This window comes from Lolium rigidum, chromosome 5 (assembly GCF_022539505.1).
Source record: "Lolium rigidum isolate FL_2022 chromosome 5, APGP_CSIRO_Lrig_0.1, whole genome shotgun sequence".
NCBI lineage: Eukaryota > Viridiplantae > Streptophyta > Magnoliopsida > Poales > Poaceae > Lolium > Lolium rigidum.
The window spans coordinates 142335910-142407998 of NC_061512.1; the positions used below are offsets into that span (position 1 = coordinate 142335910).

The 72089-nt window shown below is 45.1% G+C and overlaps 1 protein-coding gene across 1 annotated transcript; it reads left to right on the top strand.

The window, feature by feature from the left end:
- The first annotated feature begins 33570 nt into the window (after positions 1-33570).
- Positions 33571-40534, top strand: LOC124656492 (kinesin-like protein KIN-5A). The gene is made up of 22 exons (XM_047195225.1): positions 33571-33806; positions 34293-34422; positions 34513-34671; positions 34759-35232; positions 35341-35438; positions 35522-35678; positions 35772-35841; positions 36735-36811; positions 36894-36947; positions 37024-37104; positions 37187-37298; positions 37785-37871; positions 37961-38136; positions 38250-38411; positions 38547-38654; positions 38744-38902; positions 39006-39089; positions 39237-39442; positions 39520-39621; positions 39715-39824; positions 39908-40059; positions 40148-40534. Exons 1-22 carry the CDS (start codon positions 33571-33573, stop codon positions 40352-40354), a joined length of 3201 nt encoding a protein of 1066 aa, XP_047051181.1. The 3' UTR covers positions 40355-40534.
- Positions 40535-72089: the final 31555 nt, after the last annotated feature.

Consider the following 72089-nt stretch of genomic DNA (forward strand, 5'->3'; position numbering starts at 1 on the left):
TGCAAGATTATGCAGACAAGGTCTTCGTTACACAATAACTCCAAATTCTGAAATAGCATCATCGTCCGGTAAGGACGATGTTTAAAAGATTGGCAAGGATGTAATAATGCATAAGTATGAGATGCAATCGCTCTAAGCGTGACCTAACCCCGATGATTTAGGATTAGTGAGTTATAATGATTAGTTCAGAGTGTGTTGCACTTTTAGAGTGATTCACAAACAAGGTTTTTATTCAATTGTGGTTACTTGGCATCATAAATAGGTAGATAACAAAGCATATTAATCAATTGAGCATACAAGGAATAATAATTGGCATAATGTTAACATATATAGAACAGTTGTAAGTTTTAGTACTAGATGGCATGGTTAATGATTAATTATCATATACTTTAAAAGAATAACTTTTGAAGAACATGTTCGTTAATAAAGAACAAGTATGATAATTAGAGTTGTGGAGTTCTATAGTTTTCTATGGTTCTAATTGTTTTTCGGAGTAGGTAGTAGATGGATCACAACTTGGTTGGATTCATCGCCTACAAGACTTGTATGGTTTTACTTAAGCATGAGCAACTTAAGCAATTAATTATCCGTGGTTGCTATCAAGGTTGATTCATCTTGCTTGGTGATTGCTAGCTAAGGTTTATAGGTCCTTATAAGTAGGGTTGAGGATGATTATTTATTTACTTCAAAAGAATAACTTTTGAAGAACATACTTCTTAAATAATAAGAAGTATATCCATTAGGGTTGAGGTTGTCTAGGTTTTGTTATTGGATTCACTAAGTAAGGAATATTTGGTTCCTAAATAGGATGGTTCATAAATATCTAATACTAGTAGGGTTTAGTGGTTATGAGCATGTAAGGTCCTAGTACTAGGCATGGTTACTATTAGGATGGATCACAATGGTTTGATACTAAGCATGGATGGTTAAGGATGATGACTTTGAGAATAGGAATTAAGGTTTACACTTAATTGACCCTATTTGATCATCCGGGTTTTCATTAGGGTGAGTACATGAAATACCAACTTATTAGTAATATGGCTTCTACTATTTTATGAGAACATGAATATTTATTTAGTTGCTAATTATAGACCTATGAGTGAATGTTAAGTTCATATGAGCACATTCCACAATTCCTAGGGTTTTAGCGTTTCACATAAAATGATGAAATTAGGGTTTTGTTGCTAATAGAATTGCATTTGGAATTATGGAATTAGAATTTCCTATTTGTCATTAAATAAATTGATGAGCAAATTGAAGTTATTAAATAAATCTTAAGTTTAAGTTACTATTGAGTTTGGCATTTACCTTATTATTACTTAAATTTACTTGAAGAGAAACACTATTAATCTCTTTAATATTTTTCTAGGGTTTAAGCCATATTTTAAGTGGTTATGAATTAGTTCATGAATTTGGCATGATTAAATATAGTTTTAAGGAAATCATTGTTTCCTAATGAATTAAAGATAGGAAATAACTTCTAATTATAATTTAATATTTAGTTAAGATTTTATTAATGTTGTTATTTACTTTTAATTATTATGAAAATATTTGCTTATGATTAAGTCCTTAGAATTTGAGACATAGTAAAATAATCTTATAGGAATATAATCAAAATCTATATTAGGGTTCTTTGACCTATAAATTATTTTTTACTAATGATATTTTGTTTAGAAGTTTATTTTGTCAAAGTTTATTTATAGTATTTGGATTTTACTGAACTTGTTTCTATTTCCAGAAAAACAATATTAGGCCATTTTGGTTAGAATGGGCAAGGCCCAATTGGTTTGGTTAGACCCGGCCCCAACCCGACCCCCACTCTCCTTCTCTTATCCTCACTCGTACTCGAGGACAGCCTCGTTCGTTCCCCTCCTGGCGATGGCGCTGATGTGGTTCCGGCCGTCACCGCCCCGGCCAGCTGCTGGCCGATTCCGACGCCGTCGCTCGCCCACGAGACTTTGCCGCCCTCTCCCTTCTTCTCCACCAAATTCCCCTTGCCGCGACGCCCCTGTCGCCCGCAACTGCGCCCCAGACTAACCCTAGCCGCCTCCTATTCCGGCCGTCGACGGCCGATTCCGGCGCCGCCTCCCACAGGCGTGTCGCCGCCACAGTATCCTCCACCAGCGCCCGCTGCTTCAACGCCGACCGGCGCTCACGCGCGGCCCTGCCCTCGGCTAACCCTAGCCCCTGCTGTTTCGGCGGTCGCCGGTCGACACCGACGCTGCCGCGTCCATGCTACACAAGTCAACCTCCGCCTTCTCCTCACTGCCCTGCTGCCGCCACTAGCATTGACGCCGGCAGGACGGCACCCTCTGCAACCCCGGCGTCATTGACCCGTAGCTGTTGCGTTGCTGCACTGGTTGTTGGGGATGGTTTGTGGTGCTGGGACTGGCATGATGGAGCTGCTGCTGCTGCGACGCCTACATCTCCTTCGGCGGCGGCGGGACGGTGCTGCGACGCAACCCCGGCGTCTTCTGACTCGCCTATCTCCTCTACAGGGTATTGTGAGCTCATTCTTCTCCACTCCTCTGCCGATTGTCACCTGCTACACTATCTGCTTGATGGATAGGTGCCCCAAAAGTGTTATTGTGGAGTTAAATTTTGTGGCTAGCTTTCCTGGTGGCTTATTCTATTGCTATATTGATTTGTTGCTATGACTTGGGCTAGGCAAACTAATTCACATAAAACTGATAAGTGCTATTTGGTAATGCCTCCATTGGGGATGATTATGCACCCTTGGCATGTGTAGCCTGCTGTTTTATTCATACTAAGCATGAGCGGCTTGGCATGATAATTTGATGCCCTGATTCACTTCTGGTTGAATTTAAGCAGCAAGATTAATGTATGGGTACTTACTGATTGCTTGTGTTGGTGGTGCATTGAGATGCATTCAGTGGACTGCTGCTTATATATGGATGCTTTATTTGTGGGCTTACTTGTACTTAAACTGATGATTTTGAAGCTGTCCAATATGATAGTGAATATATGCTAGCAATGATTCCTAGTTAGATTAACTAGGAAAATGATTTGAATTTTATTTGGTATGAATTGCAAGTGCGGATACTTGTTGGGTTGTACTGTCCACATGACATTGGTTAATTGGATAAATTCAGTTATGTTTTGGTGTACCTTATTGGTGAATACCAATATGCAGAATGCAACTATTGTTGCCTGCAACTAATGAGTTGCTGGATGGTTTACTGGTGAGCTTATACTCCTGTTTATAGTGCTCTTGCTGCTGTTGAGGATTACTAGATCATGAGCATGCATTATCCAGTTATATTTTTGTGGGATTCTGAAATAGAGCAGCAGTAGGTGGCCTTAACTGGTTGCCACTGCTGTTTACAAAAAATATGAGTTCAGATACTTTACTTGTTGGTTAGTTTGTGGCTTGTGTGCAGAATAAATACTGCCCTTTTTTTCTAAATAAATCTGATAAGAACAGATCTTATGCTGGATCTCTTGGTCCTGCCTATGATGCACAGGCTGAGGCATAATTTACTTGATAAGGATAGATACTATTTTTGCCTTACTTCCTTCTGTGATGAGCTTAGCATAGCATCACTATGCAAGATCTGAGAGGAAAAGATTCTTCCAGTCCTCCTAGATATAAATCTAGTTGAAGGATAGATGGATCAGATTGCTTTGCATATCACACTTCGATTTTTTTCCCGGGATGCAAATTAAGAACAGATGTTCCTGATCTTTAGTTGGTGTATACCTGCTAGACTGTGGAGTCTGATGGCTTGTTCTTCTGGAATCTGGTCCACCTATTCTTTGGGTCATTACCTTCTCCTAGCTTCTGGATTGGCTTCATGTTGTTGATCTTGGTTTCTTGCTGTTCTATAGCTATGCCAAAGTGTGATGTGTGTGTTGCGGCTGAAAGTGTGAGATGTACTAGAAGAGCTGCTTGGTACAGCTGCTGTTATTCCTCTTATATACTACTGTTGGCGTTGGCTGTGGGAGTGACAACACACACTATGTGTGAGCTGCCTGTGTGCTTCTATCACTACTGTAGGTGAGCAAGTTGGCTTTGTTTGCCTCAGGTGCAAGGCGCTACTGGTTTGTTCTTATCCCCTGTTAGCCTTTATTTTTGGCACTGCCAAGTGGAAATTACTCAGGTTGACTTAGGATCATGCTGACTCATCCATGTCAGACATGGTTCCTTTATATGCATTTGTGGGTTTGGTTTAAATAGGAACTTAACTAAGTTAGAGGGATTGATAATATAATTTTGGTTACCTAAAAGAAGTGGATCAAATATTGTTGCCCTGATCCCCTTTTGATATGGATCAAATGGTGTCACTTGTCCCTGTTGCCTATTTTCTCATTGTTGCCTTATGATATAAAATGATCCAGAGTTGATACATGATCAACAAAGTTGCTATAGATTAAAATTGATCCCTCTAACAACAATTTAGATATTAGGACAAGTTCCTAATGTCTAGTAGTGAGTTCCAAGATTAAAATGCCTCATTTCATATGATGGCAACATTATAACCATAACCCAATACTTTCTTGTCTTGGTTTTGTTTCTCTTATTGCAGGAAAATGATAATAAAACGATTGGGAGAGATTTGGAAGATGAAGATTTAGTTTAGGAATTCTTTTTTTTTTTATTCCTTTGTAATTTTGTATTTCCTTCCTAACTTGTAAGTTACTTGAATAATATTATTTGTAATGAATTTTAAATCATTTATTTATTTGGAACTATCAAGTGTAGTTACTTGTACTTATTATATCTATATGCTTGTTTAGATTTCAAATTCCAATTCAAATTATTATTTGAATTATGTCTTTCATATTTGAATTTGAATTCAAACTATTTCCCTCAAAATCATAATAAATCAACAAAGGTCATGTCGAAACTTATCGCACTTGTGTTGTTGACATACATCAATTCCATCGACACAAGAGAAACCTCGATCACTTTGTGTTTTAGATGAATGCGCGAAAATTCCTCGGATTTTCTATGCATGAATGCAATGCACACTCTCGTGTTCTCTCTTTCTCTGACCTCTAAACCTGGGATATTACAGCCTCTACCCCTTAAACTAAACTTCGTCCTCGAAGTTTGAACTCTCTCATGTTTCCGAAGTGTTGATCTGACTTGTGCAGACTACGATTTTTCTCGAACTCCGTGGTGATCTCACTGGATATAATTGAATATATCCCTTGTCCAGATTCTTCCTGGAATCCATTACTGTTTGACATCAAACAACTATTACTTCCTTTTCTTCCATGATTTCCTCCAATATTATAAACTTGTTTCCTTTCTCATTGAATATTCAATGATTGGGACTTCTTCTTGTCCTGACAGTCTTAATTGAGGACTAATTGGATAACAATCTCCTATTTGATAAAATAGGTCTTTGTTTTCCCTTACTACCAAAATTGCAATAATGGTACTAAGTAAGGTACTTCACATGGAATGGTCGTGATGGTTTATTGTCCTAAGAATGGATTAGACTCATTTAGTCCCTCCAATCATGGTTTATAGTTGATACCTATAACTATTTTGGGTTGTTTAGGTTCCATGAAAGGAATCATTCTATTAGGATTTAGTTTTGATATGATCAAATCCCTTCAGTCTCTGACCTCCTTGAGCTATATTTGGTCTCTGATATTTCCTTCGTCCAACTTCTTACTTCCTCGAGGTATGAACCTCGGCTTCTGGTCTGACCTTCTTCTGAAAGTATTGTTCAACAATCTTATGAAAATAAGATCGAACTTCCTCTTAGTTCAGACCTTCTTCATCTATCTTGCTTAAAGTATTGAGTTTTTGTAAATCCAACTCAATCTTTACTCTACCCCTTAGAGTTTTCTTATGGTCTTCAACTCCATTTCTTCCAACTATTGAGCTTATGATTAGAATATTGGTCTGGGTCTAGCTTATGGTTTGTACTTATTCTAAGGTCTCGCGAAGAATGTTTGTGGTGTATCCACTCAATTATGGACATCCAATGTGAATTCTTTGACTAAATGTTTATAGATCTAGCTATTTGGCTGACAGGATTTTTATTTGTTCACAAACTTTTGTTACAATTAGTTAAATCGTGGACTATTTGTAATACTAACTGATACCAATTGTGGTTATTATACCAATTGTGGCTATTTGATATCTAAAAATGGATTCTATTATAGGTTCTGATCAACTGGACGAGACATCTTCTACTCCATCTCGCAGTATTGATCTTATACCAATTGTGGTCTTCTGATATCAACTATGGTCTTCTGATATATGCTATGGTTTTATATATCATCCTCCTTCATTCAGGGTTTATTTTGCAAGAAAAACCACTAGCTGACACTATGAATATTGTATCCTAAGTGATTTCCCATGCATTCCCTTTTCCATAATGTCTATGGTTCTACTTCTACTACTCCACAGTCATCATATTTCTCACCTTCATGCTTCTTATGTACAAAAGTACTCCTCTATTGAGGTTAAGCATGAGTCTTGATTGATACTTCCTTCAGAGTATTGTGGTTGCTTCCCACAAATTTACTCCTTTCTTCTGGTGGACCTTCATCTTATCTTCTGAATCTTCAGAATTCGTCACTTCCTCACACGAATACCATTACCCTCTAGATCTATAGCATCAAGTATGGACTCGATATTGCAACATGCATTTGCATATCAAAGTCAAACTTCATGTATGGATCTAGTCAAACAATGAAATTCCAATAAAATCCAAGAAGATTCAGCTTTGTGCATATAATACACACCATCATAAGCCTGAATATGATTGTTGAGTAAGACATCTCTAAACATCAGGCTCTGATGTGTAGTATAGAACACCACCTAATATAGGTTTATATCGTGATACTTAGCACGAATATAGGGAATTCTACCATTTGTCTCAACCTTTACCTTAATTGCACAATTGCAATGAGATAAACTTGAAACAAAGTGGTTTGGGATGGTTAGGTTAACCTAATTTTCTTTGGAAGTACTACTTAACTTAGTATTATACCATATATAAGTGCTAGTGAGAATTATTTTGTATGATACCTCTAGTTCTAATATGGTTACTCTGAATACATATTTATTAGGATGTAGTTCCTATACTTCTAAGTGTTTCTACCATAAACATATGGTCATGATGTGCTTGGCACACTTCCCATATTTTTGGAACACAATTCTTGCACTATTGTTTTGCTCTATTGGTGATCACCTGACTTCTTATTATACTTCTCCTAAATATTTATGATGTTCTATTCCATCACATAATGATTCTCAGGTGAATAATATATGATTAACAACTCTACCATGTAAGTAGACACATCTTATTTCTATCTCTCTTCCTTACCTCCCACGACTGACTCATCATGGTCTATACTAACTTATATTCATCCCTTACTATCAGTGGTTTTACAAGTTTGGATAATTTACTTGCCCATTACTTGTATTGGTTTACACCTTCTAACAGGATATTTTTCTTATACACCTATCTTCATTATTTGGTATTACTCTTATTACAGGTCTGGATAACTCTTACTTAATCATAACACGTGTTGGTACACATCTTCCAATAGGATATCTTCCTTATGGTTGTATCCTCTCTTTGGACTACCATGTATTGTATACCAACTGTGGTCTATTCCTAATTATTTTAGGGTCTTAAGAGTATCCTACATAATTTGAGATTAGCTAGCTAACATTACTTAGGAAATATAGGTAAGAAATGTTGACTCAAGTGTGTCAGGATTATTCCCAAGTGAATATCCATCTCAAGTCATAAGAAGATTTGGTTCAACTAAGACAACTTCCTATAGACACTACCAATCCTATAGGTCTCCTTTAAAGGGTTTTAATCCTAGGTCAAAGCATTTGCTCTGATACCAACTGTGGTGACCCGGCATACCACTGCATGGTGTAGTATGCAAGTCTGATATAACACCAATGAAACACCGTTCCACTAGTATTATATCGCTCGAGTGGTACAACGAAACATATGCGGGTCCAAGGCATGTCTATAGAATTACAACATTTACTCGTTACATAAGATCAGCGACAACCTCCTACTTTACAATGAGGTAAATCTGCAAATCAACTCCAGAAGAACGACTCGTAGTCTAGTCTTATCACGAACTCTATTTGTAGAGTATTTACTATCTATAGAGGCTGAGAATAGATTCTAGCTAAGTAGGAACTAGGTTTAGGAAACTAGTTCCCTTTTATGGCTAAACTAGGTTTTCTCCTTGCTCGGATGTGGTATTTGACTCCTCCGACTTGGTCCCGTCTCTTGAAGTAGTTGTTGACTCCTCGGCCTTCGAATTGCACTGTAGATCCTCCTTCGATGCCTCCATATCTAAGCAGGGGATTTAAGAGTGGGATGAGTACGAGCGTACTCAACAAGTTCATTATAGGAAAGAGGTGTTTAATGCACTAGCTACAGCATTAGATCAGAAAGTCTAATACCAATGCAAGTTTTCATAACCATTTCTTCAAAAGGTTGCTTTTATTCAGAAGAACTATGTCCGTCGGCCTTCACCGGTTTACTAGAACTTCATGGAGCTCCTTTCCGGCCGCGTTCGCAGCTTCCATATCCCGAACAGGGAGTGACAGTCACGGTTCTTTACACTCGCAGAGGTGTGTTGCTTTACCCATAAGAGATCTTAACCTTGGTGCCAACCGAGCACGTTACCCGTCCACACTTCCTTTGGTGTGAGGCCCGGTATAAGGTCTAGCCAATCATGTTCCTCCGCTACCTCGAACACCCACCCTTTGTTGCATACCCCGACCCCGGGTCCTCGTCGGTCCCATTATTCCCGTAACTTCGGGGTGGACCCCGACCACGACAACGCTTGGGACTCGTTAACCAAACTCCTTCGCCGGTAGCTGCAACCCATCATAGATCACATTACCGTGGGGAATTAGAAGGGATCCCCACCCTCAAGTTGTTCCGCAAGCAAGAACCGCTACGGTAAGCAACAGACTATACCGTGGGGAATTAGAAGGGGCTCCCCACCCTCAAGTTACTCCGCAAGACACAACTGCTACGGTAAGCGCATCCGTTGATGAACGAGAGGTGGAAACACTTTTGACTACTCCGTCCCACTCCGGATCTTATGGTTAACACGGGTATTACGGCACAAGAATCACTCGGCGACATTTGTTGTTTAATCCTAGATGGATATAAGCCCGTGCAATGGAACCTCCACCATATCAACACAATCCATGGTTCCATTGCCCACCACATAGTCATATTCATAGTTATGAAAGTAGTGGTTTTGATTTTTATGCAATAGTGATAACCATAATACTTTGCAAGTAATTTGATAGAAATACTCAAATGACATGAGCAAGTGATGAACTTGCCTTTCTTGGCCGCAAGATTATGCAGACAAGGTCTTCGTTACACAATAACTCCAAATTCTGAAATAGCATCATCGTCCGGTAAGGACGATGTTTAAAAGATTGGCAAGGATGTAATAATGCATAAGTATGAGATGCAATCGCTCTAAGCGTGACCTAACCCCGATGATTTAGGATTAGTGAGTTATAATGATTAGTTCGTAGTGTGTTGCACTTTTAGAGTGATTCACAAACAAGGTTTTTATTCAATTGTGGTTACTTGGCATCATAAATAGGTAGATAACAAAGCATATTAATCAATTGAGCATACAAGGAATAATAATTGGCATAATGTTAACATATATAGAACAGCTTGTAAGTTTTAGTACTAGATGGCATGGTTAATGATTAATTATCATATACTTTAAAAGAATAACTTTTGAAGAACATGTTCGTTAATAAAGAACAAGTATGATAATTAGAGTTGTGGAGTTCTATAGTTTTCTATGGTTCTAATTGTTTTCTGGAGTAGGTAGTAGATGGATCACAACTTGGTTGGATTCATCGACTACAAGACTTGTATGGTTTTACTTAAGCATGAGCAACTTAAGCAATTAATTATCCGTGGTTGCTATCAAGGTTGATTCATCTTGCTGGTGATTGCTAGCTAAGGTTTATAGGTCCTTATAAGTAGGGTTGAGGATGATTATTTATTTACTTCAAAAGAATAACTTTTGAAGAACATACTTCTTAAATAATAAGAAGTATATCCATTAGGGTTGAGGTTGTCTAGGTTTTGTTATTGGATTCACTAAGTAAGGAATATTTGGTTCCTAAATAGGATGGTTCATAAATATCTAATACTAGTAGGGTTTAGTGGTTATGAGCATGTAAGGTCCTGTACTAGGCATGGTTACTATTAGGATGGATCACAATGGTTTGATACTAAGCATGGATGGTTAAGGATGATGACTTTGAGAATAGGAATTAAGGTTTACACTTAATTGACCCTATTTGATCATCTGGGTTTTCATTAGGGTGAGTACATGAAATACCAACTTATTAGTAATATGGCTTCTACTATTTTATGAGAACATGAATATTTATTTAGTTGCTAATTATAGACCTATGAGTGAATGTTAAGTTCATATGAGCACATTCCACAATTCCTAGGGTTTTAGCGTTTCACATAAAATGATGAAATTAGGGTTTTGTTGCTAATAGAATTGCATTTGGAATTATGGAATTAGAATTTCCTATTTGTCATTAAATAAATTGATGAGCAAATTGAAGTTATTAAATAAATCTTAAGTTTAAGTTACTATTGAGTTTGGCATTTACCTTATTATTACTTAAATTTACTTGAAGAGAAACACTATTAATCTCTTTAATATTTTTCTAGGGTTTAAGCCATATTTTAAGTGGTTATGAATTAGTTCATGAATTTGGCATGATTAAATATAGTTTTAAGGAAATCATTGTTTCCTAATGAATTAAAGATAGGAAATAACTTCTAATTATAATTTAATATTTAGTTAAGATTTTATTAATGTTGTTATTTACTTTTAATTATTATGAAAATATTTGCTTATGATTAAGTCCTTAGAATTTGAGACATAGTAAAATAATCTTATAGGAATATAATCAAAATCTATATTAGGGTTCTTTGACCTATAAATTATTTTTTACTAATGATATTTTGTTTAGAAGTTTATTTTGTCAAAGTTTATTTATAGTATTTGGATTTTACTCGAACTTGTTTCTATTTCCAGAAAAACAATATTAGGCCATTTTGGTTAGAATGGGCAAGGCCCAATTGGTTTGGTTAGACCCGGCCCCAACCCGACCCCCACTCTCCTTCTCTTATCCTCACTCGTACTCGAGGACAGCCTCGTTCGTTCCCCTCCTGGCGATGGCGCTGATGTGGTTCCGGCCGTCACCGCCCCGGCCAGCTGCTGGCCGATTCCGACGCCGTCGCTCGCCCACGAGACTTTGCCGCCCTCTCCCTTCTTCTCCACCAAATTCCCCTTGCCGCGACGCCCCTGTCGCCCGCAACTGCGCCCCAGACTAACCCTAGCCGCCTCCTATTCCGGCCGTCGACGGCCGATTCCGGCGCCGCCTCCCACAGGCGTGTCGCCGCCACAGTATCCTCCACCAGCGCCCGCTGCTTCAACGCCGACCGGCGCTCACGCGCGGCCCTGCCCTCGGCTAACCCTAGCCCCTGCTGTTTCGGCGGTCGCCGGTCGACACCGACGCTGCCGCGTCCATGCTACACAAGTCAACCTCCGCCTTCTCCTCACTGCCCTGCTGCCGCCACTAGCATTGACGCCGGCAGGACGGCACCCTCTGCAACCCCGGCGTCATTGACCCGTAGCTGTTGCGTTGCTGCACTGGTTGTTGGGGATGGTTTGTGGTGCTGGGACTGGCATGATGGAGCTGCTGCTGCTGCGACGCCTACATCTCCTTCGGCGGCGGCGGGACGGTGCTGCGACGCAACCCCGGCGTCTTCTGACTCGCCTATCTCCTCTACAGGGTATTGTGAGCTCATTCTTCTCCACTCCTCTGCCGATTGTCACCTGCTACACTATCTGCTTGATGGATAGGTGCCCCAAAAGTGTTATTGTGGAGTTAAATTTTGTGGCTAGCTTTCCTGGTGGCTTATTCTATTGCTATATTGATTTGTTGCTATGACTTGGGCTAGGCAAACTAATTCACATAAAACTGATAAGTGCTATTTGGTAATGCCTCCATTGGGGATGATTATGCACCCTTGGCATGTGTAGCCTGCTGTTTTATTCATACTAAGCATGAGCGGCTTGGCATGATAATTTGATGCCCTGATTCACTTCTGGTTGAATTTAAGCAGCAAGATTAATGTATGGGTACTTACTGATTGCTTGTGTTGGTGGTGCATTGAGATGCATTCAGTGGACTGCTGCTTATATATGGATGCTTTATTTGTGGGCTTACTTGTACTTAAACTGATGATTTTGAAGCTGTCCAATATGATAGTGAATATATGCTAGCAATGATTCCTAGTTAGATTAACTAGGAAAATGATTTGAATTTTATTTGGTATGAATTGCAAGTGCGGATACTTGTTGGGTTGTACTGTCCACATGACATTGGTTAATTGGATAAATTCAGTTATGTTTTGGTGTACCTTATTGGTGAATACCAATATGCAGAATGCAACTATTGTTGCCTGCAACTAATGAGTTGCTGGATGGTTTACTGGTGAGCTTATACTCCTGTTTATAGTGCTCTTGCTGCTGTTGAGGATTACTAGATCATGAGCATGCATTATCCAGTTATATTTTTGTGGGATTCTGAAATAGAGCAGCAGTAGGTGGCCTTAACTGGTTGCCACTGCTGTTTACAAAAAATATGAGTTCAGATACTTTACTTGTTGGTTAGTTTGTGGCTTGTGTGCAGAATAAATACTGCCCTTTTTTTCTAAATAAATCTGATAAGAACAGATCTTATGCTGGATCTCTTGGTCCTGCCTATGATGCACAGGCTGAGGCATAATTTACTTGATAAGGATAGATACTATTTTTGCCTTACTTCCTTCTGTGATGAGCTTAGCATAGCATCACTATGCAAGATCTGAGAGGAAAAGATTCTTCCAGTCCTCCTAGATATAAATCTAGTTGAAGGATAGATGGATCAGATTGCTTTGCATATCACACTTCGATTTTTTTCCCGGGATGCAAATTAAGAACAGATGTTCCTGATCTTTAGTTGGTGTATACCTGCTAGACTGTGGAGTCTGATGGCTTGTTCTTCTGGAATCTGGTCCACCTATTCTTTGGGTCATTACCTTCTCCTAGCTTCTGGATTGGCTTCATGTTGTTGATCTTGGTTTCTTGCTGTTCTATAGCTATGCCAAAGTGTGATGTGTGTGTTGCGGCTGAAAGTGTGAGATGTACTAGAAGAGCTGCTTGGTACAGCTGCTGTTATTCCTCTTATATACTACTGTTGGCGTTGGCTGTGGGAGTGACAACACACACTATGTGTGAGCTGCCTGTGTGCTTCTATCACTACTGTAGGTGAGCAAGTTGGCTTTGTTTGCCTCAGGTGCAAGGCGCTACTGGTTTGTTCTTATCCCCTGTTAGCCTTTATTTTTGGCACTGCCAAGTGGAAATTACTCAGGTTGACTTAGGATCATGCTGACTCATCCATGTCAGACATGGTTCCTTTATATGCATCTGTGGGTTTGGTTTAAATAGGAACTTAACTAAGTTAGAGGGATTGATAATATAATTTTGGTTACCTAAAAGAAGTGGATCAAATATTGTTGCCCTGATCCCCTTTTGATATGGATCAAATGGTGTCACTTGTCCCTGTTGCCTATTTTCTCATTGTTGCCTTATGATATAAAATGATCCAGAGTTGATACATGATCAACAAAGTTGCTATAGATTAAAATTGATCCCTCTAACAACAATTTAGATATTAGGACAAGTTCCTAATGTCTAGTAGTGAGTTCCAAGATTAAAATGCCTCATTTCATATGATGGCAACATTATAACCATAACCCAATACTTTCTTGTCTTGGTTTTGTTTCTCTTATTGCAGGAAAATGATAATAAAACGATTGGGAGAGATTTGGAAGATGAAGATTTAGTTTAGGAATTCTTTTTTTTTTTTTATTCCTTTGTAATTTTGTATTTCCTTCCTAACTTGTAAGTTACTGAATAATATTATTTGTAATGAATTTTAAATCATTTATTTATTTGGAACTATCAAGTGTAGTTACTTGTACTTATTATATCTATATGCTTGTTTAGATTTCAAATTCCAATTCAAATTATTATTTGAATTATGTCTTTCATATTTGAATTTGAATTCAAACTATTTCCCTCAAAATCATAATAAATCAACAAAGGTCATGTCGAAACTTATCGCACTTGTGTTGTTGACATACATCAATTCCATCGACACAAGAGAAACCTCGATCACTTTGTGTTTTAGATGAATGCGCGAAAATTCCTCGGATTTTCTATGCATGAATGCAATGCACACTCTCGTGTTCTCTCTTTCTCTGACCTCTAAACCTGGGATATTACAACAGTTCACTAGAGGTGTCTCTCCCATAGGATAAATAGCATGTTGGGTGAACAAATTACAGTCATGCAATTGACAAATAGAGAGGGCATGACAATGCACATACATGATATGATGAATATTGTGAGATTTAATTGGGCATTACGACAAAGTACATAGACCGCTATCCAGACATGCATCTATGCCTAAAAAGTACACCTTCGAAGTTATCATCCGAACCCCTTCCAAGTATTAAGTTGCAAAACAACAGACAATTGCATTAAGTATGGTGCGTAATGTAATCAATAACTACATCCTCGGACATAGCATCAATGTTTTATCCCTAGTGGCAACAAGACATCCACAACCTTAGAACTTTCTCGTCACTCGTCCCGCATTTAATGGAGGCATGAACCCACTATCGAGCATAAATACTCCCTCTTGGAGTTAAGAGCAAAAACTTGGCCAGAGCTTCTACTAATAACGGAGAGCATGCAAGATCATAAACAACACATAGGTAATAGATTGATAATCAACATAACATAGTATTCTCTATCCATCGGATCCCGACAAACACAACATATAGAATTACAGATAGATGATCTTGATCATGTTAGGCAGCTCACAAGATCCGACAATGAAGCACATGAGGAGAAGACAACCATCTAGCTACCGCTATGGACCCATAGTCCAGGGGTGAACTACTCACTCATCACTCCGGAGGCGACCATCGCGGTGAAGAGTCCTCCGGAGATGATTCCCCTCTCCGGCAGAGGTGCCGGAGGTGATCTCCGTAATCCCCCGAGATGGGATTGGCGGCGGCGGCGTCTCGCAAGGTTTTCCGTATCGTGGCTCTCGCATCGGGGGTTTCGCGACGAAGGCTTTAAGTAGGCGGAAGGGCAACGCGGGGGCCACACGAGGGCCCCACACGCCGGGCCGCGCGGCCAAGACATGGGCCGCGCCGCCCGCTCGTGGCGGCGCCTCGTGGCCCCACTTCCTTTCCCCTCGGTCTTCCGGAAGCTTCGTGCAAAAATAGGACCCCGGGCGTTGATTTCGTCCAATTCCGAGAATATTTCTTTACTAGGATTTCTGAAACCAAAAACAGCAGAAAAACAAGAATCGGCTCTTCGGCATCTCGTTAATAGGTTAGTGCCGGAAAATGCATAAATACGACATATAATGTGTATAAAACATGTAGATATCATCAATAATGTGGCATGGAATCACAAGAAATTATCGATACGTCGGAGACGTATCATGCGCCGCACTACACTCCGCCACCAACAACCTTCACGTGTTCCTTGACTCCTGCTGGTTCGATAACCTTGGTTTCTTACTGAGGGAAAACTTGCTGCTGTACGCATCACACCTTCCTCTTGGGGTTCCCAACGGACGTGTGTCTTGCACGCTATCAACGGTGTACCCGTCGGAGGGCTCGGCGTCCTCGGGGTCGTGCTGCTGGTGGAAACCACGTATCCTCAGCTGCTCATCCACCTCCTCCTTGGAGCGCGACCACGGTCTCCTGCGAACACTGAACAAATCGACCTGCGGCAGGGGGATTTCCCTCTCATCCCCGTCAATAAACAACATTCTATAGACAATATTTTCTAAGTTAGAGTCAGTTGTGACAAATTTGTGACTCTTCATAGCAGCAATATCAAGCCTAATAGGAGTTAGTTTATCATCACTAGGATCAACAGAAAGACCTAGATATGCAACAATACGCGAACCAATGATTCCTCCATAAATAGGTCCCTTACTATCTAAGCGACGAGCAATAAGAGCACCAAGATGATAAGGAGTGCCTCCAGTAAGTGCAGCAACCAAGAAAGCAAGATGATAACTAGATATGTTGCTAGTGTTCTCCCTACCAAGAATGCTAGTAGCAAGATAGTAAGTGAAATATCTAATGGCGGAGCTGAATGTTCCTTATCTTGCCGCGCTGAATGGTGCGGCTGTCATCGTTGGTGACTTCTTGATAAAGTTCCGCCAAAGCTTTGGGGTGGTCCTCAATCTTCTTTGCTGTACCTATAGGAGCAATATCCAATGCAGCACAGAAATCCTTCAACTTCATAGTAACATGCCTATCATAAATCCTAAATTTAACTGTTGGTGAGAAAGTTGAGTTGCTGAATTTAAAGCTTTCAACAAAGATTTTAGTTAGCCTGTATAATTGATCACCCTCATCTTCCATGTAGGTAGATAAGCCCACTCTATTGATGAGAAACAAGAAATCATCAAGTAACCCTGCATTACGCAAAAAATCAAAGCATGGAAAGGATGAAGCATTAGGAACCCCATTATCCTCTTCAGCCTCAAAGCTAGGTGCGATGATATCCTCATCATAGGATCGCCTAACTCGAGTGGCTGCCCGTGAAGGCCTTGCCTCTCTTGTCGTCTCCCTCTCGAACACTTCTCCAAAGGTGTGGTTATGCATCTTCTTTTTCTGAAATTTTTCAACAATCATTATAAAAGTTGATTTCGAGACATATAATTGAGGGAAACTACTATAGGAACTTGGTAGAGTACTAAACATGCATCAAAACTACTTTTTACAACTTAGAACAAGCATGCAAGCTCACTTAACATGTCACCTACAGCAGCAAATTACTCAAGATATACTCAACCAAACAAAATTCTATTTAGATAATCGGAGGAGTCACATACCGGAGAGCAAATGTGCCAAATTTCAGACTGAAATCTGGGCTGAGCAAAGAGATCGAAAAATCCTGAGCTCTTGGGCGAAAACGCGAGTGAGAACGAACTGGTACGAGTTTTTTTTAGGAGAGAGAGTGGAATGAGTGGAAGGGATGACAAAGTGGGGCCAGGTGGGGCTCTCACCACATGGGGGCGCGCCCCCCTCCTTGGCCGCGCCGGCCCATGGGGTCCAGCCCTGGGTGCCCCACTGGTCAGCCCCAGGCACTCCCAGGTTGCATTTCGAAAAATAAGACCTACGGTATAATTTTTGTAAATTTTTGAGAACTTTGAAAAACGCACATTTCTGGGTGTTAAATTTACTATTTCAGGACAGAAAAAGATTTTCAACCTTCTAAACAACTAAAGCATCTTGCAAACAAGTGGTACTACAGCAAGTAAAGCAAGTGGAGAAAGAAAGAAATGTTGTTTAGCTCTTCTATGCATATAAAATGTACTTGTTGACAAGGTTGATCAAGTCTTTCCACCAAATAAATCTTACATGACATAAGAAGAAATAAACCTCAAATCAATTATGTTACCTTATATTGTATTGATATGGATCCAATCATAATACTTTGATATCCTTGTTTAGGCTCATATATAGGACAATCAATAGTTCCCACTTTGATAGTTCTCAAATTAGAAATTGTATTGACTCCATATACTTTGTCAATCCTCTTGGGAAAATAAACAGTATGCTCCATGTCATCAACATTGAAAGTAACTTTTCCTTTATTGCAATCAATAATAGCCCCTGCAGTGTTAAGAAAGGGTCTCCCAAGAATAATAGACATATTATCATCTTCAGGCATTTCCAACACAACAAAATCAGTTAATATTAAGCAATTATTAGTAACTTGAACAGGAACATCCTCACATATACCAACAGGAACAGCAAGTAGATTTATCAGCCATTTGCAAAGATATATCAGTTGGTATCAACTTATCTAAATAAAGTCTCTTGTAAAGAGAAAAAAGCATTACACTAACTCCTGCTCCCAAATCACATAGAGCAGTTCTAACATAATTATTCTTGATGGAACAAGGAATAGTCGGTATACCTGGGTCTCCCAACTTCTTTGGAACCTTGCCATTGAAAGAGTATTAGCAAGCATAGTGGAAATCTCCTCATTAGGAATTTTCCTTTTGTTAGAGACAATATCTTTCATATACTTTGAATAAGGAGGCAATATAATAGCATCAGTCAAAGGGATTTGCAGGAACAAAGGTTTCATCCAATCACAAAATTTATTATAGTGTTCTTCCTCTTTTGAGTTTAGTTTCTTAGCAGGGAAAGGCATTTGCTTTTGAACCCAAGGTTCTCTTTCATTACCATGTTTCTTAGCAATAAAATCTTCCTTAGTATACTTTTTATTTTTAGCATGCTTTTCAGGTTCATCTTCAACCTCTTCTTTATCAGAAACATCATTCTTATCATTATCTTTATCATGTTCATTACCACTTTCAGCTTCAAGCATCGAAATAGAAATACTATTAGGATCATTAACAGGCTCAGAGGATTCTACAACAGTTGTATGTTTCTTCTTCTTTTTCTTAGAAGGAGCACTAGTTTCTTTAGTTCGTTGAGAATCTTGTTCAACTCTTTTGGGATGCCCCTTGGGATATAGAGGGTCCTGAGTGGAAACACCACCTCTAGTTGTTACTTCATAAGCATGTTTCTCTTTAGAAGTATTTTTTAACAAGTCATTTTGCACTTTAGTAAGTTGATCAATTTGAGTTTGAACCATATGAAAATGTTTAACAAGCATCTTAACATCATTGGAGGTTCTCTCCACAATATCATGCAATTTACTAATAGCTCGAGAATTTTCCATTAAATGATTCTGTACTCTCATATTAAAATTATTTTGCTTAACAACATAATTATCAAACTCATCTAAACATTGATCAGGAGGTTTTGAATAAGGAATATCTTCTTTATCAAAGCGTTGAAGAGAATGTACCTCAATCGTGGATGAAGGGGGAGTTATCTTACATAAATCTTCTATGGGGGATAAATTCTTCACATCTTCTGATTTAATACCTTTCTCTTTAAGAGATTTCTTGGCTTCCCTCATATCTTCATCATTTAATTTAATCATACCCCTCTTCTTCAATATTGGTGTCGGGGTTGGTTTAGATGTAGTCGAATCATCATGATTTCGGCCTATTCTAGCCAATAATTCTTCAGCTTCGTCTGGAGTCCTTTTCCTGAAAACACAACCATCACAACTATCCAGGTATGCCCTAGACTCAATGGTTAGTCCACAATAAAATATATCAAGTAGGTCATGCTTTTCCAAATCATGTCCAGGCCGAGCTCTGATAAGAGAGCAAAACCTTGCCCAAGCTTCAAGCAATTTCTCTCCATCTTCCTGGTCAAAACTATAAATTTTCTGCAAGGCAATATGTTGAGCACTAGCAGGAAAATATTTCCGAAAGAAAACATCAAGCAAACCTTTTGGACTATCAATAGAATCAGGAGGCAAACTATTATACCAAGTTTTAGCATCATCCTTTAATGAGAAAGGAAAATTTTTAGCAACAAAATAAGTACGCTTCTTGATATCATCAGAAAACAAGCTACTCAAAGTGGAGAGCTCATTCATGTGCTCTACAACACTTTCTTTTTCAGTACCACAAAAAGGTGTTTTCTCAACAATAGATATATGAGATAAATCAAGAGAAAAATCATAATCCTTATCCTTAATGTTTATAGGAGATGTGGCAAATTTAGGATCGGGAGACGAGTTTATATCTAACGACATGTTGTGCAAGAAGTTTTTTAATGTTACTTGCACCGAGTAGTAGCATTACATTTATCAATAAAATCATCATCAAGTTCCACATAATCTTCATCAAGATCATCACTAGTGTGTTCAACAGACTCAGGTGAATTAGCAGGTGTAGCAGTATTTTCATTAGGAATTTCAGTATTTTCAATTTGTCTAGACCTAGCAATTGTAGCATCTAGAAAAGAACCTAATGAACCATCATTATCAAGCACAACAGAAGCATCATCAAAATTATAAGAGGAATTTTCAGATTCAGCAGAAGTACCAACATGTGAAGCTTGTGGTGGTGAAACAAGTTTACCTATCACAGATGGTGAATCAAGAACAGCAGAGGTACTCAGAGTTGTACCTTTTCTTGTAGTGGATGGTAATATGACGACTTTAGCATCGCGAGGTTTACCCATGATGGAGGATTTGCAGCGAACAGTATCAATTCAGGTGAACTTGCAAATAAAGCTATGCTCCCTGGCAACGGCGCCAGAAAATAGTCTTGATGACCCACAAGTATAGGGGATCGCAATAGTCTTCGAGGGAAGTAAAACCCAATTTATTGATTCGACACAAGGGAGCCAAAGAATATTTGTAAGCCTTAACAGCGGAGTTGTCAATTCAGCTGCACCTGGAAACAGACTTGCTCGCAAGAGTTTATCAGTAGCAACAATTTTATAGCAGTAGCAGTAGTGAAATATAAGCTACAGCGAAATAAAGACAACAGTAGTGATTATAGTAAACAGCAGGATTAAAATACTGTAGGCACAGGGATGGATGAACGGGCGCTGCATGGATAAGAGAACTCATGTAACAATCAAGGCAGGGCATTTGCAGATAATAATAAAGCGGTATCCAAGTACTAAATAACCATAGGCATGTGTTCCGTATTTAGTCGTATGTGCTCGCAATGAGAAACTTGCACAACATCTTTTGTCCTACCAGACTGAGGCAGCTCGGGCCTCTAGGGAATCTATCGGTAATTAAGGTACTCCTTTTAATAGAGCACCGGAGCAAAGCATTAACACTCCGTGAACACATGTGATCCTCACATCACAGACCTTCCCTCCGGTTGTCCCAATTTCTGTCACTTTGGGGCCCCGGGTTCCGACAGACAATATGTGTATACAACTTGCAGGTAAGATCATAAAACAATGAATATCATCATGAAACAATAACATGTTCATATCTGAAATCATGCCACTCGGGCCCTAGTGACAAGCATTAAGCATAACAAGTTGCAACAATATCATAAAAGTACCAACTACGGATACTAGGCACTATGCCCTAACAATCTTATGACTATTACACATGGAAAAAAATAGCGCGCTATTCCAACGCTAATAGCACGCTATAGCATATCTGGAGAGCCAACGCTACGCTATTTTGGCGCTATAGCGTGCTATTCGCGTTAATAGCATGCTATAGCATGCTAATAGCGTATTTCTAGACCCACGCTATTTTGTTATAGCGCGCTATTTTTTTCCTTGCTATTACATGATCAATCTCATCCAATCCCTACCATCCCCTTCAGCCTACAGCGGGGAATTACTCACACATGGATGGGGGAAACATGGATGGTCGATGGAGAGGCGTTGGTGGTGATGATAGCGATGATCTCCTCCAATTCCCCGTCCCGGCAGGGTGCCAGAACGGAGTTTCTGGTCCCGAGACGGAGTTTCGCGATGGCGGCGGAGTTCTGGATGTCTTCTGGCAGATTGGTCGAACTCCCGTGCGTTTTTAGGTCGAAAGCGACGCTGGGCTGACAAGTGAAACGGGGGAGAATGGGGTGATTAGGATGAGTGGCGGTGATATTTATAGCCGCGTGATGAGATTCGTGCTCCGTATCCTGCGGTTGGAACGCAAGCGTCATGCCGTTGGATGAGTGACACGTGTCCAAACCCTAGCCGTAAAATCGGCCAAAGATCAAGTTACCGTTGGAATTACCCGAGAATGGCGCCAAGATAGGCGGAACCATTTTGAACCTTTCTAGGATCCGGGAACCAAACACTTAGCAAAGTCTCTACAGGGGAGTAATCCGGAAACTCGTTGTGACAATGTGGTCGATGGATGAAGTCCCGTGGGATGAAGGATTTTCCAGCATACAAGCTGGAAAGAAATTTCATGAAGTCGGAGTTCTTCAAGCTTTCCCAGGTTTTCGAGAAGCTTGCCGGAGATGTTGATGGCTCAAGCAAGACGGAAAAAGGGGAGAACCTCGGAGAACTCTGGGGGCTACTATTGTGGGTATACTTCATGGGTGTACCATCGAAAGTGGTCAGATCCGGCAAGCCCAGGTGAACCATAAATAGTGATGGTGGCATACGGCACATCGGTCGGCCCAGTTGCTGTTGATCAAGATGGAGGAAGTCCAGCTCAAGAACAAGGAGCCAGATCCCAACCGACCTATCCTTGGAGATGGATCCAGCCTGGCCCATCAGGGGTAGCCGGATCCAGTAAGGCGTATTAGAAATAGGCGGATTCTTGACGTGCACGGCAATGTAATGTTCTGTAGTTAGGATTGTATTTCGGCTAGGACTCTTCGTAGAAACCTTAGATTCTAGTGCATTTATAAGCCGGATCCTGGGTGTTGTGGGTATACTTCATGGGTGTACCATCGACAGTGCCTAGATCCGGCAAGCCGGGGTGGCCCACAGATGGTGATGAGGCATGTGGCCCATCGGGCGGCCCGATTGTCGTTGATCCCGACGGAAGATGTCCGGCCCGGAGCAGGGAGCCGGATCCGACCGACCTTGGGAGGAACCCGGATCCATGAAGGCCCGAGTAGGAACCCGGATCCGGACGACGTATAGAGGAGGCGGATCCTTGACGTACACGGCAAGACATTGTACCGTAGTTAGGAAACCTGTATCCGGGTAGGACTCTCCATGTAAACCCTAGATCCGTGCGCCTTTATAAGCCGGATCCTGGGAGCCCAAGAGAAACAACCACAACTCATTGTAACATCGCGAAAGCGCCCAGATAATTCCAGACAAGCAGCAGTATGCCCTGTCATCGTGCAGGTGTTCCGAAGCTGGGTAAATCACGTACCCCCGTCCCGTGTGCACTCCGCCCTATGGCCCCTACTTCTTCTCCCCCTCGTGAGGATCCCTCCTCCGAGGTACCGTCGATTAGGCAACGACAGTTGGCGCCCACCGTGGGGCCTGCGGCGTCTGGAGGCCGGAACCGGGAGGGTTCCGCCATGGGAAGCTACGACGACACCATCGCTGTGGGGCGTGTCCTTTACGCCGGAAATCTGCCGATCATCCCTCCGGATGAGTGCTGGATTCCGGCTAAAACGGACCCCGTCAAGCTCTACATCGTCCCAGTTGGCGGCATACACATCTTCATCGGGGAAACCGTCGATTCCGACGGAAACCCACTGGTAAGTAGCGCTGACGCGACCACCGCTGAGCGGGACGCAGGCCGCGAAGATCCGATCTCGAGACGCAGGAACTTCCTAGCGAAGATTCCGCCTTAGATCCGAAAAAATCAAAACCCACCCAATCCGCCCCCGAGCAGGGAAATAAAGGTGGAAGACCAATGCGCATCCGCCTCGGGTCTCCTGTGTGTTAGAGAAGCAAAGATGTCACTTCGTGCACTACTTGGCCCATACCGGGTTCCACGCAAGAGCCTGCTACATCTACAACAAGCTCAAGATTCCGGGTCCTAAGGGTATGATTACCGTATCCGGAGACTACAAAAAGGCTCATGAGTGCGAGTTGGGCGAAGCCGCCTTCGCAGAGTCCGTGATATCCGGAGAAGAGCTGAAAGGCTACAGAGCCGCGGTGGATCCGACTGAGATGCAGACCACCAAGAAGCAGATCTCCGAACAGAAAACTCCTTCATGGCCGCGATAGAGACCAAGAAAGTCAACTTCAAGGAAGATGACGCTACCAAGCAAGTCTCGGTCGGAGCCAACATGGACCCCAAATAGGAAGACGCGCTCGTCGAGTTTCTCCGCGCTAACATGGATATCTTCGCATGGCAACCTTCTGACATGTCTGGAGTACCAAGGGAACTCGCCGAGCACTACCTCAATATAAACCCGGGAGCTAAACCGGTGAAGCAAGCTATGCGACGCTTTGGAGATAAGAAGCGCCGCGCCATAGGAATGGAATTAGCAAAGTTACTAGAGGCAGATTTTGTAATAGAAGTAATCCACACTGATTGGGTCGCAAATCCCGTCCTTGTACCCAAAAAGAATTCTGAAATACTAAGAATGTGCATCGATTACTCTGGCTTGAACAAACATTGCCCAAAAGATCCGTTTCCCCTGCCGCGCATTGACCAAGTCATTGATTCGACGGCGGGGCGGAACTTCTGTGTTTTCTTGATGCGTATTCCGGGTATCACCAGATCCGGATGAAGGAGTCTGACCAAAAGGCGACCTCATTCATCACCCCATTTGGCACTTACTGCTATGTTACTATGCCCTTTGGCTTGAAAAACGCAGGTGCCACCTACCAACGTACGATGCAGCGGTGCTTGAAGGACCAGATTGGCCGGAACGTACACACCTACGTCGACGACATCGCGGTCATGACTCGGAAAGGATCCGACTTGATCAGCGATCTCACAGAAACCTTTGAGAATCTCCGTCGGTACAAGATGATGTTGAATCCGCTAAAGTGCGTCTTTGGCGTACTCAGCTGGAAAACTCCTTGGCTTCATTGTCTCTAACAGGGGCATTGAAGTGAACCCGGAAAAAATCAAGGCAATTTTGTGCATAAAAAGGCCAACTTGTCTCAAAGATGTGCAACGGCTCACTGGTTGTGTCGCAGCAATCAGCAGGTTTGTTAGCCGTCTTGGCGAGAAGGCACTTCCCCTGTACAAGCTATTGAAGAAAACGAGACAAGTTTGTCCGGGACGAGGCAACGGATGCGGCTCTTCAAGGGTTGAAGGACATACTCACCTCCCCACCTATCCTAGCAGCTCCGGGAGAGTCGAGCCTATGCTCCTTTACCTGGCAGCTACCAACAGGGTCATCAGCCTCGTCATCGTGGTGGAACGACAGGAAGAAGGTCACGAGTATGGAGTCCAAAGGCCAGTCTACTATATTAGTGAAGTCCTTACAGAGTCCAAACAACGATACCCTCACTTTCAGAAGTTAGCCTACGGAGTGTTCCTAGGCAGCAGGAAGCTGAGACACTACTTCCAAGAGCATCCAGTAACAGTCGTGAGCAAGGCTCCACTGTTAACGATTCTCAACAACGCTGACGCAACAGGACGCACAGCGAAATGGGCCATTGAATTATCCGCCTTCGACATCAACTACAAAGCCAGGACTGCGGTCAAATCCCAGGTCTTGGCAGATTTCAGTCGCAGATTGGACGAAGCTCCGGATGCAAATCTGGAGCCGGAACCAGAGACATGGGTTATGCACTTCGATGGATCCAAGCAGCATCAAGGCTCAGGAGCCGGAGTCACCTTGAAGTCCACTACCGGAGAAGAACTTTTGTACGTTTTGAAGATCCACTTCGAAGCTACAAACAACATGGCGGAATACGAGGCTCTACTACACGGATTGCGCATCGCCAAGGAGATAGGGATCAAGCACATTATATGTTGCGGAGATTCAGACCTGGTGGCACAGCAAGTAGCCGGAACCCGGAACGCCGGAAATTCCGTCATGGCGGCTTACCAGAGACGAAGTTGACGAGATCGCCAAGTGCTTTCTAGGATACGAAGTCAAGTACGTCCGGAGAGACGACAACGCAGCGGCAGACATGCTATCCAAGCTCGGATCCGGCAGAAAACCAATTCCGCCTGGTATTTTCCTGGAGCACCTACGGATACCCTCGGTGAAGGGCGCTAACCCGGAAAACCCAGATGTGGCAGTATCTCCGGCTAAAGAAGTGATGGCTATCATTCCGGCTTGGACGCAGCCTTTCCTGGACTACCTCATCAATCAAAAGCTGCCTGAGGACGAGGTCCTCGCACGTCAGATCATCAGACGAGCAAGATCCTACACAATAGTTGATGGATAGCTCTACAAACGAAGCGCAACAAGGATATTTCTCAAATGCGTCTCTAATCAAGATGGCATTGAAATCCTCAGAGAGATCCATGCAGGGGATTGCGGGCATCATGCCGCTCCAGGTCACTCGTTGCAAAAGCTTTTCTGCTAGGCTTTTACTGGCTCACAGCTAAAGAAGATGCTGACAAAATAGTCAAGACCTGCCGAGGTTGTCAGTACTACGCTACCCAACCAAACGCTCCAGCCCAAGAGCTGAAGACCATACCTATCACCTGGCCATTTGCGGTGCGGGGGCTCGATATGGTTGGTAAGTTAAAAAGATCATCTCCTGGCGGTTTTGAATACCTCTTGGTCGCTGTTGACAAGTTCAGCAAATGGATCGAGGCAAAGCCAGTGAGAAAAGCCGACGGTGCCATGGCACTAAATTAAATTTGTGTGCAGCCTCGTGATGAGATTCGGCATCCCACACAGCATAATCACAGATAATGGCACAAACTTCGCACAGGGAGAATTGAAAGATTATTGTGAGACAGTAGGGATTCGACTGGACCTTGCATCTGTGGCTCACCCACAATCCAATGGTCAAGTTGAAAGGGCTAACGGTCTAATATTATCAGGAATTAAGCCACGCCTTGAAGAACCGCTGCGACGAGCAGCTGGAGCTTGGGCTGACGAGTTGGAAGCTGTCTTGTGGAGTTTGCGAACTACCCCTAACATGTCAACAGGGTTTACCCCATTTTTCCTGGTATACGGATCCGAAGCCGTGCTTCCCTCCGACATCATCCACGATTCGCCGCGAGTTTCCGCCTTCAACGAAGAAACAACTGACGAGGCCAGACAGCTATCTGTGGACCTGATCGAGGAAGCTCGGAATTTAGCTGACCAGCGCTCCGCCATCTACCAGCAGAAGCTCCGACGTTATCACAGTCGTCGAGTTCGGAATCGCTCTTTCATGACAGGAGACCTGGTCCTCCGCCTTCGGCAGGTGAAAGACCATAAGCTGCAGTCTCCATGGGAAGGACCCTTCGTCGTTAGCAAAGTGCTTCATAACGGATCGTACTACCTTATCGATTTCCGAGAGCTGAAGGACAGACCTGCTAATTGGCACCGGAAACGCAAGCGTGAGGATCCGGATGACATCTACGACGAGACAGATCGCCCCTGGAACATAGCACAGCTACGTCCTTTCTACACTTAGCGTATTTTTTCCGAGTTATAAACTCTGTAATAGTTATACATGATCAATGAAATAAAGCTTATGGTTCACTCTTTGAGTCTTTTACCTCCTTTACTTGTTCATTTTTAGATCATGTATGTTTTCCGACTAAAACCGCAGAGCTGGATATTTCCGCCTAGGCGTGTATAAAAGTTGTGATTTTCAAAAATCGTCCTTTAGGACGTAAGCTTAAGTTTACTGATTAAATTGTTATCTGTTGCGAACTCGTGGATTCCTAGTAGCGATTTCCGGCACCTATGCTTGGGGGCTTGTTTCCGCGGTTATTGACGGATCGCCATTGGGCTTCGTCGCCGCTGGCGAGTGTTTCCGGCTAAGGTCTTCCGGCTCGCGGAAGGTCAAGCGGGCAAGCCGGAAAACAACGAAGTCAGCACTTGCTTTCCGACACAAAACGAAACATGCACATAATATTAAAGGATAGCAGGATAAGTGTTTCCGCCCCATGCATAGTTGTTTCGTCCCTAGCTACTTAAGAATTTAAAAGTCTTATTACAAACCCACTTTGGGGCCAAAATGATGCAACTTTGTTTCATTGTTCAAACAGGAACTCTACGCGGAGTCCTCTTCTTCAGATTCCTGGTAGGCGGAGCCGTCGCCGTCGCTGTCGCCGGAGTCGGCCTCGGAGTCATCACCAGAGCCTTCTCCGGAACGCTCGATGCTTGACCCGGAGCCTTCCCCGTAATACTCCGGCTCGCCTTCCTCCTCCTCTGCATCGGAAAACCCCTTGGGCAGAGCGTGCTTGCTATACCAAAACGAGTGATTCACCCGCCTGACAAACAACTGCTCGTATCCTTGGGTTTCCGAGAGGATGGCGCCCATGTCGGAACCCTTTGGAGCTCCACGCGCAACATCCGCAAAGTTGAGTGCGGGGAAGTGAGCCTTGCAGGTGGCTAAGACCAGGGAGGCGACTCCGCGCGCGGAAGATTTCTGCCAATCCTTTATGAAGTCCGGCACTTGTTCCATTAGCTGGGTCATCGTGTCGACCACGGAAGTTTTGGCCTTCTTCAAAGACAGAGTCTTGGCGATTCCGCGACAGGCTTCAAATAACGCGCCAATGGAAATCCGCACTTCGTCGTATGCCTCCGTCCTCTTCAGATTCGACTCCTTTGACCACTCGAAGCCAAGGCTCGCTGTGGAAGAAGGAGGTCCAGTTCCGTTACGGAGAGAAAAGCATATGAGGATAGTCGGAGCAACAACACGGAAAAACGCTTACGGAAGATAAGTTTGTCGATGGCCTCCGCCTCCGTTTCCAGAACCTTGCTTTTGGACACCAAGGAAGTCACACGGCTCTGGTTCTTCTTGAGTTTATCATTTAGATCCGCCAGGTCGCGGGCATGCTTCTCGGAGAGCTTCTTCCTCGCTTGATTCTCCTTGTCGGAGGATTCTTTGATGAAGGTCTTGAGGGACTCGTTCTCCGCTTCAAGCACCTGGACCTTGGCGGATAGCTCATCGAATGTGAAGTGCTTGGCAGTCTCTTCTGTAGGCGGAAAGTTGCACATATTATGCATCCTGAACAGTTATATCAACACAAGAAATCAAAACCCGGATCTCGTACCATGAAGGCGGGTCTCAAGAAGCTGGATAGCCTTTTGGCTGTTTTCCGCATTCTGACGCAGCCCTTCGATCTCCGTGATCTGCTCCAGCACATGAACGCGTAGATCTTCGTGCAATTTCCGCGTGGTCTGAGAAGCAGAGAGGAGTTAGCCGGATATTTAAAATCTTGGGGGCTGGCGAGGAACTCAAAGTCTTGGAGGTATAAAATTTTAAATTTCCGCCTAAGGTACATCTTGAGAAAGCATCGGCTAATTCATGTTACACGGAAATGTCTCACCCAATGCTTGGCGGCTAGTATTACCTGCCGCACTTCCTTGTGCTTGGCGAAAAACACTTTCAGACCGTCCTCCAGGTCGGCGAGCTCTCGCATCTCCTCGTCTGGTTTCCCCCAAACTTTGTTCAGCATGGCGGAAACTTCCGCGTGGCGTTGTGCGAGGGTAAGATTTTGCAGAGATTGAGTCGGACGAGGGTCGACCCGAATCGTGTTGGTGGCTTGAATGAGCTTTACCTTCTGCTCATATTCTTCCTCTGTGGGCTCCGCGAAAGTGGCACCTGGTTGATCTTGCGGAGGAGCAGACGAGGAGGCACCCTTGGCGGAATCACCGTGGTCAGCGGGATCTTCCGGAAGGTCATCAAGGTTGATGACATCCTTGGGATCCGGCTTGGAGGCAGACGAAGCCTTGGGTGGAACCTCCACTTCAGGAGTAACAGGAACTGAAGCCGGAGACGGCTTGACCTTCTTCTTCAAGACCCTTGGAGCCTTGGGGGGTTGGCTTCCGGAGCTTCAGTAAAAAGAAAAAAGTATAAACAGCTAAGTAAGGGTTTGCTTGTGAAACCAGAACTTGGATCTCGGAAACAGGCACTTACCCGGAAGGCTTGAAGAAGTGCTGGATGGCGGGCTGCCCCTTGTTGCTGGTGTTAATCAGCTTGAGGCGCTTCTTTTCCGCCTCCGCTTTCCGGGTAGCCGCAGTGCTAAGCACTTCGCGGGCGCGCTTAGGATAGGGGCTGGAAGGAACACGCCTCTTCCTCTTAGCAAGGCGCGGAGCCTCGTGAGCTTCCGCCTCTGATGCAGCTTCCGGATCCGTGTTGCCGGTGGAAGGAACCCGGAGGAGAGTACCGAGTTCACTTTCTTCAAGCGCCTCGAGCTAATGCATAGAGTTAAACACTTAGACAAAAAGTTTGAATGCGAAGAGAAGCAATAGTCTAAAGTCAAGACGACGTACCGTGGTTCCGGAACCATTCATGTGAATGTCCTTGTTGCACACGTGAACGTGAAGTTCACGTGGAATCTTGATGAGGAGCCGGATCCTCTTGTCGATGGCGTCGGCGGAAAGATTGTCTTTTGTGGCGCGCATTGGGTCGTCGCGCCCTGTGTACTGAACATCAGGTGGTCCCTGTGTTGGAGCGGCTGGATCCGCTTGGTGAACCAGGAAAGGGTCAAGTCCTTCCTTGTCAGCCCTCCTCCGTTAGCTTGCAGATCCGCCTGACGGCGCGTGTGAGCTGGAGCGACTCGGAGAGGTGGGGGCAGTGCGACCATGCCGGAAGCTCGGTGGCGGGGCAGTTCTTGAACGGCGGCAATTTCCTTTTGCTCGCTGGGTCGGAGACGTCCTTCAAGTAGAAGAAGCCCCCAGACCAGTACCGCGCGGATTCGTGTCGGTCGGTGTGGGGGTAGACGCGGCCCGGACGGATCATGAAGGTGATGGATCCGCATGTTGCTAGCTCGGTGGATTGCCGGATCCTCTCCTTCTTGACAGTAAAGTAATATTGGAATAGGGAGAGCTCGGGAGTTACCCGGAGATGGCCCTCGCAGAGGGTGATGTGAGTGCTGATCGCAAGCACGCTGTTCGGGGAGATGTTATGGGGCTGGAGCCCATAAACCTTCAGGATCTCTAGGAAGAAGTCCGAAGGCGGAAATGAGAAGCCCCGCTCCACTAGTGCTTTCGTCAGCACCATCTCGTTGTCTTGGGGGGCTGGAGCCAAGGCATTCGGAACTGTCCTCCAGCTTCCGGGTTGCAGGAAGCCTTCCCCCTCCAAGTTCTTCGACTCGGTCTCGTGGTGGTGCAGGGCCACCATTTCCCTTTGGATTCCGAATCCCGCTGGCGGGCTTTGGATTTCTTGGCAGCGATCTCTTCCGCCTTCTTCTCCGTTTGTCCCGCTTCGGAGGTTTTCTCCGGGAAAGCTGAGGTGCCCTCGGTGTCCTTGCCGGAATCCTTCATGGGATCCAGCTGGACTGGGATGAAGGGAGGTGGAGCAGAGGAGATGGGCGTTGCCATGATCGGCTCAGTGGTTGGAGGCGGAGTCGCGGAAGACATCTGAATACAGAAAAGATCGCGGAGAAGTAAAATTAGTCGGATCCGCGTCTTCGTCCTAAAGATCATCCCTACCAACTACGGCGAAGGATCGAAGCTCGGAGAGCTTACCGTAATGGGTTCCGCGGTGGTCGGAGTCGCCGGCGACGAGGTTTTCGTACGGTGGCTCGCCGGAGTTAAGAACACGATGAACACCACGGTGGTGAAATCGCTCCGGTGATGCTCCGGCGAGTATTCCGGCGAGTTCCGGCACGGCAGAGGAGGAGCTCGCGAGCGGCGCTGCGTAGAGAGGTGAGAAAGGGGGGTGAATGAGAAGTTAGGGTTGACGGTGGATATTTATAGGCCGGGGGGACGAGATTCGTGCTCCGCATCCTGTGGTCGGAACGCAAGCGTCGCACCGTTGGATGCGTGACACGTGTCCAAAACCCTAAATGGTAAAAATGGCTAAGGATAAGTTACCGCGCAAATCGCGCGAAAATGGCGCCAGAAATGGCGGAACCGTTTGAGTCTTTTAAGATTCCGGGTAATTGCGCGAGGATAAGTTGGCTCTCATTCGCAAGCAGGGGATAACCCGGAAACGTATTTCGAATCGTCGATGGATGAAGTCCCGCAGAACGGGAGCATTTTCCGACTAAAAGTTGGGGAAAGAAGAAAATGTGAAGTTGGAGTTCTTCAAGTTTCTCCGCGTTACTGATATTGTCGGAGACCACGATGGACTAGCGAGGCGGAAACAGCAGGCGAAACTCGGAGAACTCGGGGGCTACCGTTGTGGGTATACTTCATGGGTGTACCATCGACAGGTGCCTAGATCCGGCAAGCCGGGGTGGCCCACGAGATGGTGATGAGGCATGTGGCCCATCGGGCGGCCCAGCTTGTTGTTGATCCCGACGGAAGATGTCCGGCCCGGGAGCCGGATCCGACCGACCTTTGGAGGAACCCGGATCCATGAAGGCCCGATGAGGAACCCGGATCCGGGACGACGTATAGAGGGAGGCGGATCCTTGACGTACACGGCAAGACATTGTACCGTAGTTAGGAAACCTGTATCCGGGTAGGACTCTCCATGTAAACCCTAGATCCGTGCGCCTTTATAAGCCGGATCCTGGGAGCCCAAGAGAAACAACCACAACTCATTGTAACATCGCGAAAGCGCCCAGATAATTCTAGACAAGCAGCAGTAGGCCCTGTCATCGTGCAGGTGTTCCGAAGCTGGGTAAATCGCGTACCACCGTCCCGTGTGCACTCCGCCCTATGGCCCCTACTTCTTCTCCCCCTCGTGAGGATCCCTCCTCCGAGGTACCGTCGATTAGGCAACGACACTGGGAGCCCAAGAGAAACAACCACAACTCATTGTAACATCGCGAAAGCGCCCAGATAATTCTAGACAAGCAGCAGTAGGCCCTATCCTTGAGCAGATGTTCCGAAGATGGGTAAATCGCGTACCACCATCCGGAGTGCTCTCCGCCCTATGGCCCCTACTTCTTTCCCCTCCGTGAGGATACCTTCTTTGGGGTACCGTCGAATAGGCAACGACACCAATTGTGAATGAAACAACTATTTGCCTGAACAATTACTCCATTGAGTCACTTCACCTTACTCCACTCCATTTCACCTCACATCTTTTACTTTACCTGTACTAGTTTTACTTCGTACAATTATTTTCAGTACTTTACAGTTTTCTAGTTCCTAGTAGAAACCACTTTACACAAACTTCAATCCATTGCTTTGTACGAAGGGCCAGATAAGTGAGTTATAGGGCTTTAGAGAATAGATAATTTACCTTTATCTTCTTGTGGGTTCGATACTTAAATACTTATCGAATTATACTACGGTAACCCCTGCACTTCAGCGTTAACAACGGCTGAAATAACATATCACACACGGTATACCTTTCCGTCACCATGCAAGGGGTGGGCGATGTTCGTCAAGTGCACACAGTTCATAAAACTGTTTTATGATTTAGTATGAAAGTTAACACTAAAAACATGGCTAGATACAATTTGAGCATTTTTTTTGAACAGAGGGAGTACTAAATCAGCCACAACGAAGTGATTACATCATCATTTACATCGACGATGACATTTTTTTTTGTTTGACATGTACAACAACGACCCATTTGAAACCGAGAGAGTTGATATGTTTTGCGTTTGTTTTCTGTGCGCGCGCGTGTGTGTGACCATTTCAGGTCGAACTCGAGAGGGCACCATGTGGAGCGCGGAGCGCCTCCAACGGTCAGGTCGGGTCGGACCAAGTTTTGTTCGTGGTTATTTTTGTTTGAAATCATAAGATTCGAGCTCGGGGTCGCACGCTCCGCACGACGACCACGACGTGCTCCCACTTTTTCCGTAACGGCTCCCTCTCACCTCCTTGGACTTCACTCCGCTTTGTATAAGGCAGGCGGCCACGCCCCGCCGGCAGCTCCATTCAATTCAAACCAATTCAAACCCAATCCCACCCCAAACCCTCCTCCGCCTCCTCCCCCGCCCCCCGCCCGCCGCTCGCCGGCGCCGCCATCCCAGATCCCTCCCCGCGCCACACCTCCCTCCCTCGATCCAAGGTACGAACGACCGATCCGTCTGGCCCCGCTCCGATCAAACTCCGTTACATTTCATTTCATTCCCAGATTTTCCGTTTCTAAATCCAATCAGCTGCCGGCCGGCCCGGCGATGGTGACCACCACCCCACGCAGGGCGGCGGCGGCGGACGCTGCCGCGGCGTCCTCCTACGTCTCCATGTCCCCCTCGCCCTCCCACACCCCGCGCTCCGCCACCAAGGCGAAACGGCCGCTCAACAACGGCGCCGCCATCGCCGCGTCCTCCCCGTCCCCTTCTCTCGCCAAGGCGGGCGGTAACGGCGGCGGCAACGGCGGCGGCGTCAACATCCAGGTCCTCCTCAGATGCAGGTATGTTCCACGCGCGCGTCCTCCGTTGCCTCCCCTCGCTGTTACCTGGCTTGTACTACTACTGCTAAGTCACGCATCGGTGAATAACTCGCTACTTGCTAGTTACTACGCAGTGGTGTCGTGCTATTCTCCCACTTCTAGCTGCATCCTGTGACTGTTTGCTGGTTGTTCGTTACACAAGGATATGTTTCCTGGGATGTTTTCCTCGCTTATCAGTGTATCAAGTTCTAGTGTTTTATTTCCCAATTAAACAGCACCGGCTTAAGGATATGTATGTGAATTGATGGTTACTTCTTTGCGGTACTGGTAGAATCTGGGTACAAAATTATGTTTGTCCACCCTCTACTTACTGTATATATAGATGCAGATGCAGATATTGGTTGTCACTGTGCTAGCTTGTTTCAAGTAGTATTTAGGATTGCGAACAATGTGCACCATCAGAATGCGCCTGTAAACTCACGCTTTGGATATTTGTGGCCAATGCAGGCCTTTAAACGAGGAGGAGCTGCGCATAAACACTCCCGTGGTGATCACTTGCAACGAGCAGAGGCGGGAGGTTTCCGCTGCACAGAACATTGCAAACAAACAGATAGACCGGACATTTGTGTTTGACAAGGTTTGCAAATTCTCCATCGAAGCTGTTTCTACCTCTTCTACTTCTAATCATTTGGCATCCGTCTAATTACTCCATAACATACGAATGTAGGTGTTCGGACCAAAGTCTAGACAGCAGGATGTGTTCAACCATGCCGTTGTTCCGCTTGTGGGTGAAGTTCTGGATGGTTACAACTGCACAATATTTGCTTATGGGCAGACTGGGACTGGAAAAACGTACACAATGGAAGGAGGAGGAGGCAAAACACAGGTAATTCATTCAGAGTTTGCAGGTTACCGACATTGTTGTTGCACTGTCTTCCTGGAATCAGTTGTAACTCCTGACGTGTTTGTGCAGAATGGCGCGCTTCCATCTGACGCTGGTGTTATTCCAAGGGCCGTCAAGAAAATATTTGATACTCTCGAGGCACAGGGTGCAGAGTACAGCATGAAAGTCTCGTTTCTCGAATTGTATAACGAGGACCTCACTGATCTTTTAGCTCCAGAAGAGTCTAAATTCTCTGATGACAAGTCCAAGAAGCCCATGGCGCTCATGGAAGATGGGAAGGGAGGAGTTTTCGTTAGGGGACTGGAAGAAGAGGTAGTTTCTTCAGCCAGTGAGATATACAAGATACTTGAGAGAGGCTCTGCCAAAAGGAAAACCGCTGAAACTTTCCTCAACAAGCAAAGCAGTCGTTCGCACTCTATTTTCTCGATCACCATCCATATTAAGGAATGCACACCAGAGGGTGAAGAGATGATCAAGTGCGGAAAGCTTAACCTTGTTGATCTTGCTGGCTCAGAGAACATATCCCGGTCAGGTGCTAGAGATGTGAGTTGTGCCTTTGGGGCATTCCACTTTTGTTTCCCAACCTACTATGATTAAACTGCACATATGAGGCTGTGAGAAATGCTTATGAGCTGTTGTCATCTATTACAGGGGCGAGCTCGTGAAGCCGGAGAGATCAACAAGAGTCTGCTTACACTTGGCCGTGTCATTAATACTCTTGTGGAGCACTCTGGTCACATACCGTACAGGTAAAACTGGCACTACTAGCTGTTATGATTCTTCTGTTTGAAAGCTGCTTTTTTCATCAGGCTTTTGTTGTGTTGTCATGCAGGGATAGCAAGTTGACAAGATTGTTAAGAGATTCCTTGGGTGGGAAGACAAAGACCTGTATCATAGCAACCATTGCGCCTTCTGTGCATTGCCTTGACGAGACATTAAGCACACTAGACTACGCGCATCGTGCAAAAAATATCAAGAACAAACCAGAGGTTGGGCCCTTTTTTCTGACGAACTAATTCCAAATGAAATAGTAATCTTTCCTCTTGGATAGCTGAAATTAATTATGTGCACATGATTTGCAGGTTAACCAGAAGATGATGAAATCTGCACTCATCAAAGATTTATACATTGAAATGGACCGTCTCAAGCAAGGTATGCCTTTTTCTTACGGATATGCTTGAATATCCAGTGTTGCCAACTAATGAAAACACAATACAACCCTCTCTTATTTGAATCATCTGTTAATTTTAAGTGTTTTTTTTTCCTGAAACATAATTATGCCATGCGAATATTTCATACTACAGGGGGGTCACTTGCAGGTTTTCCTGTTTTTGAGTAACATATGTTTGAAACAACATACACAAGCAATTTTAAGGAGATAACATCCACACAGTTACATTATCTTGAACATCCATGTTGTAGATTTATTTTTCGCAAGGTTCCAATTCCAGTCCTTCGATCACCACATAAATCATAACATATATACTTTAAGATGCTAGGCCTAGTAAGGTGTTACTTGATTTTGGATCTTTTTTGGATAATATCGACATAGTTACAAATATGCTTGAATATTTGGCGTTGCCAACTAAATGAAAACACAATACAACCATCTCTTATTTACATCATCTGTTGATGTTAAGCGCTTTTTTTTTCTGAAATATAATTATGCGGTGTGGAATGTTTCATACTACAGCGGGGTCACTTGCAGGTTTTGTTGTTTTTAAATACCAACTGTTTGAAATAACATACATATGGAATTTTAAGGAGGTAACATCCAGAGAGTTAAATTATCTTGAACATCCATGTGGAATTATTTTTTCGCAAGGTTCTAGTTCCAGTACTTCATTCACCACATTAAACATAAGAACACTTTGTTAACTGTTAGGCCTAGAAAGTTGGTGTTACTTGGTTTTGGATCTTCCTTAAAAATAAACTATTGTATGCACTCATATTCTTCAACTTTCTAGTTCGATGGATCTTAGTTCATTTCAAAAGATATATACTTTAAGTTGTTATAGCTATTCAGTTTGTTTTTCTCTGGGCAGAACTATATGCTGCTAGGGAAAAGAATGGTATTTATATTCCAGGGGAACAATACTTAGCCGATGAAGCTGAAAAGAAGGTACCATACTCTGAATTATACATATACACTAGGCTGTGCATATTCTCATATTCTTATTGAGTATCCTGGATAAACATTTCAGGCTATGTCAGAGAAGCTGGACCGTCTAGAGCTTGGTTTGGAATTAAAAGACAAGGTATACCTTTAGTCCTGGTGATGGATTTGCAGTTTACTATTTTAAAAACTAAAATTATGACTCAAAATGATTTCAGCAATTAGATGAGCTCCAAGGACTGTATGATTCTCAGAAAGTGTTAAGTGCAGACTTAAGCGATACGCTTCAGACATTGCAGGTATATATGTGTGCTTGTCATACGCTTGTTGAATGACTTAACTATTGTTCTTGTATTTATGTTTTTTCCCATTCCTTTGCAGAAAAAGATGCAGGAAACCGAATGTGCCCTAGCGGTCCTTGAAGAGAAGTATATGCAGGCAACTAATACAATAAAAGAGAAGGAGTATCTGATAGATAATCTTCTCAAATCAGGTCAGAACCAAATCCTTACTTCCAAGTTTCTATTAGTATAGATGCTGATATGTTATCAAGCTTGATGGATTTTGAGGCATCGTAGTAGGCTTAATACTTAATTTACGTATGTACAGTTTTTATTATGTGTAAGGACAACACATGGCATGATTCTCTGATCTGCGGGTTTGGATCTCTCCATGGGAGGAAGTTCCTCGATACCTATACTATGTACATACACAAAGGCCAACACAGCTGCAGCTCTTTACACATTAGATTGTCCATGTTCGCAGTTCTTTATTTCACTAGATCGTTACATTTTGTCTCCATGGTAGGAAGTTCTTCAATAACTATACTATACAGATACAGAGGCTAGCACTTGAAACCAGGAACACAACTTGAGCTCTTTATTCAATAGTTGTTACATTTCGCTTCAAGATATTTGCTTTAGTGTTAGTGCCTAAAGGTGGTTTTGCTTAACCATCTGTCCTTTTCCATCTTATCTAGAAAAAGTTCTTGTTCGTGAAGCTCACACACTTCGATCTGAGCTGGAGAATACAACAGACGACCTATCTGGGCTATTTTCAAAATTAGGTTCGTCTCCTTTTCTCCCTTGGCCCACATGCTCCTCCCTTTCACTTTAGATGTCATGATTTTACATATATGTGTGTTCTGATTTTCAGAAAGGAAAGGCAAGATAGAGGATGCAAACAAAAATATAGTTGGACATTTCCATTCTCAGCTCACTCAAGACATGAGTTTCTTGCATAGAACCATCTCAACTTCGGTCTCTCAACAGGAGAGCCAACTAAAAGTACTTGAAGAGGAGATGCAATCTTTTATCACCTCAAAGAGCAAGGTATGCCAGCACAAAATCATGTCTCTACAAGTGTATTATATATCTAGGTTGCTGGAGGTTCTTGAAGAGGAGATGCAATCTACATAAGGTTTAACCATTACAAACTTGCATAGGTTTCTGGAGGACTTCAAAAGCAGGCAAGAGAAACGAAAGAGAGCTTTAGTTCAAGGATTGCAGAATTGCATGGCTTTGTGAATGAACTCAACCTCAAATCTAATTTAAGCTCTGAGAAGCTAAATGGACAAGTTAGCTTGCACACCTCTGACCTGGAGGATGTAAGTACACTTCATTAGCACATTGTTTTCTGTGACTTGTTGAATATCTTGCTCTTTTTTTTTGGAATGAACTATCTTGATCTGTTGTTAGTGTGGTAATTTATTGGTAAACTTTGTCTGATTTGGTTCCTGCAGTGTTTGAAGGGCCTGTTGGCTGATGCTGACGAATTACTCATTCGGCTACAAAATGGGCATTCTCAGCAAGAAGAGATCTTAACTTCGTTGGTGGAGCAGCAACATGAGGTTTACCATGATGCTAATTATTAATTCCCTCTAAATGACCACTCCTGTTGTTGATTACAGTTGTTTAAGAAACTTTTACACTTAAACAGGGACTCTCCAGAAATTTGGAGAGAACAAAGTCTATCTCAGCAACTACAATGAATTTCTTTAGTACAATAGATGCTCATGCAGTGGAACTCAAAAGGATATTGGAAGAATCGCAGACATCACACCAAAAGCAACTTCTCCAGCTCCAAGCGAAGTTTGAGGTAATTGTTTCTTGTAGATTATGTGGATTCTCCACCAGAGATCTGTTTGAAAGTTATTAGGTATAGTTCATTAACTGTTTACATCAACAAAATATGGTTTTAGGCTTGTGCTGCTGATGAAGAGAAGTATCTAATGGCGAAGGTAGCAGGGTTATTAGCAGAATCAAATGCCAGAAAGAAAAAATTGGTATGCACTTTCTACTTTGTCAGTACCGCCACACTTTCTTTGCATTGCTTAATATTCAGACTGCGGCACACAATGTAGAAGCTAAAGTTGTGGAACATATATGGCTGAAAATCTATTGATGAGTGTTATATGTGGCCAATTCACTAGGTTCAAGATGATATAAGCAGCCTTGATAGGACAGCTTCTGAGCGATGCAATAATTTACAAACGGAAACGATCAAGCTTAATGATTTCACCTCTTCTATGAGAGAGCAATGGGAAGCCCACATGGAGACAACTGAAGGGGCATTTCACAAGAGCATATCCTCTATTGAACAAAAGAGGTGTTCCTTGGTGGACAACCTCCAGCAGTGGTAAGTTATTTATATTTCAGTTCCTACTTGATTTCGAGTTTCTGTACCACGACTAATGTATATCCCTTATTCTGCAGCAAGACAAAGACAGAACTATGCTCTGAACAATGGAGCAATGCTCAAAATTCTGTATTGGCACTTGGAAGAAGCAATGCAGAAACAATAAGTTCAGTCATAAGGTAATCACAACAGTTAGACTTTTCTGATTGATTTGTTTGAAAGAGAAATCTTGAGTAGTGCAGTAGTGCTAAATATGTCTACTTTGAATGAAGCGATGGAAATGAGGCGAGCACCCAACTTCACATGAGATATTCATCTTCAGTCAGCACTGCTCTTGAAGAAAATGATATTTCAAGCAAAGCTCTTGCTTGCTCTATTGATGGTACTATATTTCTCGCTGCAGAGCTGCTTCATTTAGGGATTGAGTGTGTGCATTTACATTCCTTACAAACTGTTTCTTGACAGAATCACTAAGATTGGACCATGGGATTTGTGAGGCTGTGAAACCTATCATCACCGCATCACAAGCGCAGCTCCATGACCTTCAAAGGAGTCACCATGAGAAGACGCTGGTGATATCAGGGAATGCCGACAGATCACTGGGGGATGATTACAAGGTGAGCAGATGAGTTTGGGTGCCAGTTGGTTTATTTTACCGCACATGTTCTGTTAGCTTTACTAATGAGCTCTCTGTTTATTACCCAGGTGGATGAACCGACTTGTTCAACACCAAGAAGGCGGCAGATCAGCATCCCCAGCAGCCAATCGATTGAGGGCTTGGTAACTCCGCTGGAAGACCTTGTGAAATCATTCTGGGACAACAGAACTCCGTCGAAACTCGTGACTGGAAACGCGAAGCGCTTGGATTTGGCAATTGAAACGGAGAGGGTTCCTCTCACTACAATCAACTAGAGCTAGTATAGATGTATTAGGGCACGAACTTTACATGTTCTAGACATATTGCGCGTTGATTCTGTAGTTCGAAGATCTACCTTGGAGGCTGTATGGCCTGAGCTAGTTGATCTTTCTGTGGCAGAAGTATGTATTCGAGATACCATCGACCACGTGCAACAAATGAAGTCATATTATGCATATATGGTCCAACAGGAAGATCATTTCATTCCACCAGTACTATATGTTCCAGCAGATAGATCATTTCACTGAATATTTCTAGACAAGATAGATACTTGTAGATAGATACGCAGTGCTGGATAGATAAATTAGGACATCACATTGCTAATTGGAGAACCATTTAAATCTGGCAGCAGCGCTAAATGAACAAAGGGAGATGCTTCTACATAGATAGGCAGTGCTGGATAGATAAATTAGGACGTCACAGTGCTAAATGGAGAACAACTTAAATGCTGCAGCGCTAAATGAAGAAAGGGTCCTGTGAGAAGAGTGGACTGATGTTGTCCTTGAGCAGATTGACGGTGAAGCCGTCTTCAGCAGCATCGATCAGGCCTTCGCCAAGAAGATCGTCATCATCCTGGGCCTGACAGTCTGCACAGCCTCCCATCTTGCACATGTATGCGACGTGGAGTGCAAGCTGCACACAGGCGCACACCACGCCAGCAAGGTTTGGGTACTGCCAGTTGAACGCTTCGTTAGTATATGTGCGGATAGAGCAGTTGAAATTCGCTTTAGAATGTGACCAAGATGTACAATAGCCACACTTACAAACATGTAGCGATCGCCGTGAAGTCCAGTGAAGGTGCACCACGCGACTCCTTTGCAGAGAGACACAACCCCAATGGCGAGAGGTGGCATGTATCTAGCACGGCGGCTGATCAGCACACTGAGCTGTAAACAAGATTTGACACCAACATGAACCTCAAGACAGAGACATACTGGTAGCGCACGTAGGAGGGAGTAGTGAGCAGGGATGTTTTAGGTACCACATCATAGAGCGGCACAGCGTAGACGACGAGGCCGCAGAAGGCGCAGTAGAAGCTAGCCAAGGTGATTTGATGACATCACATTAGTTCATAGCTTATCTTGTGTTTGCATCATATAGGCTCACCTACTTCGCAATAGCTCACCTGTTCTTTGTTACAAAAGCCCTAAAACTTGAACAATATTAAAACTCGGAATTAGCTCCTATTCACCCCTCCAGTATCTCTACATACCCTTTTAATTGGTCAGCTCTTATTCGGGCTTAACCGTCTAAGAGTATGGGCAACGAAAATGATAAGGATAAGGGTAGTGAAGTCTTAGCCGAGGGGGGAAGTGGCTCCGCCGGCAATAGAGAGCATTTCGGCCACCTTCGATGACCTCAAGAGATTGAAGTCATCAATTATGGCCCAAAAATGAAATATATGCTTGCAGGATTCCTTACTCCTAAAGAAAATTCAAATCCTAGTGCCGGAGCCTCTCCCAAGGACGCTTCTGCTCAAAATCCCCTCATTGTGTTTGTCCCCGAAAATGGAAAACCTTTTGAGGAAAAGGTGGAAGGCACCGGTGATACCTTCAATTTGGATTAACATATTGTAGTATTAAATCTTTTTTCCTAGAGATCCTACGTTATTGAATCCATGTGAAGATCACTTTTTGTGCAAGATCACTCATGCGAGACTTCTAGTATTCGTTAAATTCTTGTCTTACTAGACCAATATTTTCTTGTGTAGGGCTGTATCGATGGTTGAAGATAGGCCTGAGCTTCCTGCAGCTAGCCATGCTTTAGTACATGTGATTTAAAAGATAAAATAAAGCACACATGTACAATATCATAGTCAAGGTAAATATATGCAACATTGATGTGGGCAGTGCATCCTAATGTGCACCATGATGCCGCATGTAGTGGTATTCACAGATCAATTGTCCGCCCCAGATTCCTCTGCATGCCACGTGGGCTGTGGTATTAAGGGCTGTGGTATTAAGATAAATCAGACAATAACTTTAAGTTTCATGACATCACCGTTACGCACTAGATGCTAACCAGGCTATCCACCCATGACCACTGTCCCTGAGCATAATGTCGAATCATGCAATACTCAAGCCTTAATACCTTTACCTGTCTCGTTGGTTTGACTACCTGCCAAACCTTCAAGATCGAGACAAAAAGATATAAGACATGTAATGGATCTCTACTCCCATATTGCACAATATCCCATAAGAAGTTAGATGCACATACTTCTGCCGGGATTAGGCCTGCGCCCATAGCCCATGTGGGATACTCACACTTAATTGGATGAACAATAGTAAATATTGTATAACAAATGTAAAAGAGATGAATGATGATTCTTACAATGCCACCAATAGTATATCAAATCTAGATTACAAGTAGAAGAAGAGGGGATGAAGATGCTGAAGGCGTTGAAGGCGGCGGAGGCTTCGGTGAATATATGAAATCTGATCTCACGACGGAATGGATTTTTCTCTCTCTGTGTATTTTCCAAATGCCTTGGGTCCCTTCATGTTTTATATTGGGTTTGACGAGGCGGAGCCACCGACACATGGTATTGTCATTTGGTACAGGCAGGGATGACCGTAGCATGGGTTGTTAAGTCTTTTGTTAATCATCTCACCACCCTAGTTGTATTGGTGATGATTCTAGCCCACGATTCTTCATTAAGGGCCATTGATTTTCTCGTATTTGCTTTGATTTCTGCGCAAAACAATTAACATAGAGGATTTCTACACCTAACTGTAAATTAGCATTTAGTAGAGATATGAAGACATTCCCTACATATTGTAATAACCTATCCTGGTTTAGATGGAGATGATGTGGTCCTTTTTGTGAGCCATCAAGCGACACATCAACTTCTAGGGAAAGGATGATCCCAAGGTAAAGAAGAATTTAGAGGATAATTATGCGGTGCCCCGACCAAATGACTACACACCAAATCCTCCTATTAACATGCCTCATATAGTCTCGCAAGGGCGCCTACCCACTCTAGATGTATCAAGTTTCACAAATTGGCCAATTTCTAATGCATTCCCTTGTTCGTAGCTCTTCCACCGAACTATGGACACTACTAGGAAACTGCATATCTGTGGCGCACGTTTTTGACTTTCAGTGGCATATATTCCATGCGCCACAGAAGTCACATCACTAAATTTTATTTCCGTGGCGCGCGCATATCTACATGCGCCACAGAATTCCAAAATTTCTGTGGCCCATATCCACGATATGCTCTACAAAATTCAATAAAAATTCAAAAATTCAATAAAAACAAAAAATAAATCAAAAGAAATACGAAAAAAATGAAATAATCTTGAAAAAACTAAACATTTGAATTTTTTGAACATCTAGTATCAGTGCGAACATATCTCAAATCATATTGAAATGACAACTTCCCGCTTGGTCACCCATCCTCAAATTGCTCCAACCTAAGCACACTTAAATTTCTAAGTTCTATTTAGTTGAGCTACCCTCATGCAACTATAGTTCTTATTGATATTAGTATCATATCAACCCTCTTAAGCCAAGATTTTCAAAAGAAAATTCAAAATTTTAAAAGATCGAAAAATTCGAAAATTTTGAAAAATGTATTTTTTAAAATGAACTAATTTAAAAAATCTCAAAAAATTAATTTTTTGTAAAAATATAAAGTTTTTCTTAAACTTCAAAAGTTAGAAAATAATCTAAAAATCTCCAAAATTTCAAAAATTCTAAAATTTTAAGATTCAAAAATAGTAAAAGAATATAGAAATTTAAAAATATTCAAAAAGTAAAATTTTATATATTTTTAAAAACTAATGTAAAAATCCTATAAGTTCAAAAATTGGAAAAGATTTAAAAATTCTAAAATTTCAAAAAAAACTATTTTTAGAAAAAAATATAGAATTTGAAAATCGGAAAAAAATTATGTGGAGCATATAGCAATATGCGCCACAAAAGATATGCGCCACTGAAACATAGTTATGTGGCGCTGTTTCAGTGGCGCATTATCTTATGTGGCGCATATTGCTATATGCGCTACAGAAATACACATTTCTGTGTCGCATATATCAATATGCTCCACTGAAAGCATCAATTCTGCTGTGCATATTTTTTTTATGCGCCACATAATTCCAACAATTCCGTGGAGCATATTTTTTCATGCGGCACAGAAATATTTTTATGGAGCACGCCTTTTTAAATGCGCCACGTAATCTATTTCTATCTATAAGCATTTTTCTAGTAGTGGGAGAATCATAAGGATGGCTACAAGCCGTACAATCCCGACAACCTGACGCGAAGGGAGGTGGTTGATGATCAACTCAACACCACCACGCTTCACATGACCCACTTAGTGGTGACTCCCAAGGACCACGCTCATATTCGCACGTGAAAGACCACCAAGGAAGCGTGAGCCCACCTTGAAGAACTATACCAAGGAATTGAGAGCATTCAAAGCTCCAAATTTGATGAGATCAACACCGCGGCGGATGGCTTTATCATGAATGATGGTGAAAATGTGAATGATATGTACCGGTGCCTTACCACTCTTGTCGTGACTATGAGGGATATTGGAGCGTCTTATGCCGATGAAAAGTGGGCCAAGAGGAAGTTCCACAACACCCTCCTACCGTATGAAGAAACAAGTTTGAACTCCATTCGATCCAAGACAAACTTCCAATGACCTCCAATGAAGTGCGTAGTGAGATCATCGCCATGGACATCGCAAAGAAGAACGCGGACGAGATTGTTCATCGTGCTCATGGTGCTCACAAGGGAAACCTTGCTTTTGAATGCTAAGGTGATGGAAAAAAGTGATGATGATGTTCTAGAGTGGGCTCTCAAAGACATGATGAAGTACAACTACCATGGGCATATGGCTCTTGAGGCCAAGAGATTTTGGAGTGGCAACAATGGAAGGGGACCGAAGCCAAGAGACTCCCCAAGAGACTTCTCAGGAGACTCCCCAAGAGACTTCTCAAGAGACAACTCAAGATACTCCAGAAGAGAAAATTTAAGAGGTTACTCCAATAGCCCAAGGGAATGTGTCCAAAGAGCTAGAACGTGCTACAGTTGCGGTGACAAGAACCACTTTGTCGCTGGTTGCCACTTCGGGAGAAGAGAAGACAATGGTGGAAGGCTTGTTCGCAAGGACAATGATACGTCCAAAACGTATCTACTTTCCCGAACACTTTTGCTATTGTTTTGCCTCTAATTTGTGTATTTTGGATGCAACTAACACGGACTAACGCTGTTTTCAGCGAACTGATTCCGGTATCTCGTTTTTGTGCGAAATCCAACTTTCGGGAAAAACCTCGGGATTTTGACGAAAGGGCCTATTTTCCCGAAATGCGGCGGAGCCGAAGGACAATTCAAGTGGAGGCCCGAGGGCCCCACACCATAAGGCGGCGCGGCCTAGGGGGGGCCCGCGCGGCCCTATGGTGTGGCCCCCTCGGCTGGCCTCCGACGCCCTCCTTCGAACTACTTATTCGCCTCGACCTAAAAACGCACGGGGAGAAGTAGAAGTCGCCAGAAACCCTCCGAACGCCGCCACATCGCGAAACTCCGTCTCGGGAGCCGAAGTCTCCGTTCTGGCACTCCGCCGGGACGGGGAATTGGAGGAGATCATCACCGCCATCACCGCCAACGCCTCTCCATCAACCAGCCATGTTTCCCCCATCCATGTGTGAGTAATTCCCCTGCTGTAGGCCGAAGGGGATGGTAGGGATTGGATGAGATTGGTCATGTAATAGAATAAGATTGTTAGGGTATAGTGCCTAGTATCCGTAGATGTTACTTTTATGATATTGTTGCAACTTGTTATGCTTAATGCTTGTCACTAGGGCCCGAGTGCCATGATCTCAGATCTGAACATGTTATTGATTCATGAAGATATTCATTGTTTATGATCTTACCGCAAGTTGTATACACATGTCGCTGTCCGGAACCAATGGCCCCGAAGTGACGAAATCGGGACAACCGGAGGGGATGGTAGTGATGTGAGGATCACATGTGTTCACGGAGTGTTAATGCTTTGCTCCGGTACTCTATTAAAAGGAGTACCTTAATATCCGATAGTTTCCCTTGAGGCCGGCTGCCACCGGCTGGTAGGACAAAAGATGTTGTGCAAGTTTCTCATTGCGAGCACGTACGACTATAATTGGAACACATGCCTATTGATTAATTAGTAATTGGATACCGTTTTATTATTATCTGCAAATGCCCTGCTATGATTGTTACACGAGTTTCTCTCATCCATGCAACGCCCGTCATCCGTCCCCGTGCCTACAGTATTTTTAATCCTGCTCGTTTACTAAAATCACTACTCGCTGTCTTTGTTACTCTGCTCGTTGTTATTTCACTACTGCTACTACTATAAAACTGTTACTACTCGATAAACTCTTGCGAGCAAGTCTGTTTCCAGGTGCAGCTGAATTGACAACTCCGCTGTTAAGGCTTTCAAGTATTCTTTGTCTCCCCTTGTGTCGAATCAATAAATTGGGTTTTACTTCCCTCGAAGACTGTTGCGATCCCCTATACTTGTGGGTCATCAGACAACTCCAAATCTCTCTCCAAGGGCTACACCAAGTACCCCAACAAGAACTACGATAACAAGGTCTCCCCCAACAAGAAAATTTCAAGAGCATTTGTGAGTACTCGTCTGATGATGAAGATGATGAGAAGGAGTCTTCCAAGGAGGATGAGGGAGTGGACACAATTGCCACTACCACTCTCTCCTATTCCCTATTCGATTCTCAAAATGAGAACCTCAACATCAACTCACGAAGATGTTCCCTTCTTGAAGGAATCCCGTTGCATCAATTCCCGACTCATGTTGCGCCAGGGGAAAACATAGATCTGGGACACCCGGATCGGACAATGGTGACGCGCCCGGTGTCGCTTTACCTCATGAGCACTGGCGTATGTTAGGGCCAAAATAGGCTGTGGCCGACCCTATATTTTATGTGGAAAAAATGTATAGTTATGCATGAGTGTCCTAGCCCATTAGCACTTATTCCCCTAACCCTAATTGTATCCTTCGATATGTCCGTCGTCTGTGTTATCGTCTTGCAGGTCGCAGCCATGGGACGCTGCACGCTATCCAATAGGTTTACAAATCTAGTAAGCCTAAAAAACGGGGGCCGGGGAGGCTGTGGAGCAACAATGGCACAACAAGTAGTCAGTAGCATTGCCGGAGCCATGGGGGCAGGGGCTCACAGCAGGCACAGATGTGGGGCACCGACCGGAAGTCCAACCGCCGCAGCTAGCCACTGAATTGACCCCTAACTCATCTCTAATCTCCATGTCCTAGTAGTTTTCTTTCCTCCCCAAATTTCTTAGTTAGTAATTTGATATGTATATATATGGTTATCTACTAATTTTTCCAACCAATGAGAGCAAGAGTAATGATAAATAGTGACTAATTTGTAGTAAGATGGTATCATTCCAAATAAAAAATCCTACCGCCTAAGGACATCGTTTTTTGGAGCAGTTGATAGATTGTTGAGGCAAGCGGTAAAGCGGTGTGCATCTTACCGCATCAATGACGGTGAGTCTCAACGGCATGGAGCGGCCGGGTCTCGTTGATGGATGTGTCATGATAACTCGCGTAGAGCGACGGCGATGTCTGACGTCGTGGTGGCGTCGATTGCAGGACTAACGAGGATTATGCAGATCTCTGCCCTAAAGATGCTCAATTGGTGATGGCACTGACGGCTTCTGGAGCAAGTGCATGAGACGCTCCGAGGGTCCGCTAGTACAGATGTGCGCTCCTATTTCGCAATTGGTTGAATCGGTGGTGCCCCGATTGTAGCTTCTATTTTTAGGGCACAAGGCCCACGTGACATGTTTTTTCACCTATTGTCGGGGTTGTAGACTTGTAGGTGTCGAGCTATAACTTATGATTAATTTGATGTATGATCTTGTCCGTTGAATAAAATTTGAATGGAATGTAAGAGCCCCCACGTCGCCTAGCTCTGGGCGACACGGGGGGCGACCCCGGCCGCCGACGCTCAGACTCTCCTCACCTCGTCTCCTCCTCCTCCGCCGCCGCCGGAGGACCCGCCGGGCGAAGCCCAGGCAGCGACGACGGCGGCGGGGGCCTTCTCCTTCGCGCGGTGGTGGCGTTTGCTCCTCTGGCGGCGGCGGCATGGTTCCCGGCGACGTTCGGCGGCGAGGCGCTGCGGAGCTCGACGGTGAGCGCGCCATGGCGTCGGCTGGTGGGTGGCGCGGCCTCCCTGCGGTGGAGGCGCCCCCGTTGCCATGGCTTTGAGCTCCATCCCGCTAAGCCCATCTGGGCCTGTGCGGGCCTGTAGATCTGGGCTATGGTGGCGGGCTTGCGCGGTGGCACCTTCGGCGTCGGTTGCTGGGCTCCGTGGTGGTGTCAGCGGCCGGCCAGGTGATACGTCCAAAACGTATCTACTTTCCCGAACACTTTTGCTATTGTTTTGCCTCTAATTTGTGTATTTTGGATGCAACTAACACGGACTAACGCTGTTTTCAGCAGAACTGTTCTGGTGTCTCGTTTTTGTGCAGAAATCCAACTTTCGGGAAAAACCTCGGGATTTTGACGAAAGGGCCTATTTTCCCGGAATGCGACGGAGCCGAAGGACAAGTAAGGTGGAGGCCCGAGGGCCCCACACCATAGGGCGGCGCGGCCAGGGGGGCCCGCGCGGCCCTGTGGTGTGGCCCCCTCGGCCGGCCTCCGACGCCCTCCTTCGGACTACTTATTCGCCTCGACCTAAAAACGCACGGGGAGAAGTCGAAGTCGCCAGAAACCCTCCAGAACGCCGCCACATCGCGAAACTCCGTCTCGGGAGCCAGAAGTCTCCGTTCTGGCACTCCGCCGGGACGGGGAATTGGAGGAGATCATCACCGCCATCACCGTCAACGCCTCTCCATCGACCAGCCATGCTTCCCCCATCCATGTGTGAGTAATTCCCCCGCTCGTAGGCCGAAGGGGATGGTAGGGATTGGATGAGATTGGTCATGTAATAGCATAAGATTGTTAGGGCATAGTGCCTAGTGTCCGTAGATGGTACTTTTATGATATTGTTGCAACTTGTTATGCTTAATGCTTGTCACTAGGGCCCGAGTGCCATGATCTCGGATCTGAACATGTTATTGTTTCATGAAGATATTCGTTGTTTATGATCTTACCCGCAAGTTGTATACACATGTCGCTGTCCGGAACCAATGGCCCCGAAGTGACGAAATCGGGACAACCGGAGGGGATGGTAGTGACGTGAGGATCACATGTGTTCACGGAGTGTTAATGCTTTGCTCCGGTACTCTATTAAAAGGAGTACCTTAATATCCAGATAGTTTCCCTTGAGGCCCAGGCTGCCACCGGTCGGTAGGACAAAAGATGTTGTGCAAGTTTCTCATTGCGAGCACGTACGACTATAATTGGAACACATGCCTATTGATTGATTAGTACTTGGATACCGTTTTATTATTATCCGCAAATGCCCTGCTATGATTGTTACATGAGTTTCTCTCATCCATGCAACACCCGTCATCCGTCCCCGTGCCTACGGTATTTTAATCCTGCTTGTTTACTAAAATCACTACTGCTGTCTTTGTTACTCTGTTCGTTGTTATTTCACTATTGCTACTGCTATAAAGCTGTTACTACCGATAAACTCTTGCGAGCAAGTCTGTTTCCAGGTGCAGCTGAATTGACAACTCCGCTGTTAAGGCTTTCAAGTATTCTTTGTCTCCCCTTGTGTCGAATCAATAAATTGGGTAATACTTCCCTCGAAGTTATAAATTGATCAACTTACTAAAGTGCAAAATGACTTGTTAGGAAATAATGCTAAAGAAAAACATGCTTATGAAGTAACAACTAGAGGTGGTGTCTCTACCCAGGATCCTCTATATCCTGAGGGACATCCCAAAGAATTGAACAAGATTCTCAACAAACTAAAACTAGTGCTCCATCTAAGAAAAAGAAAAAGAAACATAAGAATGTTGTAGAATCCTCTGAACTCGTTAATGATCCTAATAGTATTTCTATTTCGATGTCTGAAACCGAAAGTGGTAATGAACATGATAAAGATAATGATAAGAATGATACTCCTGATAAAGAAGAGGTTGAAAAAGAACCTGAAAAGCATGCTAAAAATAAAAAGTATACTAAAGAAGATTTTATTGCTGAGAAACATGGTAATGAAAGAGAACCTTGGGTGCAAAAGAAAATGCCTTTTCCTGCTAAGAAACTAAAATCAAAGGAAGAAGAACACTATAATAAATTTTGTGATTGGATGAAACCTTTATTCTTGCAAATCCCATTGACTGATGCTATTAAATTGCCTCCTTATTCAAAATATATGAAAGATATTGTTACTAACAAAAGGAAAATCCCCAATGAGGAAATTTCCACTATGCTTGCTAATTACTCTTTCAATGGCAAGGTTCCAAAGAAGTTGGGCGACCCGGTATACCTACTATTCCTTGTTCTATTAAGAATAATTATGTTAAAACTGCTCTATGTGACTTGGGCGCCGGTGTTAGTGTTATGCCTTTTTCTCTTTATAAGAGACTTTACTTAGATAAGTTGATACCTACTGATATATCTTTGCAAATGGCTGATAAATCTACTGCTATTCCTGTTGGTATATGTGAGGATGTTCCTGTTCAAGTTACTAATAACTGCTTGATGTTAACTGATTTTGTTGTGTTGGAAATGCCTGAAGATGATAATATGTCTATTATTCTTGGGAGACCTTTTATTAACACCGCAGGGGCTGTTATTGATTGCAATAAAGGAAAGGTTACTTTCAATGTTGATGATAAGGAACACACCGTCTATTTCCCCAAGAGGATTGAGAAAGCGTGCGGAGTTAATACAATTTCTCATGTGAGAACTATCAAAGTTGGAACTATCGATTGTCCTATATATGAGCCTAAAGAAGAATATCAAACTCTTGTGATTGGATCCATATCAATACAATTCAAGGTAACATGATTGATTTGAGGTTTATTTTTTCATGTGCTATGTAAAATTTATTTGGTGGCAAGACTTGATCAACCTTGTTAACAAATACCTTTTATATGCATAGAGGAGGTAAACAACATTTCTTTCTTTCTTCCTCCACTTGCTTTAGTTGCTGTAGCATTTTTAATTTGTAAAGTTTCTTAGTTAATTAGAGTTTTCAAAAAATTTCCTCGCCAGTAATAATAAACTTAATACCCAGAAATGTGCATTTTTCAAAGTTTTCAAAAATTCGCGAAAATTACACCGTTGGTCCTATTTTTCGACGAGGCACTCGGGAGCACCGGAGGATGACCCGTGGGGCACCACAGGGTGCCACACCACAGGCCGGCGCGGCCAGCAAGGTGGGCGCGCCACCCTGTGGTGTGGGCCCCTCCTTGCCCCACTTCTTCATCTCTTTCTCCCAGCATCTTCTATCTCCCGAAAAAACTCGAACCAACTTTCTCTCACTCGCGTTTTTTTTCAAGAGCTCGGGATTTTTCGATCTCTTTGCTCAGCCCAGATTTCTGTTTGAAATTTGGCACATTTGCTCTCCGGTATGTGACTCCTTCGATTATCCAAGTAGAATTTTGTTTGGTGAAGTATATCTTGAATATTTTGCTGCTGTAGGTAACATGTTTAGTGAGCTTGCATGCTTGTTCTAAGTGGTAGAAACTAGTTTTGATGCATGATTAGTACTCTAGCAAGTTCCTATGGTAGTTTCCCTCAATTATATGTCACCAAATCAAGTTTTATATTATTTGTTGAAAAATTTCAGAAAATGGAAGGGAGCATGCACCAACTTAACCAACAAGAATTAGAAGTCCAACAGGTCATGAGAGTTCACCGGGAAGAAGGAGTATACCCCGCTTATTATCCGTGTGTGGATTTCATGAGAGGTGCAGGGATCTTGCAGGACGTTCAAAGATTAATCTCTTGTGCAGGATTGGATGATTTTGTTGATGGGGAACCATGTCAATATGTGAAACCGACTATGTCGGTAGTGCAGGATTTTAAATTCAATTGGTCACGATCTAACCCCATGGTTCGAGTACAAAATTTATAATAAAGCTCGTCAACTTGCCATTCAGTGATTTTTGTGCAGCAATCAGAGTGCCGCAATGGGGATCATGCGAGAAGATAAAGGGATTGCCGCAAGAGTTCTTGGACCTCTTCAAGATGATTTGTCATGGAAGAAGTTTCTCAGAGGATGATGGTAAAATCAGTAGTATTCATTTCCCAGCTATTCGTTACTTCGCTTATTTCATTACCAAGTGCGTTCTAGCGAGGAAGAATGGAGGTAAATTAACTATCCCTGATCTAGCCTTTCTAGCTGCCGCATTACAAGGTAATAGGACTTATAACTTGGGAGCTTTGATAGCCAACAGACTTTCTACTAATCGTGAGAGGGGAGGAATTTGTGGAGGTCTCATCGCCTCTCGTTTATTAGCCATGCATAATGTATGACCTCACCGTCTTGATGTTCAGCTCCCCTTAGAGAAACTTGACATAGCTTCCATGATTAAACATGAATTTCTTTCTGATTCGTGTAATTTAGGAAACCTGTCTTATAGAATAACATTTTACAAGAAATCTTGGACAAGGACTAAGAAAGTTGAAAAATTAGTAGGATTGCCTGCACCTTCTCTGTTTAACCTTGATTTCAGGGAGGATTGGTCAGTCACGGAAAGTGCAGTTAATGCATACATCGAGGGAGGAAGCCATCGTGCACGAGACAACACGGATGAGACCGAGGAACACCTCGATTCGTCATCCGATGCAGCAAGCTCTTCGCATCCACAAGCTGGGTATGAGGAACCCCCACGTTTTTCTTCTGTATCGGTACCTTATTACGACTACTTCATGTATGATCCACCGGCGTGGAACCCAGACCCTCGATGGGGATGAACTCCACTTAGGCCAAAAGCCTAAGCTTGGGGGGAGGTATACCGGCATCACTCATTCTTTGCATATTATGATTGTTGGATACTTGTATATACTTGTTTAGTTTGTTTGAGTGGTTTTCTAATGAGAGGAAGATGATATTTGGGGAAGTGCTGCCTGAAAACAGATTCTGGGCTGTTACCGTAAAAATTCGTGCGCACAGCCAGAACAGTATTTTGCGAAGCAAATTTTTGTGCATGTTCCCCGGGTTGTTATCTAACTTTCATTAGTTGAACACTTTTCGAACTGAGCAACGTAAGATTTTTGTAAAAATCGATTTCTGTACTGCTGTCAGGTTTTGGCAGATTTCTGCCATCTCGCTTTTCTGTGTTTCTTTTAGTTTGCTATTTCTTGCTTTCACTTTGTTTCTTTCCCAAAACACAAAAGACCAAAAATATTTCTGTTGTTTCTCTTCATCATTCGTTTATCTTGTTTTCTTGCATTAGTTTCGCTTTATTTGCTATTGCTAGTTTGCTATAAGAAAACCCAAAAAGATTTTGCTTTGTTTGCTTGTTTCCTTTTGTTCTTGTTCTCAAATTCGAAAACACCAAAAATATTTGCTGTTCTTCTTTGGTTTGTAAAGTTCATTATGAGTTCAATGGTCTTCGGTGGCTGGAGCGTGGTTTTCATTTCATATTATCCAAGCTACACAAGTGAAATGGCAATAATGACGATCTACGACAATCTGATTGTGGTGAGAGGCTGGTATGAACTCTATTTGTTTTCATTTTTGTACATATACTCATCCATGTGAGCATGCTTAGTTGGTTCATGTGAGGTATATGTCATTTAAGAAAGTTTAGTAGTTCATGATCTCTCATATTAGCTCCAATTATTAATATGAGTAGCATGTCATAGATGTTTGCTTGCATTGTTTTGTTCATAAGTAAGTATGGCATTGTGGTATCCTCCTCTGAATAATTCATTTATATCGACTTGGCACATGCTCACGCATGCATATGACTGAACAAAAGTCAATTAAGCCTCCATGATTTACATTGCTTCGAGTTCTTGTATCACTTTTATGCCTCGGTTAATTTATTTTGCCGCAAGCATGATTATGACGATTCCTGCTCTCTTGATTTGTCGCTCCCTAGTCTTTTGCTAGCCTTCACTTGTACTGAGCGGGAACGCTGCTCGTGCCTCCAAACACATGAAAACCAAGTTATTCCAAAGTGTCCACCATAAATACCTATGCATGGCATTTCAAACCATTCCAAGTAAATTCTCATGCGCTACCTTTAAAATCTTCAAAATGCTTCTTAATTTGTGTTAATGTTTCATAGCTCATGAGGAAGTATGTGGTGTTTAGCTTTCAACCTTGTCATTTACTTTTGACGGACTCTCATATGGACTAGTGGCACATCCGCTTATCCAATAATTTTGCAAAAAGAGCTGGCAATGGGATTCCCGGTCCCGAATTAATTAACTTAAATAGACACTCCTCCATGGTTTGTGATTGTTGGACGGCACCCGAAGGATTCGGTTAGCCATGGCTTGTGTAAGCAAAGGTTGGGGGGAGTGTCATTATCATAATAAAACTAAACTAAAAAGGCACTCCTTCATGGTATGTGATTGTTGGCAGGCACCCGAGGATTCGGTTAGCCATGGATTGTGTAAGAAAGGTTGGAAGGAGTGCCACATAAAAATGCAAATAATTCATGGGAGCCGCTCTTGGAAGTCCGGTTGGCGAGGTAGTTGGTGTACCCATTACCATTCGTTGACAACAACAAACACCTCTCAAAATAATTTTACTCTGCTTTACAAATGAAAAGCTCTAGCGCATGTTAATCCCTGCTTCCCTCTGCGAAGGGTCAATCTTTTACTTTTATGTTGTGTCTCCATCCTTTCTTTGAGCACTTTCTTGAGAGCACAACTTGTCATTCTTAGTATAATATGCTTGTCTCAAAATATGATTGATTGTGGTATAACTTTGATGCTTTTATCTTTGACAATCACTACTTCTAGTCTTTCTATGAACTCCAGAGGTGCCCGGGCATTTATGTTTTGCCGATCAAATACAGGCAAGCAAGATACCACTTTATCATACTCTCTTATGAACATTGCAATCCTGCTTATATACATGATTCATGATGCTTATTATTAATTGTTGGTACCTCTTCATGATTGACATAGCTGTTAGATGATCTTATTTGCATGTATCTTATTATGAACTGCTTAAGTACTAGCCATATCATGAGAATATATACATCATATGAGCAAATGTGTTCGTGGAAGTTCTTTTATAGCTCAGTTGTTAACTGAATTGCTTGAGGACAAGCAATAAGCTAAGCTTGGGGGGAGTTGATACGTCCAAAACGTATCTACTTTGTGTATTTTGGATGCAACTAACACGGACTAACGCTGTTTTCAGCAGAACTGTTCTGGTGTCTCGTTTTTGTGAAGAAATCCAACTTTCAGGAAAAACCTCGGGATTTTGACGAAAGGGCCTATTTTCCCAGAATACTGGCGGAGCCAGAAGGACAATTCAAGTGGAGGCCCGAGGGCCCCACACCATAAGGCGGCACGGCCTAGGGGGGACCCGAGCGGCCCTATGGTGTGGCCCCCTCGGTTGGCCTCCGACGCCCTCCTTCGGACTACTTATTCGCCTCGACCTAAAAACGCACGGGGAGAAGTGGAAGTCGCCAGAAACCCTCCAGAACGACGGCACATCGCGAAACTCCGTCTCGGGAGCCAGAAGTCTCCGTTGTGGCACTCCGCCGGGACGGGGAATTGGAGGAGATCATCACCGCCATCACCGCCAACGCCTCTCCATCAACCAGCCATATTTCCCCCATCCATGTGTGAGTAATTCCCCCGCTGTAGGCCGAAGGGGATGGTAGGGATTGGATGAGATTGGTCATGTAATAGCATAAGATTGTTAGGGCATAGTGCCTAGTATCCGTAGATGTTACTTTTATGATATTGTTGCAACTTGTTATGCTTAATGCTTGTCACTAGGGCCCGAGTGCCATGATATCAGATCTGAACATGTTATTGATTCATGAAGATATTCATTGTTTATGATCTTACCTGCAAGTTGTATACACATGTCGCTGTCCGGAACCAATGGCCCCGAAGTGACGAAATCGGGACAACCGGAGGGGATGGTAGTGACGTGAGGATCACATGTGTTCACGGAGTGTTAATGCTTTGCTCCGGTACTCTATTAAAAGGAGTACCTTAATATCCAGTAGTTTCCCTTGAGGCCCGGCTGCCACCGGCTGGTAGGACAAAAGATGTTGTGCAAGTTTCTCATTGCGAGCACGTACGACTATAATTGGAACACATGCCTATTGATTAATTAGTAATTGGATACCGTTTTATTATTATCTGCAAATGCCCTGCTATGATTGTTACATGAGTTTCTCTCATCCATGCAACGCCCGTCATCCGTCCCCGTGCCTACAGTATTTTTAATCCTGCTGTTTACTAAAATCACTACTGCTGTCTTTGTTACTCTGCTGCTGTTATTTCACTACTGCTACTACTATAAAACTGTTACTACTGATAAACTCTTGCGAGCAAGTCTGTTTCCAGGTGCAGCTGAATTGACAACTCCGCTGTTAAGGCTTTCAAGTATTCTTTGTCTCCCCTTGTGTCGAATCAATAAATTGGGTTTTACTTCCCTCGAAGACTATTGCGATCCCCTATACTTGTGGGTCATCAGACAACTCCAAATCTCTCTCCAAGGGCTACACCAAGTACCCCCAACAAGAACTACGATAACAAGGTCTCCCCCAACAAGAAAATTTCAAGAGCATTTGTTAGTACTCGTCTGATGATGAAGATGATGAGAAGGAGTCTTCCAAGGAGGATGAGGGAGTGGACACAATTGCCACTACCACTCTCTCCTATTCCCTATTCGATTCTCAAAATGAGAACCTCAACATCAACTCACGAAGATGTTCCCTTCTTGAAGGAATCCCGTTGCATCAATTCCTGACTCACTCATGTTGCGCCAGGGGAAAACATAGATCTGGGACACCCGGATCGGACAATGGTGACGCTGTTGACGTCAGAAACCCACTGGCGGGCAGAGACAGGCAACACAGTAGAGCCGGGAACAACTAGGGCTGCGGCTGGCCCCAGTCCCTCAGAGCGACGGCCCGCAAAGCCTCCTGGTCACACGTCCGATGCTATCGCAAGGGCGTGCCACCTGACCTATACCTGGTCAGGAAGGTGTGGATGATGCCTCGCTTAGTTTCCTGCATGGCATACACGTAAACATTAAATACGAGCCTCGATCGGCTCTCCGGTTATCCTGTGAATCGGCTCAAAGAGCCGATCCACCCATGATTCGAACGAGGTGTCCGAATATATGGTGGTCCTGCTTGATCAAGATAAAGCTAATGAGATCTACGACGATTTAGGGTTTTCACCGCATAATCGGATCATCCTACTCACGATTGGGCCTCGCGCTCGCGCACGGTGACCGTAAGCCGATCCTAGACGGGGCCTAAAAACCAACACGGGGTTGATCCCCGGAACATCCTTTCTAGGGCTAGCAAACGTCACCCTACACGCCGCTGGATCCTCCAACCCTTTGTAGGGCTTCAGCACGAGCAACGCATGAACAACAAGATAGGCTTGTGCTGCCTAGATCGCAAGATGCGATCTAGACAGCATGGTGCTTACCGGAGAAACCCTCGAGACGAAGGAGTTGGCGATGCGCCGAGATTTGTTTGTGTTGAACGTTGGTTGTTGTTTATTCCATAAACCCTAGATACATATTTATAGTCCAAGGGACTTTCTAATTCAAGCGTGCACCTAACCGTGCACGGGTAAAACTCTAACTCCTAATCGACACGTAACCTAATATGTTACAGATACAAGGGCAAACTAGCCCAAACTTTGTATGAAAGGCCGATTCACGTATTTCTTCTATATATATATCTTCAAGTCCATCTTGATCGCGGCCCACCTCTGACTCGGTCAAATTCTGGTGATAACACATGCCCCCTGGTTTTGGAAATGATATTTCCAAAATCATTACGCTTTTCTTTCGTCGGGTCATGTCGTGGCAGAGCAGAACTGCCGCAGAATCTTCCATCATTACGCCTCGCCTCTTGGGCTTCTCTGTACGAATCGACAATTTCGGCATCACATCCTCGAGAACTGTCATGGCATTAAATCTCCACTACACTCTCTTTATTTATCTGTGCCAAACAGTTCACCATGCCATCCCCTTGCTCTGCTCTGTCCACCAGCGCCCAAAAACCCTCTTCCCCTGCAGCCATGTCTTCTTCTTCCTCCTCTGCCTCAAGCCTTCCCCTCCAATCGTCGCCGAAGAGCAAGAAAGAGGACGACCTCCACTCCGGGGCGAACCCCATCTCCTCTGACAAAGAGAAGAAAGAAGGAGAAGCAAAGAAGACCAAGGCCTCCCCCTCCGCCAGGCTCCCGTCGAAGAAGCGCTCCCGCATGTGGGCGGACAGTGAGGACGACGATGACGACGAGGAAGGAGAAGAGGAGGAAGAGGAAGATGATTCCTCTTCCTCTGCTGGGTATCCGCCGACGAAGCGCTTCCGCAGTTGGGCGGATAGCGAGGATGATTATGATGACGAGGAGGAGGAGGAAGCTCCAGCCGACGGGCTGGGCGGCAGCGGCGAGGAGCTTCCTGGGAGCAGCGCCGACGACCTCGACGACGGCGATGATGAGGACAGCGACGACTAGTAGAGTAGGACTAGTAGTAGCAGTGCACTAGGCACCAAATCCCTCTTTTGAGAGCCATCGGCTCTTCCTGTAAAGCCGCTCCTTTGAATTAATGAGAATTGTTCTTTCAATTTCTCTTTCCATTAATCCAATTTCCATCCTTCCGCTTGCCGCACCAAGACCGATAGCAACGAATCGGATGGCATTTTGCAATCCCATAGCCGATGACTGCTCATCGGCTAATTTGAGAAACCAGTCTCCTTCCTTTTCTTGCAGCACCAGCACGGTCCAAACCTCGTACAAGACGACGGCTTTCCTTCCCAGCTCCTCCCTGAGAAGATCATGAAGCAGGGTCAGCCGATGCAACTCCAATCGGCTCTCAAAAATAGAGCACCTCCCGCGTTAGTGGCCCTCCGAGCTTTAGTCAAGGCGAGAAAGGTAGCGAAATAGCCAATCATGTCGCCATTGACCTCAAATCATAATGCAGAGCCAGCCGATTTCAACAAAAATCGGCTTCCCAGAGCAGAGAGCCTTCAGGGTGAGCTGCCCCCGAGCTTCTTCGGCTTACTTCTGCGCCTTGCCGGTCGGATCGGCTCCTTTCCTTTGGTGGATCTGAGGCAATCCATCCTTGACCTGATCTGCACGTCCAGGCTGCTCTTGGCATTGTTCTTGAAGAGAGGATCTGAGCCATTGAACCATTGAACCACTCCATTGAGGAGTTCTTCCATCATAGTCTCTCTTCGTGGTCCACTTCCTGCTCCATTGATCCTCTGACAGTTATACCTCTTGAGTCGATGGCCATGCATCGGCTTTTATATCCTTAAGTCGATGTCTGCTGCATCGGCTGTGCTTAAAAAATTTCGAATTTTTCGGCCGATTTATGTATCGGCCCCCATACTTCAATACCCATCACCAAAGGATATTTTAGGCTGCTAGGCATTTGCAGGACGCTTCTACTGAATATCCTTGTGTTTTGTCCACCTGGGTGCCCCCCGAGCCGATTCTGTCAAGAGAATTGATGGTATCGGCTCTGTTGGATTACATGTTGAACCCGAGCAGAATGGATGGTGAGGATAATTTTGGCCGATTGCTGGAATCGGCCTCCACGTTGCTTGCTCGGTGAAGGTTTTGTAATGTCCCTTCATAAATTTCTTGGGGCCGATCACAAGGATCAGCCTCGCCATGTTTGCTCATTGATTTGCTCTTGTTACTCGTTCAGGCCGGTAGATAAAACCAGCCCAATTTCTGACTTTATCATGTTGGTGCGCTTGCTGTCGTCCACCTTGAGTGCATCGTGTAATCGTGGAGCACTAAGCTTCGTCGGAAGAACGAGCACCATGTTTGTGCCGGCCGATGTTTCATCATCGGCTTTCCTTTGCTTGGGGCGCCACTCCATTTTCCGTGGACGACCCTCTTCATCCAGGGTTCGCTGAACTTTCGCAGCCAGATCAGGCCTTGCCTTCCTCAATGTATGCAAGTATAACCTTTCGGCTTCCTCCAAGCCGCGCAATCGCTAAACCCTGCGCTTTTGGGAACGGCTGAGTCCATCAGGGCACCACCTTGGTCGGTGGTACCTGTCTTCTTCTTCTCCCTCGTCTTCTGAATCTTCGAGATCTTCCAACCGAGGGGACTCAGCGCGTTTGCTTTGTGGCGGGAGAGGCCCTAGGCGCTTGAACACGGATACGTTGGCCGCCTCCTTCTTCTTCTGGTTGCATTCTGGGCAATTGCCGATTGTGGGCAATCGGCTCATTCCTGAATCCCAGCAGTGTCTGAAGAAGGGACAGTCCCAGTGCCTATCCTCGTCGACTCGCTCCCCCAACTTTTCCTTGGCGCGGCGCTCGTGCTCATCCTCCTCGCGATCATGCCGACGACGTCTCCTGTCGTCCCTAGCCAGACGATCTTCTTCATCATCGTCGTTGTGCCGCCGGCGTTGGTCATACTGATCCACATACTTGTTAAGGAGGTGATCAGAGAGAGGTCGTTGATACCTTATGTTTTTCACTTCTCCCTCTGTGACGTAGCGCTTGCCGTCTTGGCGGAGCCGATCGCGTGGAGCGGCTTCCTCTGTATCTTTGCTGTGAGAGCAGCTGCCCCCATCTCCGTCCTTACCAGAGTGGTGTCCAGGTCCTACCATGTTGATATTGCACGAGAAATCCGGCTGGCACCCTCCATGGTAAGTATACTCCACCATGTTCACGGCGGGGAAGGGGTGTGTGTCGACCTTCATGGCGTACTCGTTGAAAATTAACCGTCCATTTTCTATCGCCATTTGGATCTGCTGCCGCCACACCCTGCGGTCGTTGGTGGTGTGGGTGAACGTGTTATGCCACTTGCAGTATGGCTTTCCGTTCAGCTCTTGCACCGTGGGGATCTTGTGGCCTTCGGGTACCTTTATATGCTTCTCCGTGAGTAAGAGATCAAAAATCCGCTCGCGTTTTGGTCACGTCGAAGTCGAACCCTTTTGGAGGGCCTTGTGGCTTCACCCATTTGCAGGACACGGGGCCTGCCGCTCGAGTCCATTCAGCCACTGCTACCTCTCGATCTCCCGCAGCACCTTCATCCTCGCCTGCCTCGACCAGGGTCACCGCACGCTTGAATTTGTCCTGGTAAACATCCGGGTGGCGCTGCTCATATGCTGACAGCTTCTGCACCATGTGCGCCAATGAAGGGTAGTCTGCTTGGGAGGCCACGTCCTTAATCGATGATGAGAGACCCACCACCGCCAACTCGACTGCTTCTTTTTCACTTACATGAGCCGAAAAGCATCGGTTCCTAATGGTCCTGAAGCGGCTGGACGTATTCCGACACTTGTCTCCCGCGCTTCGTCGTACTTGTGCTAGATCGGCAATACCAACCTCGGAAGCCTCTGAGTGATACTGCTCATGGAACTGCTCTTCCAACTGCTTCCAAGTCCGGATGGAGTTCGGTGGCAGCGATGTGTACCACCCGAAAGCCGATCCTGTGAGGGACTGTGCGAAGAACCTCACACGCAGCTCGTCTGATGCTGAGATCGTGCCCAGCTGTGCCAAATATCGGCTCACATGCTCGATGGAGCTGAAACCATCCGATCCACTGAACTTTGTGAAGTCCGGGAGCCGATATTTGGGGGGTAACGGGATCAATTCGTAATCATTGGGGTATGGCTTGGTGTAGCCGAACGTCTTCCTTTTCGGCATCATGCCGAACTGATCTTTCAGGATTGCACAAATCTGATCCGCGGTGATGGCTGAAGGTGTCGAACCCTGAAGATTCGCCGGGGTGGCATACTTAACCAGCCATGCTTGCTTTTCCGGTTCTAAGCCAAGCTGCAGGAGCTGGGCTCGGAGGTTTGTCGGAGTGGCGTACTTAGCTAGCCACGTTTGCTTCTCAAGATCTACTCCCGACGTTCCTCCCGTCGTTCCGGAGGCCCTCGCTGTTGCAACCTGGTTCGAGAGTGCCCGGTATTGCGGTATGGTACGTATGCGCACGCGTATCCGTGCGGGATCTCCTTGGGTGCCTCGGGTAGGAATTGGTAGTCACTAGGATCCCCACCAATCTTGTAGACGACGTATGCCGATGAGTTCGGCAGTTCCGGTGCCGCCCATGCGAACGGCAACGGAGGATGGGACTGGAGTGGCATCTCTCCTTTGAAAGTCCCCAGAGCTGGTCCCGACGGAGAATATCGGTGGCTCATGATTTCCTGGACCACACGCAGAGCGACACGCTCCAAAGTGTTCACCAGGCTCTCAGAGTGGCGGTGCAGCGACTGAGCCACCATGTAGTTGATCTCCTGGCGCAGCGACCTGGTGCGTTCTTCTGACGGGGTGGACAAGTCCACTCCATCGAGTGCGCCTTCAGGTGTGAAACCCTTCCACCTGACGCCATGGGAGCGGGTTCGGTGGAAAGAGCCGATGAGTTCGGCTTCGAGGGTTGCCTTGATCTCGTCATGTTTCTTCTTGAGATCATCGGGCGGATCCTCGTACTTGACCGGAGTGCTTTCCGCCATCTCGGATGTAGATGGCGATGTGGTGGATGTCGAAGGTTGTCCCACCGGGCGTGCCGGAATGTGTTGACGTCGAAACCCACGGCGGGCGAGAGACGAGCAACACGAGTAGAGCCGGGAACAACTAGGGCTGCGGCTGGCCCGGTCCCTCGGAGCGACGGCCCGCAAAGCCTCCCGGTCACACGTCCGATGCTATCGCAAGGGCGTGCCACCTGACCTATACCTGGTCGGGAAGGTGTGGATGATGCCTCGCTTAGTTTCTGCATGGCATACACGTAAACATTAAATACGAGCCTCGATCGGCTCTCGAGGTTATCATGTGAATCGGCTCAAAGAGCCGATCCACCCATGATTCGAACGAGGTGTCCGAATATATGGTGGTCCTGCTTGATCAAGATAAAGCTAATGAGATCTACGACGATTTAGGGTTTTCACCGCATAATCGGATCATCCTACTCACGATTGGGCCTCGCGCTCGCGCACGGTGACCGTAAGCCGATCCTAGACGGGGCCTAAAAACCAACACGAGGTTGATCCCCGGAACATCCTTTCTAGGGCTAGCAAACGTCACCCTACACGCCGCTGGATCCTCCAACCCTTTGTAGGGCCTAACTAGTGCGGATATTAAACTAATCCTTGTAGAACAAGGAGCAACCGTAACGGATCAGATCTACTAAACTATGATCAAGCGGGGTGTCGCCCCTACACCTAAGATAGGTGTAAGGGCGGCTAGATGCATAAGGGTCGCACTACGACAGCATATGATACGAAGAACAATGCTAACCCTAACACATCTAAGATAAGTACGTTGCTCGCCATCAAAAAAGCTTCAGCACGAGCAACGCATGAACAACAAGATAGGCTTGTGCTGCCTAGATCGCAAGATGCGATCTAGGCAGCATGGTGCTTACCGGAGAAACCCTCGAGACGAAGGAGTTGGCGATGCGCCGAGATTTGTTTGTGTTGAACGTTGGTTGTTGTTTATTCCATAAACCCTAGATACATATTTATAGTCCAAGGGACTTTCTAATTCAAGCGTGCACCTAACCGTGCACGGGTAAAACTCTAACTCCTAATCGACACGTAACCTAATATGTTACAGATACAAGGGCAAACTAGCCCAAACTTTGTATGAAAGGCCGATTCACGTATTTCTTCTATATATATATCTTCAAGTCCATCTTGATCGCGGCCCACCTCCGACTCGGTCAAATTCTGGTGATAACAGACGCGCCCGGTGTCGCTTTACCTCATGAGCACTGGCGTATGTTAGGGCCAAAATAGGCTGTGGCCGACCCTATATTTTATGTGGAAAAAATGTATAGTTACGCATGAGTGTCCTAGCCCATTAGCACTTATTCCCCTAACCCTAATTGTATCCTTCGATATGTCCGTCGTCTGTGTTATCGTCTTGCAGGTCGCAGCCATGGGACGCTGCACGCTATCCAATAGGTTTACAAATCTAGTAAGCCTAAAAAACAGGGGCCGGGGGAGGCTGTGGAGCAACAATGGCACAACAAGTAGTCAGTAGCATTGCCGGAGCCATGGGGGCAGGGGCTCACCGCAGGCACAGATGTGGGGCACCGACCGGAAGTCCAACCGTTGCAGCTAGCCACTGAATTGACCCCTAACTCATCTCTAATCTCCATGTCCTAGTAGTTTTCTTTCCTCCCCAAATTTCTTAGTTAGTAATTTGATATGTATATATATGGTTATCTACTAATTTTTCCAACCAATGAGAGCAAGAGTAATGATAAATAGTGACTAATTTGTAGTAAGATGGTATCATTCCAAATAAAAAATCCTACCGCCTAAGGACATCGTTTTTTGGAGCAGGTTGATAGATTGTTGAGGCAAGCGGTAAAGCGGTGTGCATCTTACCGAATCAATGACGGTGAGTCTCAACGGCATGGAGCGGCCGGGTCTCGTTGATGGATGTGTCATGATAACTCGCGTAGAGCGATGGCGATGTCTGACGTCGTGCTGGCGTCGATTGCAGGACTAACGAGGATTATGCAGATCTCTGCCCTAAAGATGCTCAATTGGTGACGGCACTGACGGCTTCTGGAGCAAGTGCATGAGACGCTCTGAGGGTCTGCTAGTACAGATGTGCGCTCCTATTTCGCAATTGGTTGAATCGGTGGTGCCCCCGATTGTAGCTTCTATTTTTAGGGCACAAGGCCCACGTGACATGTTTTTTCACCTATTGTCGGGGTTGTAGACTTGTAGGTGTCGAGCTATAACTTCTGATTAATTTGATGTATGATCTTGTCCGTTGAATAAAATTTGAATGGAATGTAAGAGCCCCCACGTCGCCTAGCTCTGGGCGACACGGGGGGCGACCCCGGCCGCCGGCGCTCAGACTCCCCTCACCTCGTCTCCTCCTCCTCCGCCGCCGCCGGAGGACCCGCCGGGCGAAGCCCAGGCAGCGACGGCGGCGGCGGGGGCCTTCTCCTTCGCGCGGTGGTGGCGTTTGCTCCTCTGGCGGCGGCGGCATGGTTCCCGGCGACGTTCGGCGGCGAGGCGGCTGCGGAGCTCGACGGTGAGCGCGCCATGGCGTCGGCTGGTGGGTGGCGCGGCCTCCCTGCGGTGGAGGCGCCCCCGTTGCCATGGCTGTGAGCTCCAGCCCGCTAAGCCCATCTGGGCCTGTGCGGGCCTGTAGATCTGGGCTATGGTGGATGGCTTGCGCGGTGGCGCCTTCGGCGTCGGTTGCTGGGCTCCGTGGTGGTGTCAGCGGCCGGCCGGGTGATACGTCCAAAACGTATCTACTTTCCCGAACACTTTTGCTATTGTTTTGCCTCTAATTTGTGTATTTTGGATGCAACTAACACGGACTAACGCTGTTTTCAGCAGAACCGTTCAGTGCCTCGTTTTTGTGCGGAAATCCAACTTTCGGGAAAAACCTCGGGATTTTGACGAAAGGGCCTATTTTCCCGGAATGCGACGGAGCCGGAAGGACAAGTAAGGTGGAGGCCCGAGGGCCCCACACCATAGGGCGGTGCGGCCCAGGGGGCCGCGCGGCCCCGTGGTGTGGCCCCTCGGCCGGCCTCCGACGCCCTCCTTCGGACTACTTATTCGCCTCGACCTAAAAACGCACGGGGAGAAGTCGAAGTTGCCGTAAACCCTCCGTAACGCCGCCACATCGCGAAACTCCGTCTCGGGAGCCGAAGTCTCCGTTCTGGCACTCCGCCGGGACGGGGAATTGGAGGAGATCATCACCGCCATCACCGTCAACGCCTCTCCATCGACCAGCCATGCTTCCCCCATCCATGTGTGAGTAATTCCCCCGTTGTAGGCCGAAGGGGATGGTAGGGATTGGATGAGATTGGTCATGTAATAGCATAAGATTGTTAGGGCATAGTGCCTAGTGTCCGTAGATGGTACTTTTATGATATTGTTGCAACTTGTTATGCTTAATGCTTGTCACTAGGGCCCGAGTGCCATGATCTCAGATCTGAACATGTTATTGTTTCATGAAGATATTCGTTGTTTATGATCTTACTCGCAAGTTGTATACACATGTCGCTGTCCGGAACCAATGGCCCCGAAGTGACGAAATCGGGATAACCGGAGGGAATGGCGATGACGTGAGGATCACATGTGTTCACGGAGTGTTAATGCTTTGCTCCGGTACTCTATTAAAAGGAGTACCTTAATATCCAAGTAGTTTCCCTTGAGGCCCTGGCTGCCACCGGCTGGTAGGACAAAAGATGTTGTGCAAGTTTCTCATTGCGAGCACGTACGACTATAATTGGAACACATGCCTATTGATTGATTAGTACTTGGATACCGTTTTATTATTATCCGCAAATGCCCTGCTATGATTGTTACATGAGTTTCTCTCATCCATGCAACGCCCGTCATCCGTCCCCGTGCCTACGATATTTTAATCCTGCTGTTTACTAAAATCACTACTCGCTGTCTTTGTTACTCTGTCGCTGTTATTTCACTATTGCTACTGCTATAAAACCGTTACTATCGATAAACTCTTGCGAGCAAGTCTGTTTCCAGTGCGGCTGAATTGACAACTCCGCTGTTAAGGCTTTCAAGTATTCTTTGTCTCCCCTTGTGTCGAATCAATAAATTGGGTAATACTTCCCTCGAAGACTGTTGCGATCCCCTATACTTGTGGGTCATCACCAGGCGACGGCGGGCTGGGATCTCGTCGGCGGTCGTCGTGGTGGCCGTCCGTCCTCCAGTGCCGGTGGTGGACGGAGCTGTTGCTCCGGTTGCGGCGGTGTGCCTCTTGCCCCGATCTGACCATCTCGGTCTCGGTCCGGCGAGCGGTGGCTGCTGCGGTGGCTTTTGGTGCGTTTCGCCCTTTCTCCGTCGACCCCTAGTTGCCTCCTGCTACGTTGGTTCAGGCCGACATTTGGCGCGTCCCCATCTTGCCGTTGGGCGGGTCTTTGGCCCGGGTGAAAACCCTGCTCGGTTCTTCCGTTGCGGACCACAGTGACACCTGTGGGTGCCATCTCCCTCCTTGGAGGCGTGGTTTTGGGTCCTAACCGTTTCTACCCTCGACGCCAGGGGAAACCCTAGGTCTGACTTGCCGGACCGGGTAGCGGAGGCGCAGCAGCGTCGTCCCCTTCTTGAAGGCGCTGTTTTGGCTGCGAGGGATGGCTCTCGGTGATGGTAGCCTCGCCGGTGTCTGCTACTGCTTAAGGTGTGAGTCTCTGGAGCGCAATGTACGCCATCGCCAACGCGCTTGTCGACCCATTCCCAAGTTTTGGCCACACCCTGCCAATCGCGCCCTTCATCTTCTAGGCGTATGATGTGGTACGTTGGTCTGGGCAGCTTGGGAAGTTGGTTGTGTTGTTGGAGTTGGTTGTGACGCGGTTTGGAGACTCTATGCCCCGTCGCCTCGCCATTCTTGGGTTGAGGTTTGGCAAGGTGTGCTTGGGCGTCGGTGTTGTAGGAGTGTGTTGTAAGCCAAAAGAAATGTGTGGTGTTGTATCCATTTTTGGCGTTTCTTGTCTCGTGGGAGCAAACTGGTACACACACTTGCAACTCGTGGTGTAGTACACAAACTTTAGTAGTGGGTGCAAACTGGTCCAAATTGATATACGGCTGACACGTGGCATTGCAGTTTATATTATAAAGCCCTGACATATTTTTCTCTCGCCGTCCTGTCCTCCCATGTTCCCTTGTATTCTCGCCGCGGGATTCCGCCGCAGCCGCGACACGGCCTGGACCCTGGACGACACCGGCGCGGCCTCCGGCGCCACGGTGACCGCTAGCTCGGTCCTAGGGCGCAGAGCCTACGCGAAGAGGCCCATGAACTCGCGCCATCTTCGTCGTCTTGTCGGCCTCCAGGATCCGGTTGAACCCGCCGCCGTTCGCGGCAGACTGGGGCGACAGCAAGGGCTCATCGTCGTGCAAATCCAACACCTTGGGGCCGCCGGCTTCCGAGGATGGCGGTGGCGTCTTGAGGCCGCCAGAGACGTTCGGAGGTCCTGCGCTTGCGGTGCAGGGAGCTGTCGACGTCCAAGTGCAGGCGGAGCGAGGCGAAGAACAGCGTCTGGCGCCACGGCGCGGCACAGACCGGACAAGACAAGACTCAAGAGAGAGCGCCAGAGCACGCGTGGCTAGCGATGCAGGTGAAATGGAATGAGTGCGAGCACTCCGCACGTCCACCCTGAACACGACGCGCCTCCGGCGTTCTTTCTTGACGCTGTGCCTGTGCATGCACACACCGCACCGTGTCTGCACTCTGCAGGGCATGACAACCGAACCAATTATTCACTCGATCACTCCCACACCTTACAAACAAGATGCAAAATAGGATAGGATTGAGGATGGGATTGAATCATTGGACGAGCGCTCAAATTAAAAATATGGACTGAAGTCAGGAGTGGTCTGATCTTGTCTCATTCCCACGCAACTTTTCCACTCCTAGGTTTGAACCTGTTAACTGGCTTACTGCTTCTAGTACAACCATCTTCGAATGATTGATTCTTTTTTGGGTTTGGCCTCCATTGTTCTTCGCCAACAACTTGCAGAGAGATCTCTCCCTGTCCATGGATTTGTAGTCTAACCAAACTTAGAAGAGGATTAGGCCAAAACAGATCGTATTCGTGGCAAAATTTGATGGGATTGCCAATTTCAAGGTGAAGGCACCCGGGCTGTGGCCATCGGCGTCCCTGCGCGCGCCAAGCGGTGCTTGGCCCAGCTGAGGAGCTCTCCAATCTCCATCGTCGATGCCGTTGCGGTGGATGTCGAGGCGGAGGCAGCGTTCGGCGTGGCAGATTGTGCGCCGCCGCGCAGGGTCAGGAGCAGGCCCAGGACTCGGCCACGCGTACGTAGCGGAGGGCCACCAACGTCCTCAAGGACCGCAACCCGTCACGGCCATCATGCACCGTCTCGGTAGACACACAGCAACAGCAAACAAGATTCGAGGTTCGCGCGTGGCCCGTGTGTCGCCGTGTCCAAAATTTGACTCGTCAGCACAAAGGCGCGACAAGTACAGTCGCGGCTACGGCGGAATCCCTCCGCCGGCGAGATTACTCATTATAACATGGAAGGATACCATGGCGAGAGAAAAATATGTAGGGCTTTTATCACAAAAATAGCAAAGCCACGTGTCAGCTGGTAGGAGCAGCTTAGACCTGTTTGCACCCACGACTAAAGTTTTTGTACTTGTTCACCACAAGTTGCAAGTTTGTGTACCTGTTTGCTCCCGCGAGACAAGTTTATGTACCAACCATGTTATTAGCTCTAAAGATTGTGTATACAACTCTTTGATGCAGAGGCTCTTACATTAATCTATCAGCCATGGTGATCTAGACGACGAATGAATTAGTAAAACAATCTGCAGGTGCAGGTCATCTGAAAATAAGTTCATGTGCAGGTTGAGCTAGCTAGATATGGAGCAAGTTATCCGTGAGCCGGTATTGTGCTGGAGACCTAAGGCAGTACTCACAGATGCCAGACAAGCAAAATATACAAAAGAAAACTGAAACAGCAAGGCACAGAACAAATGCCACGAACATCAGGAATAAAACTAGCAGAATGATGATCGGCTTCGGTTCAAAGGAGTCGATGTAGCTCACGCCCAAGAATATGGGAAGATACATCGCACAGAAAGAGCCGATGAAGCCGATGACGAGAAGGCACAAGAGGATCCACCTTGTATGCTGCTGTGGCTCCGCCGCCACCGAATTGGCGTCAACGCCTATGTAATTTGGACCGCCGGGCATGAATTTCCCCAGCCAGTCTTCCCACGCCTGAAAGCGCTGCTGGGCGGGCTCCGGCGGCGCAACGTCGCCATCAACCACTATCACCACCGGCACCGGGTTATCCATCGTCGACGGACGGGTTCTTGTTGCCTCAACTAACAGATTTTGGTTAGCGATACGATCTGTCGATATTAACAGCTAGCTCGATTACTAGTACTTCGATCGGAGTTCGGAGCAAAGATATGGAAATCTTGGGTCGGGACTCGGGAATCGGGGCTAGTACGTATTTCTAGCTTTCCTAATTGGCCCAGTAGTCCATATCGTGCAAACTTCAATGGAAATTAGCCCAAAATTGAAATCCACGGGTCATCTCATGGTCTTATGGATTTCCAGCAGAAATCTCCAGGAAAGGGCTGATATTTGCATAGAATTTTTGTGTTCCCTCTACATACAGCATGTTGCATGTGGCGCATTTTTGTTTTGGAGTTTCGACATTTTAAAATGAAATAAGAACGATGCGTCTGAATAACGAACCATTTTTACGATCTTCACAACTAGGTACCATATTGATTGATCTTGATAAATATTTTCTTATACTTCTAAAACTACTAAACTTGTACATTGTAATACTTTGAGTTTAGCGTATGTGTACTTACACTTCTAATTCACAGAACTTCAGTTAATCTAATTTATACTTCGTTTTAGTACCCTTGTACTTTGTACTCCATCTGTTTCATAATTCTTGTTGGGGTTTGATTCAAATTTGAACTAAGACCACGACAAGAATTAATGGAGGGAGTACATCGGTTTTTTACATACACTAGTGGAAAATGATGCTTTTGCACCGGTTGGTAAGGGCCATATGCACCGGATGCCCAACCGGTGCAAAAGGCCCCTTTTGCAGCGGTTCAGTTGCGAACCGGTGCTAAAGGGGTCACCACGTGGCGGCTGTCGGGCGCCCGAGCGAGAGGACCTTTAGCACCGGTTCGTGGGTCTGCCGTGGTAGAAAAATGTCCCAAAACGCTGCCGCGGTAGAACCCCGCTACCGTAAAAAAAATTCGAATTATTTTTCACTCCCTCTTTCTTTTTTTCTTTTTTCAGAATTTCTAATATTTTAGTTATTTCACAAGTTTAGTCTCTAACTAAAACTTATCTCTAGTCTAATTACTTACTTGTCCTCAGACTTCCCGCTCGGTCACCCATCCTCCCACTACTCTAGCACTAGCACACTTAACTTGCAAGTTCCTTTCCATCCCGCATCCAAATGCTTCGCGCGCATGTATGTGATACTAGTATCATATCTATCCTATTAACATATCGGTCGATGTCATATTTCTTTATTGTTCGAATTTCAAATAATTCTTTTAATAAACAAAAGTAATGATATAATAATAATCTTGAATAAATAAATAAACATTAACTTTATAATTTGTATTATTTTTAATTTTTTTCAATTTTTTTAATTTTTTTGCCAAACCTAAAACCTGAAAATTTGAAAAACTTATAATTTAGTAAAAATTGGCTAACCGGGTAAACCAGGTGAATTCGGAGGTAACTTTTTCCCACGATGATTTTGATATATTATACGTTTTTTTCCGACGTCGTATGCAAAAGTTAATGCGGTTTTACCATTTTTCAAACTTTTTTTTGCAAAACAATTGAAATTCAAGTTTGTTAATTTTCCATAATAGTAGGTTGAGTAACATACAGGAATCTGAAAAGATTTTATTTTTTGAATTTTTGATCATTTTCTTTTCTATTTTACAGTGTTAAAAAAGGCGATCTCGGGGGGGGGGGTTGTGGAGGTGCGTGGGGAGCAGAAAAACCTTTTGGAGCAAAAGGGTGCTAAAGGGTTCGCGGCTGACGCCAACCCTTTAGCACCGGTTCGTGTTACGAACCGGTGCTAAAGGTCCCGCACGAACCAGTGCTAATGCCCCCTAGACGTCCAGACCGCATGAACATGTGCTGACCCCTTTAGCACCGATTCGTGCCAAATCCGGTGCAAAAGCTCTTTGGAGCAAAAAATCAAAGCCCTT

Coding starts and splice junctions, on each gene's coding strand:
- LOC124656492 (XM_047195225.1), top strand. CDS start 33,571: ATGGTGACCACCACCCCACGCAGGGCGGCGGCGGCGGACGCTGCCGCG. Junction 36,948..37,023: donor GTTTGGAATTAAAAGACAAG/GTATACCTTTAG, acceptor AAATGATTTCAG/CAATTAGATGAGCTCCAAGG. Junction 37,872..37,960: donor TGGGCTATTTTCAAAATTAG/GTTCGTCTCCTT, acceptor TCTGATTTTCAG/AAAGGAAAGGCAAGATAGAG.